The 72,089-nt window shown below is 44.5% G+C and overlaps 1 protein-coding gene across 1 annotated transcript; it reads left to right on the plus strand.

Moving 5' to 3' along the window:
* Positions 1-1,609: 1,609 nt before the first annotated feature.
* mmp16a (matrix metallopeptidase 16a (membrane-inserted)) lies at positions 1,610-58,254 on the plus strand (the record flags this gene model as incomplete). Its single annotated transcript, XM_079233996.1, has 10 exons — positions 1,610-1,735; positions 14,809-14,957; positions 16,590-16,712; positions 21,138-21,442; positions 37,819-37,980; positions 41,475-41,692; positions 49,658-49,796; positions 53,791-53,941; positions 54,496-54,611; positions 57,920-58,254. The coding sequence occupies 10 exons, from the start codon at positions 1,610-1,612 to the stop codon at positions 58,252-58,254; spliced, it is 1,824 nt and encodes a 607-aa protein (XP_079090122.1).
* Between the last annotated feature and the right edge of the window lie 13,835 nt (positions 58,255-72,089).

Genomic DNA, 72,089 nt, shown 5'->3' on the forward strand with positions numbered 1-72,089 from the left:
CACACACACACACACACACACACACACACACACACACACACACACACACACACACACACACTGACTCGTTCCTCATCCCCAGGTGTTAGTCTAAGTGGAAAACCATTGATCCGGCTCATTAGATTTGACCCTTCTCTATTTTCCGAGGAGATTAGAAGAAAAGGCTTTTTCATTAGATCCAGTTTTGCTTGAGGATTGTTGGAGAGCCGCAAGTCAAGGTTTAGTTCTTTCACGAGACCACAGCCCTGGCAAAATATGTGTCTGCTATGGAAATACAAAATCATTATCTTAAGCTTTATAAATGTAAAGGTGATAAGGCCTTGATGAAAGGTTAGTCTGTAAAAGCAGGACATTGATTGCATCACTTACATCTACAGTAACTGCAATGACAGCCGATGGAAACACAACACCACCACCATCGTCATCGTCATCATCATCATCATCATCATCATCATCATCATCATCATCATTACTTACTGGAAACAAATCTGAGATACAGAAGGGACTTCTGGGTATCATAGCAGATTAATACACTGAGGGTTGTGGTGATTAAAATAAGCATTGAGCCCATCATCGCCCTCTAGTGGCCTTGATGGATTTTCAAAATGAATCCTTTATACACACACCCACACACACACACACGCACACACGCACACACGTGCACGCACACACGTGCACGCACACACACAGAAAGAAATACAGTGATACAACAAGCAGTTTTATATTGGTAGAAAAAAGTACATTTAAAAGACTAAACAAATATGTATCCAAACCATTTAACGAGGAGGCAAAACACCCCAATATTACATCTTATAGAGGATTATATATTATCATATAACTGACAGTGATTTTAGGCAACTTACATGAAAGAGAAGAAAAGAAAAGAGTTCATTTCGGCTTTATTAATGCTCACATTTTCATTGTGCTATTATTTCGGAAAGTATTCTCCTAAAGTGACACAAGTGTAGTACAACAAAATTAAAAGCATACTGTTGTTTAGTGAAACACATGGGAACTCCAAAAATGGACCTTTCATTTAGTGTTTCTTTGCATTAACAAGTTAAGTTTTAACGTGCTGACGCAGGAAGTAGCGACACTTAAGCCCGTGAAAGACATTTCAAACAAAAGCCGTCGGGAGTGTATATACTGTTGAGAGAATTGAGTTGAGGGCGGGGAGCGAAGGGGGGGGCGCTCGTGGCAGTTCGCGCGTGCGCACTCGGTGGGAAACACGATTGAAAACGGGCAGCTATGCCGCGCGGTGCGGAAAACGGGCTGGACGCGTCCGCTTGGAACAACGGCCGGTGCACCGGAGGACTGACCCGGGGACTGCAAGACCGGGAAGGCGGCTGACAGGCGTTCACAGCGAGACTCTCCCCGGGGGACAACGCTCCTGCCCCAAAACCACCGCGGCGAAAAGCAGCGAAGCGAGCGGTCGACGAATCCGCTGCTTCTCCCCTTTCCTCTCCTCTCCTCTCCTCTCCTCTCCTCCGCAAGAGAAACAGCGAGACGGCAACAATGTCTCCGCTAAACGTCTAGGATTTATCCCCGCTGTCCCTTTTTATTTGTATCGACCGAGCAGAGACAGTGCGCGACCGCCGCGGGGTTCACTATGGTGCTATTGGCGGTGCGCAATAGGAGATGTCTCAACGGCTGCTGTATGGGGACGCTATGCTTGCAGTTGCTGCTGTGGATTTTATGCGCCGTGAACGGTGAGGAGCAGCCGTTCAGCGTCGAGGTAAGAAGCACCGGGACCGTTATCTGTTGGCTTGACCATGTTTGCGCTTTTCCTCCGAGAAGCCTGCGTCGTCTCTGCTCTTTTCTTCTTCTCTCCACACATAACGCATTCTGGGCACATTGTTTAGTCTGTTGATGTCCCAACAACAGGGTCTTTGTGAGGAGTCCAGCTGTGGGTCCGGAGCTCCATCCCGTCCTGTTCTCCACTTTCTTTCTTTCTTTTTCTAAGGGGAATTTTTGATATTTCGGTTTGAATATGTATCTCAGGAAATGAACCTCATTTGTGTGCTCTCATCTGGGCTTGTTCACTTTCTTTAAAGTGGGCTCTGAGCTGAGAAGCAGTGTCACCAAGCAGAATACGAAGTAGCTTAATTACATGGTAATACCATTTTTTTTAAGAGAAAATAAAGAAAAAGATGTCCCCAGTAGAGAGCACATAGGCCACACGATCAGTTTAACATTAGTCAACTCTAATAGTGTTATCTCCATATAAAGGTTACACACCCATGTAATTCAATATGTGAGTCAATGACTTACAAACATCTTCGGGGCAATATTCCGAGTGGGTTCATGGCCAAATCTTTGTGTTCAGGGTTCTGTGATTTGGAACATTTTCAGACGTTCATCTTCAGATAGCGTCCAGACAGTACCGCCTGTGCCATCCTTTCCAAGAGCAGCACATGCTCCGAGGCTCGGTTCTGTAGAAAGGGATCGTAAGAGTTCACAGGCACCAACATGGGCACCTAGAGGAGATGTTTAACTGACAGAGCGAGAGAGAGTCTTTTCAAAGGGGCGCTCTCATTCTGATCTCGCATCCCGACTTATTGGATTGTTAAAAGCCCTCAGGCCGCAAGTGTCACGCCAATAAACTTTACCGCTCAACCAGCCTTGAAATGAGTCAATGTAACTTTTGTCTTTCTTTTCTTTCCGAGACTCTGCAGCACAAACACAAGCTGTTCCTCCAGTGGGTGAGGAGAGACATTTGGGCTTCATGAAAGGGCACATCTGTTTATTTATTACAGCCCCTTTGTGCTTCCAGAGCAAATCTCCTCCGTTTAGCCAAAGTCGGATGCGACTCCAGAAGATAATGACGAGGCGTCAACACGGCGACCCTCTCGCACGAACGCAGAGACGCAACCCAGGAACATCCTGGCATGTCCACTGACGTGTCACTCAAGTCCTACTTCCACACGTCCACATGGTTTTTGAGCTTGGCATGCCACACCGTTCTCCCTTTTCGGAGACGCAGGGAGCCGATTCAGTCCAGATGCTACAGGTTATTCAGTTAATAGGCCGGGCTCCCGTGACAGACAGGGGAAGTTAGAGGGATGTAAACAGGTTTCTTTTTCGTACTCGATTGGTAAATTGGGTTCTGGGCCAAGTTTGTTGACCGTTGTCCCCGAACACAACCAAAATAACCTTCTCTCTGGACCTGATCGGATGTCGAAAGCTTTTCAATAACATCCAGCCTCATTCTTCGCTGCAGGACACAACGGCGGATGATGGTGTCGTTTTCATCGTCATATTTTTATGAATTTCAAATTCCTAACTTGGCCGCACATTCCCGTCTCCCACGTCCTCTGCCTTGACTTGCATGTCATTATCCTCCTGCGGCCCGACATCTCGCCCTCTCTTTGTCACACTGGCATGTAAATGTGCTGTAACCGAGGAACTCTGATCTTTCCTACTTCGTATTGCTTACTTGTCCTTTTTGTAAAGAAAGAAGCAAGTCTCTGGCTTTTTAAGCGGGAACAAAGGAAAACATGAAAGCTTTGCCTTAATAAGTTTCAATGGTAACAGTCAATACATATCTGCATGTGTAAAAGTAAAAACATTGTGAGATGAGTTCTGACTCTATGTCCATGCAGCCTCCTGCTATCCCTAACGCAGTAGTTTAGAAGCCATTTTTGGCCCCTAATTGGCCCCTTAATTGAACCCGTATTATTGCCCGGGGTATCCCAGGGGTGAGAGAACTCTGGAGCCGGCTGGAGTGTCACACACATTTCACTCACAACTTTTGAGATGCCCTAGAGCAAACTTTTGAGAATTTGAGCATCAAGTTGCCAAAAGTATCTTGAGCCAGTCTGTGAGTTGAAGCAGGGCAAAGCTGGAGCCTAAAATATGTCTCATGTAAGTGCTTTGCAAATGCCGTAGACGTGTCCGGCTTCGAAAAGCCCGATCGCGATACACGGTCAGTATCGGGGTGACTAATGCCCCCTCTGTGTGTCTGTGATGTCGTAAACAGTTTCCCTGTCTGGAAAGACTGTGGACGGTGTGGAACGGGTTTCATTGGACTCATTAACGGGACCGGCTCTGACCGTATATATGTGTGTGTGTGTGTGTGTGTACCATGTGTACCACGTACAAAGAGAACGGGATGCAGCGTTGGAGGCGGAGCTTTCACCATCTCGGGTTATACAGGGTGAGGAGAGTGAGGAGAAAGTATTTCCTCTAAATGCCAGGTGGGTCTGAGGTGGAAGGTCACCGAAAGCTTTTCCTGTAATTGCTGGTCCGACTGCGGCCTTTCAGAAAACTTTTCGGGTGGCAGCGTTATTGCTGACTTCTTGGATTCGACTTCTTGGCTGAGTTTACTGAATTGCCAATTTGTCTCCCTTCTTCCAAATTTTCTTTGCTCTGGATTACACTTGGCAGCCTGTCGGTGGGTGATAACACTGTAATTAATAGTGACTCGTAACATCTATAACTCTACGGATCTGCCGGACTTGTGCTTGCTGCTGAAATTCTTCCAAAAGCTCCTCATCTTTTAGTTCATCCGACTGTCTTCCCTCAAGAAGTGATTCTGCCTGCAAACAAGACAATGTCATTAACAATGACACAGCCGCGAGTTAATTTCTTCATCTCCTTGCGAGTTTTTTTTTCTGTTTCGCTCCATATTGATTTTATGTGGAACACTAGTGAACACGCCAGTGAAGTCATTTTTTAATATGCTTTCTCTGCAAGGCCACGTTCAGTAGGTGGACGAGCTTTCTTGGGTTATTTTTATCATTAGCTTTTTACATAACCGAGTAATTAAAAGGAAGATAATGGCTTTTTAATCTCTTCCTCTGTGTCTGTGTTTGACACCGTCTCACAACTGGGGTGGAATTTCATTGACTGTTGCATAACACAAACACACAGCCCTGATCTTTTTTTAACTGTCCTCCGCTTTTGTCTAAAAGTGATGGTTCTGAACTCTTCCAGGTGCCTTTAAGGCTTTTCCCGTTATGATACAACATAACATTTAGCAGGTTTAAAGGCCAAGCGTGCTGCTGAAACTCTCCCGCCTGTGCTGCCTTTACGTCGGGTTGGTGCTACCCCCAAAGCGATGGATGCAGGCACGATGTCACCGAAGAATTTGCATGTGCATAGCAGTGACACTGGATAATGTTCATTTGAAATGCCTTTGTTTTCCACACGTGTCAAATACATTTGCTTGGTTACATAAAACCCTCATGGTATCACTCACAGCTATTTCGGTGCCCTACAGTCTCCCCTCCCCTTTTTTATCCCGTTGGGATTTGTGACCATGGTAGCTTTTCCCCGGGAACACCGCGGAGGCACCGGAGCCGGGTGAGCATCGCGTTACCTCGGTTAAACTCTGTGCTTCACAGAGAGGCATCAGGTACGGCGCTCTGAGTCACGTGAAGATGTTTGAGAGCAAGCTGAGTTTCTTACCTATACTTATACTTATTAGGGATGATCTGCTGCTCAACAGAGAGAGAAAGGGCGCACAGTTTCTCCGGCGTTCTCGTCTGTTAAACGTCCCGTCTCAAGACGGATACAGTAATTAATAAACATGGGTTTGGCAGAACTCCGCAGGCGGTCAGTTGTTTATCTGTGATCAGATTTCCATCAAATATGGTGGACATAACTTTGACACTATGGTGTCAAAAAAACAACAACAACCTATTCAAATTTGGTCGTGATCCGAGATGAGTCGGTTATTTACTTGTCGCCGTGGCTAATAAATATACAAACAGAGACTTATTAATAAAATATATATTAATACTGCAAAAAAAAAAGATGAGGCGCACGTTGTCGACGCTGCAGCAGCAGCAGCAGCAGCAGCTGTTTCCAGCCCTTCGCTAAAGCCCAGCACAGCCGGGGTCCAACCAGACCGCTTAGTGCTGTTGTCACTATGCGGGGAATGGCGAGGCTTCATTCCCGTCGCAGCTCATGTTACCGGTCGCCGTGCTCGGGCCTCTTGAGTGGCATCTGAATAATGGAAAACAACTAGGGTGTGCGTGCGTGTGTGTGTGTGTGTGCGCGTGCGTGTGTGTGTGTGTGTGTGTGTGTGTGTGTGTGTGTGTATTGGTGCTTCTGTCACTGGATTTCTGCTCTCAATCCTCATTGTTTTGCGCACGTGTTCATTTGTGTGTGTGTCTGTGTGTGTCATATCAGACGGCGGCTTCATTGCCCTCACAGTTACTGTTGATGACCAGACCAAAGAAAATAACCCAGAGATGTATTATTTCCTGTGCTAAACAGAGGCTTAAATATGACTGAATACAACACAAATCAGTGTCAAAACAATCTGAACTCTCTTATTTGCTGTTCCTGGTACCTGCACAGTTTTCATCCTCGTCTTCAACAAACTAGATGCTAAGCTGTGACTGTGGTTCTTTGCAGCCATATTTCCCTCCTACATACGGTCCACTGTGTACGTATGGGCTTACCTTCTGTGTCTGACTGCATGCAAGGGTATTTTTTTAGTGTATTTATACTTGTGCGCTTTGCCCTCGTTTCTCACTGAGCAATTATATGGATCGCGAATACACACACGCGCACACACACACACACACACACACACACACACACACACACACACACACACACACACACACCCTGCTTCCTTGACGTCATTTGGCTTCGGTAAGGGTAGCAGATTTCAGAGCCACTGGGGTGTCTGTGTCAGTCTGTTCACCCAATTCTAGAGAATACACAACACCTGCACTGACCTAAATGATTCATAATGACACAAACATACACACGCACGCACACGCACACACACACGGCAACACTCGCCCGATTCTACTCGGCAGCCACTTGTTATTGTTGTGTGTTATTCCCAATCTTTCTCCCTGCATGTCAACACAGTCTTTCTCTGGCTGAGATGTATCTTTGGTCACAGTTTACTGAGCTGTTAAATCTTTAATGTGACTGACAACTGCAACAGTAGATGATGCCAATGGGGCATCGCATGTCGGCTGTCAATTAAGCCGTCGACAGAAGCGCTCGGTGGGGGAACGTGCGAGTGTTTTTCTCACAATTCTGTGAGTTGTGGCAACTGTTGCGATTTTGCTTCTGTGTGCGATGACATAATCTGAAAAACCAGCATGTTTGAATATGTGGTTACAGTTCGTCCCAGAATTAACATGACTTGAATATAAATCATCCGTGTGGAGAGTTGACTCATGATGCTTCTGCAGCGTGAGTTCGTAAGACATCCGCTGGTGTGAGATGTCATGATCCAGACAGGCCTTTTGCTTGAATTAATTTCTTTATGTAATTCTTAAGCCATCAAAAATGCTTTGGAAAACCCCCAAAGGACGATCCACTAGAAAAAGGCACTGTCCTGATCAGTATGTATGATCAGACTGTGACATTTTAGGGTGACATTTTTGTGACATTTCGTCCTAATGGGGGCCACGGAGGTGGCGGACGCGGCGCGCATTAAGTGTTTTTAGAGCGTGTGCATGTGTGCACGTGTGTGTGTGTGCAAGAGCTATGAGGCAATGCCCCGTTCAACGTCTGCAACAGTCACTGCTTTGGGGTCACGTGGGGCAGATGAGGCTGTCATTAAAAGTCATGTTCAGTCTTTTGCAAATGCAAATTTTTACAGCATGAATTCAAGTACAGCCGTGAAGCTGTGTGTGTTGTGTGGGTTGTGGTTACCGGTGTGGGCAGCAGGGCTGCGGTTGTCTTGGCGACCCTGGCGCACTCGCCAGTGGTTCTGCGTGTAACCGATGAATAATTCAGGGTGGTCAGAGGCTCCGCTGCGCCCGCCCCCTCCTCTGTCCCCAGACATACTTTTGTCATACAATCAGAAAGATCAGTGCTTGGTGCACTCACTGAAATGATTCCAAAATGTGATTTCTCCTTCAACTTTCTGCTAATATTTGGTCGGCCTGATAATGGAATGAAAAAGAACTTGGGGCAAGGTCCTCTCCTGCTGATTGTTCGGTGCTAGCAGGGAGCTAATTGTATTCACTCAGCGTCTGTGGGTGTAAATCATTCACTGATTAGATGAGTAGACCGAAAACCAGAAAGGCTCCGAGGCGAGTAACTGACAGCAGCTCGGCCACAGCACAGGGACGCATTGATGTTAGAAGGCAGCACTGCTGTGCCGCTCACCGCTTCTACCGCTTCTACCTGTCGCATCAGTTTCATTTGACGCTCGCCAAATTGTACCAAGTGACATACAGCTTGTAATTTGAGTGCCATACCTGCTGAACTCACGAGAAACATCACCCTGGAGTGTGGAGTTACCGATCTTGAGGACTATGAAAGAATGTGCAAAGAGAACAAGGTTTCAAAAATTCTCTTATTGGTTGTCTGATTATGCCATATTGAGTATTTGAAGACAATTTACAGTTTTACAAGTGCTGTGTTGCCTTTGTGTTTGACAGATCCAGAGACAAAATTGGCTGAAACAGCCAAGCTCTAAGCCAGATGCATGATGGGATTACTAAATGTTTCTGATGCATACTGTATATGCATAGATACATTGGGTACAAACTCTTGGAAACAGCAGCGGTGTGTGCACTCGGTGAGTGATGCTGTTTGAATATACGAGGTGCAGTTGGTCTCCTCTGTCTCATTCTGCCTATAAACCTCCTCCGAGTGGCCCGGGCTTGTAAACACTCTCTGAGCGGTTCATTGAGGATCCGTGACAAACCTGCTCTGATGGCGAGCATAATTCTGTGATTTCATAGAACAGCCTGAGCCTAATTAGCTCCAATATTGCAGGGTGTATCTCGGGACTCAGGAAAAAAAACTCAGGAAATCGCGCGCGACTGTCACAGAAATTGACGCATAGACTTCAATCTCAGTGAATTACAGGACGTGGAGAGGTGCCAGTTCCCAGAGTTTATGAAAAGCCTGATGCCAACCAATTAAAGCTGTGGTCATTAAAAAAAACTTAAAAAAAAAACTGAATCACCTGCTATTTCCCTTGTCCCTCACTTTTTCATTCTGTATATGGCTTCATATCAGCTATTTTTTTTTAAGTCACTTTAAATGTCAAAACGCTGAGCTGCCGTGTTCACAACTCGCCATAAACAATTCATGTGCACAAAGTCATCAGGGGGGGCGCGCTCCCATCAGCTGATCAGCGCCAAAACACCGCACGCCATCGGCGCGTTGCCGTGCCGACCGGGGGCTTCCCGGAGGCACGTCTCATCCATAATAGAGGGATTTTGTCGCCCCTGCACCGGTTGGCCTTTTCATAGAACCCATGGGCTAATTGGCCTCACGTTTCTGCTGTTCAGGTAGCAGGAGCACGCCGGCTGCTGAAGAGGTGGTCCGGGGACACGAACACTCTGCGCTCGCCTCGGTTCATTGCTTGCGTGAGGCATCTGTGTGAGGACAAGGCCTGTGAGTCACTCCACTGCTCTGCCGTCTCCTTCTGTGTGTCGGCAGCGTGGGGAGTTCACCTGAGACGACTTTGCTAAGTCCTGATTGTGGTTTTTAGTCTCCCTGTTGGAGACTTTTCTGTACCTGAAAGGTCACACGCGGCTTGATAAGATGCTCAGAGAACCCCGCGCATTGCATTGTCTAGATATGGTTGTATAACGGCACTGCAGTGTCCTTTTTCAGGGACGCTATGAGGGCCGGGATTATAAACCACAAGCTGTGTGACGAAGGTGAAGATGAAATGCGCCGTGTGAAGACGTGCGGTGAGGCCGGGCTCCTCCGCCATCAGAAGCATGAGAGGAATCTACTTCAAAGTGGAGGGAAATCAAGTGTGGCGAACCCCAAAAATAGGCACCGACGCATTTCAGACATTTTAGCCTTCGTCGGGGCGCGCTGCCGACTCCTTATCTCTCCGCTCCAAGAGCACCTCGGTTTCTGGAGAAGTTTTTTAACCTCGTTATACCACTGCACTCTTTTCCGGAAGACCGGCTACATTTCTAACAGCATAATTATGACATTGCACGCGAGAGGCTTATTTTTGTTTGATGACGTGATCCCACTTGGCTAGGTTGGCGGGGAGTTGCATCAGGATGTGGGCGAGAGTCGGGGCGAGTGGATCAAACAAACACACCGAAAATGACGTGTGTTCTTTTTTATTTATTTTTTTAAACCTCAAACATTTCCCCCAGACGTCAGGAAAGCAACATGGTCACCACGTCATCTATATTCGTAGTTTGTAGCAGCCCCCTTTTTGCGTCCTCTAAATGATTTATCTTCACGTCTGACGCTCCTTCTATTTCTTTTCGCCTTTCCCCAGAAGAAGTCACGAAATGATAACGACGTGTGAGAGGAGACCTAATCCACAACCTTCGGCATGATGATGGGAATCAAAGGCTCAGATGCAATCTTTGAAAGTTTATGCAGTATTCATATTTCTGAGCCTTGAGCTCGTGCCTCTCTCTCTCTCTGAATCCTGAGTTTGTGTGTGTCTGTGTGTGTGTTCAGATTCTGGAAGTGCAACTGTGGCAACTTTTGCGTTGGTTTGACCATGGAAGTTGAAGGCTTTCTACGTGACGGACAAACTGAGGAAAAAGTTTGTGAAACTATAAATAAAAATAAAGGATATCTGGGAAAGCGATGTCACAGTGAGGTCATTCGGGTTATTTCAGCCTGGCCTGCGTTGGAAACGGGAGGTGTGGAGTTTGAAAGATGCGTGAGCTTACCAGGCAGGAGAAGTATAACAAAAACAGGCTATTTGTTGTATTATGGGAAATGTAGGCGGTTGCATTTTTTGGAGCTTAACCCATACTAGGGACGAAAAGCCGGGCCAAAAAGGCAGTTCTAAAAATGTTGGAATACTCCTTTTAAGCACATAACCTTCAACATACAAGAAGCCTTAGCACAGTATGACATTCATATGTAATTCTGCTTTCAAATATTCATTTATTGTGCTGTATTAAAAGGAAAAGAGACACCATCCATGTCTCTCCATCACATTCTCTAAGCAACGCCGCTCACCTCCTGTATTCAGACACACACACACACACACACACACACACACACACACACACACACCATCCAATATCCGGTTGACGTCTGAGTGACAGACGTATCTCAGCTCGCTCTATCTCTGCCGCCCCTTTATTTTTTTAATACACCTCTGTATCTGATATAGCGCATTGTCTGAAAGCGCAAAACGCCGCCTCACTTAATACAGACGGGCCAAAGCTCCTGGAAAAAACAAAACTCATTTACATGATAGCCGTGTTTCTCATACTGCAAAAATACATTTCATATGCACTTTGTTTTTAATGTTCTGAGCAGGGTTTCCAAACATCATAAAAAACAAGAAATGTATCTGTAAACATGGAGGACATTTGTGTCCACGCAGCAACGTTCAGGCCGTGAACGCACATTATTTTTGAATGAATAGACTGCTCCGAGATGTTTTCTCCCCGCCGCACAGAAAAAGTGGTCAGTCTTTCGAAACCCGTCTTATGTCCCGACGCTGGCGTTGATTACGGTGCTTCTCCATCGACCAGATGTACAGCATTCTAAGGGAAAACAACCACACCGCGTTTTGATTTTGTTCAGCTGAATATGCAGTGCCACGTCTGAGCTGTATACGTTTTCATCAATATCTTCTTTTTTTCCTTTTTCTTTCACCGCCCTTTCACCAGAAAAAAAGCAGCGGGGATTTCACCGGGGAGCCAGTGGTTGTAGGACAAAGCCAAATGTGGCCGCAATGACAAACCCTCAAATGCCAGGCAGGAGATGTGAGGGAGGGATGATTACAGGACAAGGGAAGGGAACGTAGACATTAGGAAGGAAGGGAGCTGCACAACATGACGGAGAGACCGAGAGGGGAAAAGTCAAGATGGTACAGTGTGTGTGTGTGTGTGTGTGTTTGTGTGTGTGTGTGTTACCAGCTGGTTGAAGACGTTTGAATGAATCAAGGTTTATTAGAGGCCTGTAAAGAATATGTAATATAAATGTTACTTGAGGCACAATCAGAAGATGTGTGAGGATAATCACAAAGTTCTGAAAGTTTTCCACTCTGATTTGGAGAGTTAAAAATAAGATTGGAAGGATTAAACAAAGTACGATAATAACTATCTCTCTCCCTCTCTGTAACTTGTAATGTTTGCGCTGCATTTCCCCGCCATCCAACTCTTTTCTTCCTCAGAGATTAAAACATGCCCCTTCAGCTTTTGCATCTGCGGTACTATTTTAACAGCGAACTGTTAGGGAGCTCAAAAACAACCCAGCGGGGTGAAATGAGGTTCACTCAATCACTTTTTTTTCTTATTTTGCTTTCCCAAACTGAATCATCGTTTAACGGTTTTCAAAAACCCTTCAGTTTTCTGAATTTTTACCTCATGCATTGTGGCGCCACCCAACCGGGTTAGTGAACTGAAACGTGTTCAGCTTGATGTGCGGCTCTGGTGTTTGTTGTCTTGTGATTTCCTTTCTTGTGACTGAGCCTCCATCAAGAGTCGTCAGGTTCTTGTGAGACTGCAGCTTGTTTGCAGGTGTTTCAGGTTTCAGAGTATCCGTGTCTTCGTCTCAACCTGAGCACATGCGTGTGTGTCTGTGTGTGTCTGTGTGTGTGTGTGTGTGTGTGTGTGTGTGTGTGTGTGTGTGTGTGTGTGTGTGTGTGTGTGTGTGTGTGGCAGATTACAGAGCTGCAGTCCCAGCACCTGAGCAGCCAAATGGAAATCTCGCCCATGCACCTCTCTCTCCCCCCAGAGGTGTATTCAGCTCGTAAGAGCCTGACACACATCATAATGTTATCACCCGCTCACTGAGTGCGAGGGGAGGAGAAGGGAACGGGGGTTAGATAGAAAAAGAGAGGCAGTGGGAAATCCGTGAATAAGTACAGAGCACCCAGCAGACAAAGAGGAACACAATTAAAGAAAGTAAAGGAGCGGAAGAGGCGGAACAAAGCCTGACTGACGTGACGGGAGCTCTGGGTGTGCAAGGAGGTGCAAAAAAATGTGAACCGGGACGTTCACATTTTCATCACTGCAGAAGTGTGAATCTGTGCACGTGCCTACCCACAGGCCTCAGGGGACAGGAAGTAGGGAGGCGGAGCATCAGGGGTCTGTCAGTGTGTCACAGCGCGCATAAACTGCAGAGATGGAGTCTGCTTTAGGTGCCGGAGCTTCCTCTCTGCATATCCCCTTTATAATGCAAGCACGAGAGACGTTTTGTGTTTTCGTGCATCCTGGGTTCTTTCTCGTCTATCGGTTGTCGAACGAGATTAAAGATTGTATAGTTTAAGATATCACTGTCGGGGTTTATAAATCACTGTCATCAAGTTTTCTGGGCGGAAATGCAATTTGGTATAAAATTGAAGGTATCCGTTCGTGATTCGTCGACTACTTGAAAACAAATTTGACATTTTCGTATGTGTCCGGCTGACCTGCTCCGGTTGCACTGACTAGAAGGCTCCGTCTAAGCTCCTTCCATAAAGAGTACCATCATGCCGTCCTTTCCAGGAAGCTTTTCTTTATGAATTAACAGTTACATGCAAGTTCCTTTCCAGGGTTATTATAGGAAACCGTGGAATCTACACAACGAGGTTTCTCACGTTTAGTCTTTTCCACATCTTTCAAGAGGTGTTGCAGTTAAGTCACTGGAATTCCTGAGACTATTTAATTGTTCTCGCGCGACTAAATGAACAGCGAAACTCGGCCAAATAAAAGTCTGCCACGCAACATGTTGTTTTTACACTTCGGTTATTCATTTTACTCTGGGCAAGAATGTGTTTTTCCTTTACCAACGGGCACCAGTAATCCCCACATTCCATCATATATTTATATTCAGGTAATTTGTTTTGAAACATTTAAATATTGGAGTTATCTACAGTATATATGTGAAACAACGTTTAACATTTACAGTTCCATCTACAGCTCTGGTCTGCTTTGTGCTACCGGTCCACATCCACGCGGCGGTCATTCCTCTGCTGTGTGCAGACACTGCCAGTTAGCTGAGCGACACCCCAAAGCTATTTCACTTTGAGGCAACCACAACAAAAGACATCACAAAGACTTCCATCTTTTACTGTAGCAGGCGTCTGTTTTCTCATTGGTTTGTTGTGGTTCCAGTTTGTAGCAGCTCTATGAATAGATACAAACGGCCCGTCCAATGAGTTTCTGGAGAGCTCATTGTTGCTGCTCGGAGCCCGACACGAAGCTCGCTCTCTGCAACAGAAGCTGCATATTCGTCGGCACCATTGTTGAGTAACGGTTCTCCTTTGTGTCCGGAGAGTGGCGCTCGGGTTTCACAGCGACGTGTTGCGTCTTTGAGATTCTGTTTCTGTGTCGCCTCTCTCCACGGCACGATTTTTATTGGTTGAATTTTCTTGTTTTATTGGTCGGTTGGCTTTGTGTCGCTAAGTGCGGCAGTTCTGTTCCCCAGCTTTATGATGAGGACTGAGAGAATACAGAGAGGCCGGGACTATCCAAATCCCTAAAGCCTCTTCTGTGGGGAGCCCAGCCGATCCCTCATCTTCTCCCTGGTCCAAAGATCTGAGCTGTGATTCCCTCCAGCGGGATTTTATAGAGACACTGAAAGCTCTATTACACCAAAAGCCTGTCCCTGACAAGCCAAATGACACGATAACAAATTACATTCTGCTCTCCAACCTTGTATAGAGGTTTCTCTCTTTCTGCTGCCCTTTGCCTTTCTGGATCTCTCTTGAGAAAAGTGCCTTTTAGATCTGTCAGATCTTTTTCTTACCAATGTTTCAGTAGCTCTTGTGTTTAGTTGTATGTATAGAAATGGTGTTCTAGGTCATATAGAACAGGGAATACGGCAATTCCCTTTAACCATCAGTCTACAATCACTCCATGATTTGTTTGTTTTTTGTTGCCTAGACACCTGGAAACCCTTCACTGTGAATCCTCACCCCTTCCCTCTCTCCTTTGTCTGCAGTCATGGCTCCAGCGGTACGGCTACCTTCCTCCCGCGGACCCCAGAATGTCGGTGCTGCGTTCTGCTCGAGTCATGCAGTCCGCTATCGCTGCCATGCAGCGCCGCTACGGCCTCAACGTCACGGGCTCTCTGGAGAGCAGCACTATAGGGTGAGTCACACTTTGAATACGGGACTTTGAGTTCTGAGCTTTCGTCATGATGACGTCCCTCAAAAGATACGGGAACGTATCTTTATAAGAAAGAGGTTATATAGAGGTTTATAAGAGGTTATAAGAAATGTACGAGAAATAAAGACACTCGCAGTTATTCGATGACTCCATAGGAGTTTAATGTAAGCACAAAGAAGTGCCGATGTTTAATTTAGTAGAGTAAAAGGACATTTCTTGTATACGCTTGTTACGTTGGTTATCTATGGATTTCCAAACAAACAACAGGCGAATAAAATGTCTCTGTTTCCTAAGTATGATTAATTATTTAAATACCAAAAGAGCCAGGAGATGTTTTACCTGCTTGACGTTCTCGATTTGATTTAACACTACGAGCTGAAATTTAAAGTCGCTCTGACATAAATAGATATTTTACAACAGGGAGTGAACAAAAGCCAGAAGGGTAAAACGTGCAGTCAGCGAACAAGTGGTGGTTAAAGATTGTTGAAACTCACAAAGATGTCTTCAAGATGGGGGACAAACGGTGGCTGAGTCTTTCATCCCGTTTTGTATTCGGTGAGGCAACCAGAGTGGTTTTGCCGAGACACTAACTTACCCGAACATGGATTAAGTGGGGCGTCTTAATTTGATCAAAGGGGCCTTTCACAGAGAGTGCACCTCTGTTGTCAGATCAAAGGCTGCCAAATGCCAAAGTATTAATAAAGGGGAAGAACAGGGACAGCGGTTGGTTGATCGGTCGAACCGTAACGCAGCAGACAAGGATGACCTGGGTTTAGAGGAGGAAGAGCTGCCTTTACTGTCACCGCGAAGACGAGAAGAGGTCTGTGACGTTTCCTGTTGGGCAGCCACACGGATGTAGTGGAGGGTCAAACCCACCTGAGGCCTGTGTAAGAGGTTTTTAATCAAATGATACTTTGCATTTAGAATCTAATTCACATTACTCATGTGAAATGTACTTCCAGTAATATGCTCTTGTTTTTAAACCCGCTGTAGCTCAGGTTGCACCCTGTTTTAACCCTTGGGCCGTCATCATTCTACCTGCAAATCACTAAAAAAACACAAAAAAACTAACAGTGTTCACTGACATTTGTCCCCACCAACACCGAAATGCCATCCGTGCCACAAATAGCAATGAGCTCAAATTGGCCGCTGAACTGTAACGTGGCGACGCGGTGGCCAACGGTGTGAATGCAGACGAACAGCTGTCCCACCGCTGGGCTGAGGCGGAGTGAAATGTGATCCTCTAACAGTGTGCCTGTGTTTCTCTCTCTTCCTCTTCCTCCTCCTCTGCTTCTCTTTGTTGAAGCAGCGATAACACGATAAGGTGAGGGCTTCTCTTGTGTGTAACATGTGAGTGAATATGTGCTTCATTTGTACAGTGCAGAGAATTGGGAGGAATTGCACAGGCTAATGTGTTTTAGATTTTGAATTGACTTTTATGTGTAGAGCGTTCACGTGTTATGTATGCGTTTTGCATGCATCTCATCCACCATATGACTCATTGCACACTCAACAAAGTCCACATCTGGATCAGAATTTGAAAAACGATGAATGAAAGGAGTGTGAAAAAGATGCGCCTGTAGAATGACGGTTGATTTTGTTTTTTTTCTGCAGGTGGATGAAGAAGCCAAGATGTGGGGTTCCTGACCAGATAGGGGGCGCATCCAAATTAAATGTCAGGAAACGTCGCTACGCCCTGACAGGACAGAAGTGGCAACACAAACATATCACGTACAGGTGGGTGGTTTGAAAATGTGTCAAGTTTGTTGGCTCAAAGTAGCGGCATCTTCCCCCAAACCCCATAACCACCCCGACATGCGCGGGCCGTCCCACACAGTGACTCGACCCGTCAAGTTGTGAAGACATGCGACTAACGAGATCAACCCAGTGTGCGCCTACAGCCCCGAAGAGATGACTTACATCGACATGTGCACACAAACGGGCCTTCATGACTTAACCAGTGTCGTTGACCTTTTCATTAGGATGCACATTCCTTTGAGAGAGACAGAAACAGCCTGCTGTCATTTCTTTTAATGCAGTACTTGCTCTCTTTTTTTTTATTCCTATCCTGCCTTTTAATCTTTAATCAACGGTAGCCCAATTAAAACTGTCAGATCTTGGTAGAGCTCTTGTCTGTCGGCTTTTGTGCTTAAACATTTCCCACATTTCCTCTAGTGGAGCCAAGGAGCCACTGCTGAGCACAGTATTTAGATTTATATAATGGACAGAAAGCTTCAAACCCGACGGTTAAACGTTGCTTTAAGCCAAGCTACAACCACCCAAACACTACAAAGAACATGTTGTTAAAAGCCAGGACTGTACGAGAACCGGCCTCATCCTCTGAACATGCAACACAAATGGGAAAAGAGTGTACATGCAAGAGCCATACATGCACCAGAGATCTCATCACCAAATTCTGACATGCAGCTACATGAGTAATAATGTATGGGACAACGTGTTGTATAATACTTCCCTGTTGATTTAGTGAGGTCAGTAGCCAGGATCTGTAATATTGTATACATACCATGCCGATGCTTGCCCCCAGCCCCATGTTTCATGGGATAATCCTCAAGAAGTGGGCATGTTTTTTACGTTTTTTTTTTTTTCTCTCTCTGTCCTGAGGGATAAATGTATAAGCAGTATTACATGCTAAATATAATCTAGTGCATCAGCGACATACAGCTGAAGTAGGGCTTGTACATCACTGATGGCAGAAACCGCACAGATTCGAGGCCCGCACATTTCTCTCCTTAAAACATTACACTGAGACAGGTTTTGGAGTTCATTTCACGAGTGCATGGTTCCCCTGTGCCGGCACAGATTTGAGAAGGAGAAAATGAGCCGGCTTGATGAAAAGTGGAGGAGTAGATGGGTGGAATTGAAGGGTAGGGGGGTGTTGGATGAGAAGCAGCTGGATAGAGAAAGAGATGAGCTGAGAGGAGAAGAGGAAACCCCAGTGGAAAGCAGAAGGTGCTCTCTGACAGATTAGGGTTATGTAATCAGTGTGTGTGTGTGTGTGTGTGTGTGTGTGTGTTGTACATTGATGTGGGCCTGGCTCCCAGTCAGAAGTCGGATGTGCCTGCAGCTGCTCATTTGAACTCAAATTGGTGCAATGGAGAAAGTGTGAGGATGTTCTAAAAACATCCAATAACAGTGACCGGTGACGGTTCTCTGAGTCTCATGTTCATATTCATCTTTACCTTTTTGAGACAGGAGTATCAAAATGTCAAAAACAAGATTTGATTTGTTTTGTTTTGGCCATTGTTTTCGCAATGATAACGTTGTACTGAGTGAAGTTGCTGAGATCTACGAATGTTGAAGTCCTATTTTCTCTTTTGTCTTAGTATCTTGCAGTGTCCTTTTACAAGTTGGACGTTGAACACAATGCTTCCAGTTATGTAAAGTCTGTCCCATTTTCATAATTTAATCTGTCATTTTCCTCCTGGTGGCTCCGTTTAGTGAGGTGCGACTGTAAAACAGATTTTATTTTACAGCTTGGGGTCTTTAACTGAAGTCACTCTTTCTCCCCCTTAAATATCCTTCAAACGATAAGCTGAACGGTTCAAAACTAATTGTTGAAAAAGAACCGACTCCGGCGTTTAGGAAGCAGCACAAATGCAAGGCCACCCCAGGTGCGTGCTAGTTTGCATGTAGCCACATGCAGCACTTAGCCGTGGGGAGGCACTAATTAGCTTTGTCATGCCGACAGCTCTCCCTGCATGCAGGTGCTATCGTAGCAGATGACTTGCATCCGGAATCATTATCACCTCACAACATGGAGTTTGACTATTTTACATGGCCTCAGAGCAGCTCGGGCTTACTTTCGTTCACTTGTCGTCTTGCAGCCTCTGTCTGCACACGTTTCTCTCTCGTTCTTAAAATAGGACACACACACGGTGAGGTGGGTAATGGAATCAGATGAAACCATCTTTTTATTCCTCAAGGGGCCACAGACGCTGCTCAGGCTTTTCATTGTAACTCCAGACAGAGGAAAGACATGGACCGGATTCACGGAGAACACTCGAGGTGCCACAACCGTTCTTCTTCATGTTCCTCAGAGAAAACACTCGTGCCTTCGCAGACACTCTCCGGGTCAACTGATATGGATATGAAAGCAGGACAGTCCTGTACTTCTATCTGCTCTACATCCGCATTTCAAAATGACAGAAGGGCCATTTTGTTTTGCCTCCATGAGTGGCCCCAATCAGACAGAGACTGTTTGCTTACTCAACAGTCAAAACCATCGCTTCACTTGATGCTTCTGTAATTCGAGAGCAAATCTTGAGATACGAGCATTTATTACTCGCCCTTGTCTGAGGACGGTTGAGGACACGCACACATTTCCACGCTATTATTCATCACAGTTCATATCACCGATAACGGATCTTAAACGCAGTCAACAACACGGCATCAAAACTTTCGGTTCGAGGCCCTTTTAGTGTTTTTCAGCTCATTGTTTTTGGGCGTAACGGTGCAAAACCTTCCTGCTTTGGTTCACTCACCCGTGTTGTTTTCCGGGACAGCAGACCGAAGAAGAAAAAAAGGACTCTTGAAACCTTTTGTATAAACGGCAGACAGACAAAGTGAGCAAGTAGAGCCAAATATGTCCCTCAAGGGTCTAAAACAGAACTAAAAGTAAAGTAAATAGTGGACTCACTGTCATCAGCTGGACACAAAGGTGCTTCTCAATGTGTTAGAGTCACTGTTTGCTAACATGTTCATCCGATCAACTTTATAAGGTGATCATTTGTCAAAACTCTTTAAATTACATAAATCTCGTAAGCTTGAGAGCGTAATTGAAGCGAACACATCTTTGCTTAACGTGGCAGTCGGCTGTCCACAAGTCTGTCTTGAAAGAGCAAACAGAGAAATAGAAACAGTTTATTCTTTGGTTTGAGCAATTAGAACATTTTAAATGAAATCGGCGGCTATGCAATGGCACTCTATTTATATTTCATAACCAGCCTTTATGCTTCCCTTTTTCACTGAGTTTGATTCAATAATTAATCTTTGCTAGCATACAATATTAATATGCAGCATATAAATGTGCCCTGCAGCAGTCTACCCGCCACGCAAAAGAAGACGAGAAAAAGAGGTTCTGATAATATTTATTCCTGTAATGGGAAATGGCAGCCAAACACAGATGCTGTGAAGAATCCCAATGAAGAAGGGAACAAGAGAGGAGGTTACAGGAGATACAGAGGAAACAGGCTGGATGGGAGGAGGGGAAAAGGCATTATTGATAACTACTTGAAACACCTTAGCAAGAAGACTTGTGAAAGAGAAAAGAACAATAAATTGTCACATTATTAACACAATGCACTCATCAGCTGATCTCACCTCTGACACGGCGCCACAGGCGCAAAGGATGACACAGAGCTGTGTGTGTGTGTGTGTGTGTGTGTGTGTGTGTGTGTGTGTGTGTGTGTGTGTGTGTTTACAGGCGTTTAAGTTGGGTGATGATGTAAACTATACCGATCCATCTATCCCGAGACCAACCGCGTTTTAATAGGGCCGGGATATTTTGAGAGCGAATAAAGTGGAGTCAGGTTTTCGTGATTGCCCAAACCAGACCGGGGCTCTCAGCAGGCAGTAGGCTGTTGATAATCCCTAATTAGAAAATAAATTCCAGTGGCGGGGGAACTGTCCCGTCCTCTCCACACCTGCAGCAACTCAAAGCCGGCGAGGGAGGACTCAGCTGTTTTCCCTCTCAAATCACTTCATTTAGCTCTCTGTTGGCGAACACGATGAGCGGGGAAATGGCAGCAGGTGATCGTGATGGATTTCCTATTTTTTTTCTTCTTCTTTTTGGCGTACTGTGAGCGGGTAGATTGACATCGCTGAGGTATTTTTTATTTTTTCAGCCGTTGTGTTGGTAACAGTTGCACTAAACTGACTGTGTTGTTTCCTATCCCGCCGTATCTCACGCTCCGAGTGGACGCCCAGCAGAATAAGTCACTCTTCCGTGTGTTTGTTTGACTAAAACGCTCCGAGATCCCAAGAGTCTTATCAGACCAGTTTACAATACATTTGCTCAGCCTGACAGCTGAAGGTGAACTCCCAATTCAAGGCTTCTTTGAGCACGAAGATAAGAGAAAATGACCTGGTTGTGTGAAATGTTCATGTTTGTCTTCCCAGTCTAACTTCCCGTTTTCCCCGCAGCATAAAGAACGTGACGCCCAAAGTCGGCGCGGAGGAGACGCACGACGCCATTCGCCGGGCCTTCGACGTCTGGCAAAACGTGACGCCGCTGCGCTTCGAGGCCGTGCCCTACAGCGAGCTGGAGCGGACCAAGAAAGACGTGGACATCACCATCATCTTCGCTTCGGGTTTCCACGGCGACAGCTCGCCCTTTGACGGCGAGGGCGGCTTCCTGGCCCACGCCTACTTCCCGGGGCCGGGAATAGGAGGCGACACGCACTTTGACTCGGACGAACCGTGGACACTGGGCAACCCCAACCATGACGGTAAGAGTCAAGCTCTTGGGAGACTTTATGACTTTTACTGGAGATGGCGTGCATGTGGATGTAGAATATGTACAGAGTTGATATTTTGCGTCGAGGGCCATGACCTCGTCTCTCCCCGGAGCGGAGGGTGACGATAATAACTCGTCCTCTGAGGGAACATAGTCTCAGAGCCTGCAGGTGGGTGCTGAGGAGGAGCTTCTGAAGCGCTATGTGAACAGCGGCAGCGGGGAGTGACGAGAATAACTTAGCCCTGGAGGAACATCGACTGGGAGCCTACAGCTGGAAGCCGGGGTGGAGCTTTTGAAATGCTATATGAGCAACAGCGGCAGTAACAACACGTGACAGTGGAGCTTTCACGTGAGCCGTGATGCAGCAGGCATTGCAGCAATGGAGGCTGCTGGCTGCTTGTGTACGCCATAAGCATATTTGTTTTTTACTGGTCAGTGCTGCAGATTTAAGTCTGATCAGTTGATTCTTGCCCAGTCCTCTCTCGTAAAAATCATCCGAGCCTGCTGGCGGGTATGTCCCCTGGTGATATACAGCAATCACGGCACCTCTCACTCCGCCGCGACCCCGAGCCTGTGCCCTAGCTGAGCACTTGCCCTCCGAGTTTTACAGCTTGTCAGGCTGCGTGTAAGCCTTCAGCGGGGTCCGTAAGTCCCTCTGTTGTGTGGGTTGCATGTTGAGCAGCTGTGGTACCACTTGGCGTTGTGGCGAGGACCGACAGGCCTCCACTGGTGTGTGTGTGTGTGTGTGTGTGTGTGGCAGCCAGTCAACTAAGCTCCTAGGATGACCTCTGACCCCTGCGCAGTCTTCAGTGTGATAAAAGAGACTTTGAAAAAGAGTGGATGGAGATATACACGGAGGAGAGAATGGAAGAAAAGAAGTTAATACAAGTAAAGTTAAAAGGAACAAATAAAGTGAAGTAAATACAAGCGGTAGGGAAAGTTAAATGGATTCTTGGTTAATATTCTTCTGGAAAGCAGGGCAACATGTTTCACATTTGTGTCTCAGATCGTAAAATGTGTTTTTGTTCCTTCTTTTTGTTCCTCATTAAATCCAAGGGGCGAGTCGGCCCCGTGGTCCACCGCCGAGGAGACTCAAAGAGTCACGACAGTCATCCGAGTTGTGAGTCAAAACATGGGCAGACACACGGAGACGCTCTCAGGAAATAAGGACACAAATAAGTGGAGGGGAGAAAAAGAGAAAAGGGCGAGTATCTGGAAGGCAGAGGAGATAACGGGGTGAAAGAGAGGATGAGAGAGAATGGCAGAGTATCTCTAGACAAATATTGGAGGTTCAAGAGCTCACTAGAGAGACAGACGGAGAAGGGAAAGACGGAGAAGGCAACGTATCGAGTAGTAAAGAAAACATTTGAAGAGGAGATGGGAGAGAGGGGCCTGTGGAGCAGCGTGCGTCAGAAATAGAAGTGAAGAACTTGCCGTCGAAGACTGAATTTCAAGTGGAAGCGGAGGGGATTTTGTCGGCTCAGATAATATGTCGGGAACGGCTATATTTCAGGCTTCTGAAGGAATGCGTAGTTGGATCGAACTGGCAAGAATCGCTCCCACAAACCCGACAGCGATCACCTCCAGTAGACCGCTGACGCACCTGCTGTTTCGTTGGCCGCATGATCTGCTCATAGAAAGGGTGTGTTGTCGGCCCTGCTGTCGCGCCTTGGAGGAAGGAGAAGCAGCTGTCATTGAGGGCTATGATTCATCCCCTTCATCTCTCTGTCTCTCTGTCTCTCTCTCTCCCCTCAGTGCAATATTAATACAGCCCTGCTGCGACCCACACTTCTGTGGAAGCATCCCATAATGCATGCAGTTCTGTTACGAACTCACAGCTGGCTTTCTTGCCAAATGTGAACATGCGCTGGCTGAAGCCTGCCTGCTCTCTGTGGATTGGCGAGGGAGGTTGTTTTTTAGAACGCTCATAACAGCCTGAAGATGCCCAGAGACAACATTTTGGATATTGAATTTCACAGTTCCTATAGCAAAGAATACTACAAATAACGGGTATTGCTGTTGGTTTCTGTCTTGGAGCAATTGAACATACGTGATGGTGTGTGAACCGGTGTAGCGTTCATCCGCTTTGTATATTGTGTGTGTGTGTGAGATGCATTTGGATACACAAGGTTTAATCTCAATGCTCTGTAAAACTGAAAGCTTGGCATAATGCAATAAAAAGTACATTACTGGTTTTGATTCCTGCTTTCTAAAAGCTCAGCCAATGCTGGATTTCTGAGGCCAATACTGCTATCAATATGATATTTATCAGATGTATCTCACGCTGTATCTGAAATGAATTAGATGATGAATGGAACCGTGAATATTCAGCATTAAACATCATCTGGATAATATTTGTAGATGACACAGAAGACACAGAACAAAACTGTCATAAAGTCAAACGTACATAAAAGGCGGCCAATCAGAAATGATTGCTTCAGTTCGCTGCTCTGCAATTTATTGTACATACAGTCTGTCATCGCAGTAATCAAATCAACTGCAGCAATTCCATCAGAGAGGTCACTGACTGGCCAATATAAAAAAAAAAGTGATACGACGCCATATATCAGCCGAACCAAAAGATTACCTGCTGCAGTGAGTGGATTGGAAAAGCATTGGCGGGCATTCAGACCGATAACACACTCCGGCGTTTCAAAAGAAACGCGAGGGGCTGCTTTGGTTTGGGTGCGTTTGTTTCACACCGCGGTCAGAGGGGAAATGCAATTTTAGACGGTCCGGTTTTCTAACGGATCCAAAGCGCTTCACCGAAGTTGACGATATCACGGGACATGAGAAATCCACCGTTTAATCTTAATTTCCTCAAAACAATTGGTTATATGTGTTTCTATGTCAGATAGAAGCTTCCATCTTTAAAACGTATTATTGTAATAAAACCAAGCATGGAGATGTTCATTCTAATTAAGAGATTGTCTTAATATCTCTGCCAGCAGAGGAAGATAATTCCATATATTTCCAATGCAACTCGCTTCAAGGGTTTGTAATCCATCTCTCGTCCATCTCCCCTCTCCTCCTGTACCATGCGTTGTAGGGAACAGCTGGGAATGATATCATTTTAGCTCAGATGATGCATTTCCTCTCTCTCACACTCAGTCTTCCATCCCTCCTTTTTTATTTGTGTCTTTTTCTTCTTTTTTCAAGTTACACACTGGAGATGAGCTCCTGTCCAGTAAACTGTCACGCATAATCCTCCCGCGCTGTTGTCGAGAAGGATCAGTCGTCCCGGTGACCGTTGACGGCGTCGCACCGTGGCTGTTATTGTTGTTGTTTTGGGATGATGACGTCACTGATGCACGCTGGAGGATTAATCCCTGTCTGCATAACGATAAACACTCTCAAACAGTGTTTATGTGCTCAAACACACACACACACGCACACACACACGTATCTGCACTGTTTTGTCTGCACCTTCGCTCACGCTGCAACTCAGGCATCTGGGGGATAGAGGATTACGCAAAAGTTACATTCAGTGGGATTTTTAGCTCACACGGCAGAATGAGGTTCTTACCGGGATTAGCTAATGGAATTTTAAGACTTGGATGCACAGTATACAGCGGCTGCTTTCTACAAGTTTGATGCTTTTATCATGGAGAAGAGAAAGTGGTGTGACAGCAAAATCACAGGAAAAAAAAAGAAGGTAGCTGCACTGGCATTGGGACAGAGGTACAAATCTGAGGTTTTTGTTCTTGCAAAATGTTGTAAGGCAACCAACTCACTCATTCGTTGTCTTGCAACAATTAGATGCCGCATCAAACCACTGCAACAAACGTTCCCCGTTTGCAACGGCAGCAGCGATATCTGCTCATCACGACTGTGAAGGATCTTTGGGGAAGTGAGTCTCCGTGAGGCTCCGCGTTAACCGCCTCCTTTTCACAATAAACAAGCGCTCTGGTTGACGGGGGACTCCACGATCACACCAAGCACGCCGAACAAACCCCCAACGCCAGAACCTTTCATGTGCGGCACATCACGCCCGAGAAGAAGAGTTCAGAGAGGGAAGCGTGTTTGACACGGAGGTTTGGAAAAAATCCGTTTCCATGAAGACTAACTGACGGATTTACCCATATGCACCCCTCCCTTCTCTCTCGGGGACGTCTACAAAAGTGCTCGTCAGCCTTTGGTGCTGCTGCTGTAAAAAAAAAAAAAAAAAAAATGGAGCTTCCAGTCGAGGGAAGGGATTTGTTTAAGCAACGTTGAAAAATGAACAAATGCTTCCAACGGCGGATCAGAGAAGCACTTTTGGCTTGAGGGAATTGTTTGTGGGTTTTATCCCATCGTAATCAAACTCAGATCGGTCTCGTTAGCGATGCGGAAACGCACGTCTCCAATTGAAAGAGGTAAATTGGGTATTTACATCCTGGAAGTTGGCGAATGTGAAGATGTACTTGACACGTGTGCATACTAGCGTACACGTTCTGGTAGACCTTACACCGCTGAGCAACGGCCCGGGTGGTTTGTGAAGTGTTTGCTTTGTGTCTCCATGCTGGCGGTAGATCCAAAAACACAGTTATGTAATCTCAAACCTGTTGGAACGTTACACTGATCCCTTCCATGTCTGTCCGTCTCAGTGTTCCCTTTCTCTCTCTGAGCTGCCTAAGACGGACAGAAGTCAAATACTAACAAGAAACACATTGGGCTGTCCTCCGATGTGTTTGTACATCCCTCCCTCTCTCTGTCTATATCATTTAATTTCACACTGTGAGATTTCACACATTATTGCGTTAAGGATTGCACAATGCTTGCCGCTTGCCTATTTTAACCAGGATGATGCAAAGTGAGAGACAACAGGGAAGGAGTGGGTGATAAGCCAATATCCCCATTGAGAGGGAAGCATCCCCGGCGGCAAAGCGGAGAGAAGCAGGAGCTCCTATAGCTGCCTCACATTCCTAGACGGCTTGGCTTTAGAGACTGATTGATGAATAGCCGCGATGGATCAATAGATGGAGGGATAGATAGATGCTTCAGAGAATAAGCTAAAGGCATAATAGGTTGCGAAGGGGGAGGGCGAGGGGTTGGATCGGAAAAAATGTAAGCAGAGAGAGTGAGAAGATGAAATACGATTGGATGAGACAAAAGGTTTCAACAAAGGTGAAAATCAGGAGGCAAGAGCGCTTGAGAGCAGAAAGGAGAGGATTGCGGAGGGATTTAGTGTGAACACGGGATATAAAAAAAACAACCTAGAACTGGAGATTGAGATGATTAGATTGTCTTTTCATCAGAGCTCAACGTGCCACGACCACTTTCGAAAAGGGAGTGCATTTGCAGGAGGGGTTTGTATTCGACATTTTTCCATTTCTGCAACAAAAAGAAGAAGAAAAAAAACAAAGAAAGGAGAACGAGCAGACGCTCATCCGTGCTTTATCACAAGGTCATCTTTGTGGGCTGAGGCTGCTGTGTGTGTGTGTTTTTGTGTAAAATCAAAGCGATGCACGCAGGTACAGATAAGACGGATTCCATTTTGACTTTCAGTCACAGTGAGGCTGATTGGATGACGAAAAAAGAAAGAGCAGCTTGGCCTCAGACACAAAATTCATCACTGCCACCGCATACCATGACTGTAAGCAAACACCCAGTCCCACCCGAGGGTGACTTATAAGGCCTGGTATGCCTTCGAGGACCTCCAGTTGTATCAGTGAAAACTATGTAACATAACACAGCATGCGAGCTAGACCTACACACAGGAAATGAGAGATTCCAGGGCTTTATTATTTTCTCACCCTTGCCCCCAAAAACGGGCCAAAGAGGTTAGAAAAACACACCGTCGCAGGGTGGAAAAATACGCCGCGATATTGGGATTAGATAACCGGAGGAGAAGCGGGGATTGGTCGAGGGGAGGGGTTGTCGAGACGGGCTCGACATTGATCAGCTGATTGATTGTCGGTTACGGGAGAAAGCTCAGCTCCCTGGCATCGATTGGCAGAACGGTTTATCATTGGTGTCCAATCCTGTAGCTTGATTGGACAGTCGGAGCGGCCTTCAGCAGACAATCCTAACAGTGGAGGCGGGGTATTGTGAAGGGACGTAAAAAACAATAACAGAAGAAGGGATGAAGAGAGAGGAGAAATTCAGAGACGTTGAGGAGCATATGGTGTCCTTGCAGGTTTATATTTAGGTTGCCGCTCCTACTGGGTGATGAGGAGGAAGCAGCGGACTCTTTTCCACCCGCTTTCTCCTTTTCTTTGTTCCTCCCTGGTCGCACTCACACGCTCCCTTAAGTTCAGTAGGCTTAGTTGCCATGTCGCTTTATTGTTTTCCAAAGCACTGTTCAAGGTGTTGAAATAATGACGAAAGAAAGTGACAAAAATTGGAATAATAACAAAACCGATTCAGATGCTGGTGACGGTTTATCTACTAAAAAGCCAAAAAATACAGTTTATCTACTTGATTTATTAGATTGTTCCTGCTTGCTGTCCATTAGTTGTGGCAGGCAGTAACCTATTGGACATCCAGTGCTAATGAAGAGTAATATATCTGTGTTGTCCAGTGTATATTCTTTAAATGTTGGAAAGAATGACGTTATGTTGGTCTGACAAGTTTTGTCTACTGTGTATTATTCTGCAACACATCTGTTCTGTAAAGACGAAGCTCTGATATTCTTAAAAAACACATTTTTGCTCAATAGTTGTAATAAGATAAAACCCATTGACTATTTTAAGTATAACTTGGATTTAATCTGAATCCTGATGTGGAACTAAATGAAAAAGTGTGAAGTATAAGGGAATTACTTTCTGTTTGAATCCCTGCTACATGAAATTATACGTAATTTCTCTTCAACCTAGATATTTTTTAATCAACTTAACTTCTGATGAGTCAGATAACTGAGAAGGTCTTGGAAGCGTATCATCTGCATAAAGCAGGATCTGCCTTCTCTGTCTTTTAAATCAGATGAGGTATTTGTAATTGTTTTCATGATGTCATAAACCCATTGTCTAAATATGGACAAAGAATTCAAAAAAAAGAAGATATTATATCTTATCCTTTTTTTGTTTTTGTCTCCCCGCTCTATCTCAATTGAAAGGTGACCGAGAAAAAGTAAAAAAAACATTCCTCCATTCTTTCAAGGTTGTTAAGCTTTTCAGAAAACCTTCTTCATCGCGCTGCGTGTTCTTTAAAGATCTTCAATCTCCCCGATGTTCTCCTGTCTCTCTCTTTGTCCTCCTATCGCCCCACTCTGCCGCTGCCTCGGAGGAAATAAATGGGAGGAATCAGAAGCTTTTTCTTACCACAGGAGCAGATCTTTATCTTTTACTGGAAGTGTGTGTGTGTGTGTGTGTGTGTGTGGGGGGGGCTTTCTATGCTGTTTTATCACCTGTGTCTTCCCACACACACACACACTCTTCTACTTACAGTAACCCAACCATCAATACTGTTCCTAATGCCTGCCCAAAAGTAGCCATGCTGAACACACACACACACACACACACACACACACACACACACACACACACACACACACACACACACACACACACACACACACACACACACACACACAGATAGATAGATGTATGTTTTACAATATACAGCACATTGTACATCTGTGAGATATCATAATACACACAGAGCTCAGTAGTCCTGTCCTGACCTGTGATTGGTGGAGATTTGTCGGGGCTGTAGAAAACCTGAACAGGACCAAAAGTATGAATAATATTAAGACGGGTGAAGAGAGACCGTTGACATGCAGACACCGTCTTCATGGCAGAAAGCCACCAAGTTTATGGGAAATGTAGTTTTAAATTTGGGGTAATAATAGCCGTGACAAAAGCACAGGTGTGCGATAATGGCCACTACGTGTCTCCATCATCTACATACTCGTGCATTCGCTGCATACAGCACCTTGATTTGCTTCTTTATTGCGTCGTAAAATACCTTCGGCGGTTACACTCCATGTTGGTTTCATTTCTTACCGTGAATGCCGCTTTTCAGAGAGACGAGGGATTTAAATACTCAAAGAGAATGAAGCGAAGAGAAGGAAGGCAGAGATATCGCCGTGCGTTCCTGCCCACCAGGCCGCCACTAGAAATAGACGGCCGCCTACTGACAGCAGCTTCAACTTCCACGTGGGCAGCAGTACTCTCTTCCGCCTCCGCAGACACACACACACACACACGCGCACACACACACACACGCGCACACACACTCTCGGAGGCGCTCGCACGCACACATTTCGCGCACCTGGGGAGGCTCGCCCTCCCACCAGTCAGTCAGATGCTTTCATAACCTCGTACCCATAATCCTTAGCAACAAAAAAAAAACAGCCCGGCCTCATTCAGAGGACACACATTTTAGCTCTTCGAGGAATGTCACTCGAGTCTGGAGGGATGTGTGATCTGTTTTTTGTATCGAAAGGACGAATAAGCCGTGTTATTATCAATTTTGTTCGTATCTAAGGGAATAAGTTTAGGAATTAAATAAATAAAAGGATTCTTTGGGACTCAGCAGCTAATGCTTCCAAAAGATCGATATATCTTTAAGGCAGTCACTCACACTCGTAATGGAAAATACAACCTCTGGCAAGAGACTCTGTGACAGAACCACAAAGGCAACATCTCTCTGTAAATATCCGATTTGTAGTTCTGCATCCTGGAAGAAAGTCTCACCTGACAATGCTCCTTTTGATCCAGCCATAAAAGCAGAGAGCGGCTTTGGCAACAGTTTAAAAGCAGTGAGCACTTTCCTTTAAAAACTTAAAGGCTTAATTTCCGCGAGGAAACACTGCCGCGTTGCAGTTGGAACAGTTAAACTGTTGAAATGACGGGAGTTGATGTCTTTTTGTCAAAGTGACAGCCGAAATACAAATACTGAAAGAAGTTGAAAAGTCAGCTCGAACAAAAGTGCTTTACAGAAGGTTCAGTTAAAGTGCGAGCACTGAGTGAAGTATCGCTTGACGCAAAAGTGCTGAGAGGAGTTGAACGCTCTGTTCGAGTTCGAGCACGGCGAGGAGTTCAACTCTCATCCCGAGTGTCGCTGACAGGCTCAGCTGGAAGTGGAAGTCGTGAAGGAAATTGCTGCCAGTTCAAGGGCAGAGACGCAAAGATAATGGCTGCAGCCAAAGTGTTAGCACTGAGAGCAGCCGGAGGAACGTGCGTCTGAAACTGTGAATTTTCTGGGAGTAGATGTATTGTTGTTGTCGGTCAAAGAGACGAAGAGATGAATGCACTTAAAATGCCAGTTGATTTATAACCAGTGAAAGTCAGGAGAAGAGTAAGAGACCAAAGGAGCTGCAATGCAGCGGTTAAAATCAGCCCAAGCTCCCAACTTCTTTCATCACTTCCGTTTTACCTCGCATCTCCACTTCATCCAGTGTCTGTGTTTTGACTTCAACTTCAAACGTGTCGTAAGCATCAGCAGAAGAGCACTGAACATTTTCCTTTTTGCCCTCAAAGAAGAAAGAGGAAAAAAGATGTTTCAAGCCTTTGCGTTTGAAGAAGTAGAAGATCTGTTGGGTGTTGAGTCATCGTTTGTTTGCTGCACTTCTTAATGAACTGAGGAGAATCCAAAGAGCATCCAAAGTATAACTACCTCGGCCGCATTAGAAGAAGAGCGGAAGAAGGCGTGTGTCAGATGTTTGCTGTGTGTTTTCCTCTCCTCGTGTCCTTCTCTTACCATCACAACTCCGACGAGTTTACTCGTACAAGCCGAGTTTAGAAAGTTTTCCTCCAGCATTTCTAGCGGTGGAGTAACACTGGCTGTTTGCTGTTTGTCCACAGACACAGCTGCAGCAGTGTGCGCTTGCGAATGCATTATTAATGATTAATGATCACAATGAAAGTGTACACACACATCCCCGTCTCGCTCACAGGTGCTGCACAGAGATAAACATGACAAGAATAAAGGATGTCCTTTTCTTGGCAACACCCCCTCCCCCTCCTCTTTTCTGCTGTTTTTATTTCCTCGAGTCCACAGAAAACGGCCAATATTTGGATCCCTGGCAATATTCCACACGCAGATTTGAGTCTCTAGCGGCCTCTGTAAATAAATAATTACTCCAGTTTACATATGCTGCTCCCATCAGCCGGGGTTTTGTTCTGACAGGCTTAAGTGTAATAGATTCAACAGCGCAAGTGTTGCTCAACCAATGTCAACAGCCGAGGGAACAGAGAGAGAGAGAGAGAAGGCAGGCAAATAGTGAAGGGATGGAAGGAGCTGCGGACTATTCTCTGTAGTATAGTGTTACTGAACGCATGGTGCTGATGCAACACTGCCAGGGTCAGGCCGCTGATTAGCACCGGTTTCACTAGCCAGCAGTGGGTTCATCAAAGTCTCCACTGGTATTCATCAATCGTCAAAACATATTCCAAACAGACCAAATGTCAAATAATGGTAGAAGTTCAGGCAACCACACAAATGAATCCAACTTAAAAAAGAAATAAAAATCACATTCAATTCGGTGTTTCAGTTTTATTTGGAGCGGGAAGCGGACTCGCTCCAGATGAGAATGTCAAACATCCCTGTAGTTTAAACCTAATCCCTCGGTATCGACATTGCAATGATATTGTAGGGTCGACCGCTGCTGCTTTTTACAAAACAGTTACACAATGAGATTTGGGGATGAATAATCATCAGTAAAGTGGATATAATGACCAAGTGGGTAAAGGGACGTAATACAACTAAGCCAGGACAGTCTGGTTCAGAAAATGACATCACTTCACTGTAATGCAACCGGTAAAACCAGGAAAACGCAACACTTATGGCATATTATAATATGTACTCTGATATCTCAATATGATAAAGATACGTCGCCCAACCCTAACTGAGGACTTGTCAAAGCTGACTGAACATTTTAGTCTCATATTGTGCCCGCAGCAAACCATAAAGAGACATTTTCACTCCAACTTGGTGTTCCCTGTATTTCACTTGTGAAAACGTTTACTCGTGGTCCTGTGAGCTGATTTGGTGAAATGAATCAAGCAGCCCGCTGTGTGTGTTTCTGTTCAGTCCTGCGATTGTGTGTGTGTGTGTGTGGAGCAGAGAGAAGCAGGCAGAATGCAGCCATTGTGCTTTGGCTGCATTCTTCACAATGGTCATTTCTGTGGACTCGGGCACACGGCTCTGTTTTGACAGCCAGCAGAGCGCCGCGTGCCCAGGGCCCTCTGAGCCAGGCACTGATTGCACCACTTGGGCCGAGATTCACGGGCAGCCTGTCGGTGCAGCGCGGTGCTGCCTCTCTCTCTCTCTGGACTCTCTGCTTTTTCCACTCCACATATCCCCAGCTTCCTTCAGGGCCAAGGTGGCTCTGTTGTCTGAGCGCACCGACGAGCGACGACACCCAGTGTCACAGAACGGTGAACTTTGACTCCGCCGGTGGATAACAGCCGGTGTCAGGGTCAGTAGAACGTTGTCAGCGGTGTCACCGGCTTACGTCGCATTTCAGCCTTTTCAGGATCCACTCCCTCTACTTTAACTATGTACAATATTTTTAAAAGACTGTTTCCTCTCCGTACAACACAGATTCGCAGCGTGGAGGCTAGAGAGGTATTTTACCCGGCATCAGTGATTCCCAGCCAGACGTGCGGCGCTACACCACATGCTGCAATTGACGAGGCTTGACAACGAGTGAACAAGCGAGCAGAGGGCAGTCAGCTAAAAGTCAAAAAATCATGGTGGAAACATCCAGCTCCTGACACTCCAAGTGGGAGCACAAACGGCAAACGATTGCATGGAAAAGTCCTTAAAACGGCGTCCGCTTTTGTCATACATGGTGTTGAATACCATCCGGCTGAATCCAGTGAGCGCATTCTGAACACGATGGTGGTGTTGGAGAAGCTACACTTAGATCCGTCTCGCGGGGCTTTAAGGGGAACCCCAGTATGAAAAAGGTATGGTACCACGGTTTAAATGAACCTCTTTTTGCATTTACTTTACCGGGCAGCGCCGTTTTCCTTTTTCCAAGACCGTTTACTGAAAGTGCGGCGTCAGCCTCTAGAGTAGTTGTTGGGGAAACATTCGAGGTCCTCGGGGGACAAAGAGAGTGCTTGTGCTTGCTCCGACTTGGACGGCAATGCAACAGCAGCGAGATAACAGTCCCGGCTTTGTTTTCCAAAGAAAGGGTGGAGGAGTTCGAAGCGGGTAACCTCTGCTGGGCATTCTGGCCTGTACAATCGGTCGGTCGTTAGCTTTGTTCGCGGGCTTTCGCCGGTTCAGGACGTTGACGTGACGCCAGAGAGAATCCAACAAGCGGACGGCCTTTCCGGTCACCCCGCGCTCGTAGCCGACGCCAGACGCCACGTATTGAGCGGACCACAGAGCGCTTAGTTAAACAGTAAGGAGGAGCGGGTTACCGGCCCCCAGAGGCCCGCGCCGACAACCTGAGCTATTATTGCAATTGCAACAGCGGTGTCCAGGGCCCCGTATCTGATTTGTGGGCCGGTGCGCGCGTGTTTATCTCCGTGTGCTCATGTCTGCATTCCCACGTCACACGCGGTGTGTGCCAGTAAATTATGGCGAAGGAGCAGGTAGAGGTTTCCTGGTTTCTAATCACAACCCCTGTTTACTTTTGCCGCAACCCTGTGGGGGAACGACAGAGAGAGGTTCGTCCGGTCATAAATCACCAGTGACTCTCCTCCTCCACCTCTTCCACTTCATCTTCCTTTCTTTATTATTTTTTTTCTTTTTTCTTGGCTACACTATCTCATTAGCAGCAACCTTGACCTACCCTGAAGAGAGAGTCGGCGAGAGCTGCTGCTGCCGCGGGCTGCCACTATGGTCACTGCCCACTTAACATGGGAAAAAAACAACACTGGAGTTTGACATCGAAAGTAGCTTTTCTGATTTAAATAGTTGCTTTGGATGCATTCTTTTGTTATGCTGAATTATTGCCCAAACAAGTGAAGGGCACAGATTAGAATGATGAATCACAGTATGATAAAAAATAAATGTTGGACTTTCTCTTCCCACCCCACCTCACCCACAAACAGAAATACACAGTCTCCCTCAGTGGGTTATCACACAAGCCCTGCACAGCTTTGTAATGTATTTCTGGTATTGTCTTCTTCAGCTGTATCCTGTTGTTGAAGCCCACTCACTGTATTTCCCCCCCCCGGGTAATTTTTTTGGGGGCCGAGAGATACATACGGCCGCCGGCGGGAGGCTGATGTTACGAATGCCGAGGTCTCAGGTCACAGTTGTATAATTCATCATCACCATCTTTTGCGTTTGCAGGAACATTCAAACATATCGTAACATAACAAATAGTCCCGAGCCTTATCGCTTTCCTCGCCTCAGTTTTTCCCCCCATCTATTCATCATCCTGCTTCTTTTTTTTCCTCCACTTTTCTTCCTGCAGTTATCAATCCAAACAGCCTTTCTCCTCAGTTTACCTTTTTTAATCTCTGTATTTATCTGCTCGTTTCCTCCCACTCATCTCTTGCGCCCTCCCGCGACCTTCTCTCTTGCTTCTTTTCACTATCCCACTCGCACTGCCTCTGTCTCTCTCATCCTTCGCTGTCTGTGCCCCCTCCTGTGCAGGCTCTGTATATATATACCGTCCAGCTGATAATTAGCCAGGCAGTACAAACCTCCTCGGCTTTGTTTGTGGCCCCCGGGGCAACAGGATGTCCCCGTCTACCACGGCGTGACTTACATAAGCAACCAAAACAAAGTGACGACACTGACCTCGAATGTCCCCAGGAGGAAGAAAGGCTGACTCAAGATTGAGGAGCGAGACGGAGATGGGAAAAGACAGACACTGCTTCCCTTTACTCGTCGAGGCTGACGTGGCCAGAGCAGCCTCTGTATCAGACGTGCACCGGAACAACTCTCCTGTACTTGGACTGGATCGTTCTTCACAGTATTCGTCCTCTTTTTTTTGTACAAAATTTGCTTATAAATTGCACATTTAATTATTTCTTAAAAAAAAAGGAAAAAAAAGATATTTGGCTTCTAAGTTTATGACACCAAAACTTCATGTATCAATTCACATTCCTGTATTTTTCAGTATTGTGATTTTTCTTGTTAACTTTTTATGCATTAATGCATTAGGGTCCACAGTATAAGACAGGGATACAAACTCCACTATGATTAAACACACATGTCACTTTAACATGCACTTACATTAACGTTATCTGTTTGTCTGAGCACACTATCTCATACTTCATTTAATACCCATTGCACTGTTGTTGATTGTTGTTTGTCTGGTCTAACGTCTCATGTCTAATGTTTATGCACCTTCCGCCATGAAAAATTCCTCGTTTGTGTAAACATTCCTGGCAAATAAACGGTTTCTGATTCTGTGCATTTATGAGTCTCACAGGGCATTAAGGCCTTAAATTCAAATCTGAAACAAACTCACTCTTGCACAGTGATGTGCTGTTTGTGCAACCATGTATTGAAGCCCAATGCTTTTAAAGAATACATTGTTTTAAAGCCTCCATTCAACCGCAATACATCCAGCACAGCCAATGCATTAGGGTCAATGAGTTTTTGTCTAAGAAAAAAAAAGTTGTTAGAAAATGATTCCAGTCAGTGCACCCGCGTTTCCTCCAGGGAATTCTTCTGTCGCTGAATGTGTTGACAATTTGTTGCACCAACAACACATCAACCCAACCAGTGACCACGGCCACGTTTTGGTCCAATAATTGCACGAGCCTCTGCACCACGATGAGTTTCGACGCCGATACTTTGATGCCTATGACTGCTTCACTGAGCACTTAGCTCTCGCTCCCGCTGCCATCACAGCAAAGAGACGGGTCTCGGGCTGCAGAGGAGCGACTTCCTCCAAGCGATTCCTAATTCACTGGGCCATTTCTCTCCTCTCTTTATCGCCCTCCTCCTCTGCGCCACTCTTTATTTGCCATAAACTCTTATCTCCAGACACAATATTGCACGCTTGCACAGATTGTGCCTCAGTTTCTCTACTTTTTACGAGCCGTATTTCCATTGGAAGAATTTGGCTGAGGAGCAGAGCCTTTTTCATCAAAACCCTGGATATTGATGCAGTCGGTCTGTCCCTTCACACCCGCGCAGCCGAGGCCTTTACATTAACCTGATTAAGACGCGCTGACATTTATACAGTCAAATATCCTCCGCGAGCTTCCACTATGACCATTTCTCTGTGCTAGTGTGGCCCGTCCGTCCCTAAGCATCGTACTGTACGTGCTAAGAAGGGATCTGAATCACCGCCTGTATCTTTATTCATGTGACAGATTTGCAGCAGATAAGTGCCTCACTTTAGTAGGAAATGCAATGAATAAGTGATGCTCTTTTTCATTCCTGTCGAGTCTGTGTGATAAGAAAGAGAGAGAAAGGTACAACTGAGGAGAGATGGCATCGGACGCACAACCTTCAAACAGATCAGGTCAACTTCCTATTGAGAAAGCTACAGTGTAGCCTTGAAATGTGTGGTTTTAATCCCGGTACATCGCAGTCTGCCATGACATTAAAGTCATGAAAGGGTCTCCTTTTGAAGTGCATTTATTTCGAGGCATTAGATGTCTCCTTGGAATCGCATTAATAGCTGCCCACAGACAGCCAGTGTACTATTATAAATTATACATCAGGCGTAGCAGCCTAACCCTAATTGTATAGCCGTGAGTTTCTCCACAACGATGATGAGATTCTTCATGGGGTCGGATTCCACATGTGGGCGACACATCAGAGAGGAGGAGTGGTTTTTGTGGTTGTTTTGGTCGCCGGTGACTTAAATTGAAGAATTTGAATAGAACACGGATGTGAGGGGGGCTTTAAATCCCAAACATCCAAAACTAATACAGTTGGGATTGGGTTGGGGCTTGGCTGAGTCAAAAGGTCAACCCAGTGTAGTCATCGGCTTACCACAGCTCTCGACTAATTACAGAGTGCAGGGCTTTCTGCGCAATGTTAAGGGGGAGTGTGTGTGTGTGTGTGTGTGTGTGTGTGTGTGTGTGTGTATATGAATATGTACATGAATGTCTACATGTGTACGGGCCTGTGGAATATGTCCCATCAGTGGCTGTGGCTCGCTTTATAATCCACTCAAGAGGTTCATAAGCAGTGGATTATCTATGCTTACACACACACACACACACACACACACACACACACACACACACACACACACACACACGCTGACAGATGTGTGGATACGTATTGTTGCGGGGACTGTACATGCATTGCTTTTCTTTAACCATGACCTAACCCACAGCTTTCCTCTTAAAGGCTGTTTATTTAAATCAGCCAGTGCAAAAAAAACAACTTATTTTGAAGGAAACGCACGGCCAACCCCGAACAGGTGCAGCCTGTGAGAGATATGAAACACAACAAACAAATTCACTGTTATGCACAGCACTCAACAGAGAACTCTCTCTCTCTCTCTCTCTCTCTCTCTCTCTCTCTCTTTGTCTCTGTCCCTCCTCGCTCTTTCTGTGTTTCTAGGTAACGATTTGTTCCTGGTGGCGGTCCATGAGCTCGGCCACGCACTTGGCCTCGAACACTCCAACGACCCCACGGCCATCATGGCTCCTTTCTACCAGTACATGGACACCGACAACTTCAGACTGCCCATGGACGACCTGCTGGGCATCCAGAAGATTTATGGTAAGGCTTCATGTAGACGTACCGAGTAACGATCACTCCACTTTCAGTATTATTTGCTGTTTGGTCCGCACTGGCTCACTTTCATATCATTGCCAGATGAAGCACAGATCAGCATCACCGTAGGCGAGCGCTTCATCGCCAGAGCACCTACACATTCCTCATGGGCACACACTTGGAGTTGGCAGATGCGGATTGCAGTGCTTTGTCTCCTCGTAAAGCTGATGTAGCTCTGGGGCGGGTGTATCAGAAGTGTGAAATTGAATTTGACGGCAAGAGTTTCATGTAAGCCCCAGTGTGGTCTCCATCTTTACACCCTCGGAGTTGACTTAGTGGTACACCAGGATGGCGGTTGCCAAGACCTCAATCTAGACGTGCTCTTTTGTGGAGGCGCCCACGATTTTTAGATTCAGGATATATTCTTTTTAAACGTTCACGTCGTCGTCTCAACCTCAGTTTGACTTCCAGGTTCAAAAAGAACTTGGTGGGAAGTGACAGCATTGTCCCGTACAGCTGTCGAGGCTGTAAACCAGTCACACTCCGCTGAGAAGACTCCGGTCTGTCACATGAATGGCTGCACACACACACACACACACACACACCAAAGAACCTGCCATCTGCTTACATGGTCAGGACACGTCCCTCTGGGAGTGACAGACCTGGGCAAGCGATCAAATCTCTCCTCATCCCTACTCGCGTTTAACTCGCCCCTCCCTCTTCCTCTCCTTCGTACCGAGGGTTGAAGGACAGGACAAGCGATGGCAGCTCTTCTCTCAGGCTCATTTTCTTTTTCCAGCCTCCTTTTCTTCCTCGTGGCAACGGTGGTGCGCAGGCCAAGCGGGGACAATGGAAAGCTACACAGTTTAGATGAATTAAAAGATGGCGACGTCAAGGTTGAATAAAAACAAACACAAAGGTGTGAATGATGTACAGTAAGATATGAAAGGAGAACTATCTGTGAGGTGAAGAAGCTGAAGAGTAAGAGATTTACATGGTAAAGTGGTGTAGCAGTGTGAATGGGAAGGAGATGCTGAATTCAGGACTTTGATTGGCAGTCAGTGGGAGCCAGGCGGGATCACACCGGGAATTGTGGGGGAATAAGTTCTGACGGGGAGGTTGAGCTTGATGTGGAGGATCGATTCACTCTCTCACTTTTGGACAACTAGCTGCACTCTTTCTGTTTCTTACCTCAGCACAAAGGTCATTGTAGAAAAAGAAAGCCTGCTGGTTCATTCATCATATTCTTTATTATGACCCCATAATCGTTTCTTATGAATAATTAACAACCTGAACATCGCTGGATGACTGAAGCGTCAAACTATTCTGCACAGCTGTGATTCTGTTACGGTCGGATATGATTTGGAATTGTGATATTGAAGAAAATAATATAATAGATGTTAAACGGAAAGCGATGCTGTGATATTTTTGCACCTTTGTAAAAGACAGCCTTTGTTTGAAAAGAGGAGCCACTGCCATAAAAGGGCTTTGTTTATGTTTGGATATTTTGAATAAATCACACTGTTTTATAAATGCTTATTCACAAAAACTTGAACTGTATTGCTTTGCAAAAAAGCTGAAAGTTTCCATCTTTCCAACGCTCCATCACACCGCAGCCCCTTGGCACCCCACGATTGGACCATATGAAAATAAAAACTCCCGCCCATACCCTTAATAACAGCGGAGTGCTGTGGCTCCATTAATCTGGGATCTTTTTCAGGGGATTTAATTCAGCCGCGTGGGCCGGTGGGTGTGTGTCTCCCTCTTAATCCCACGATCACCTTGTGTGTCAACTCATTTGATGGGTGGTCTAAATTTCTTTGTCTAATTTTCTCGCCATATATTGACTCCCTCGGTTAAGCGATCCAGTTGCTCGTTCAGTTCATTTTAGTCCTCTTTTAAATCATTTGTCGGGCCATTAAATCATTCATTCATAACTCCTGAATGTTTACAGTTGCTTTCAAGGTCATTATTTATACATGTCACTATTACTTATTGATACTTTTCATGACCGTTGGGGAAAGAGGGGTTTGCTTATCTCATTTGCATCTTTCCTAATGCAGTCATCTATTCCTGCATCTGTTGGCCCCAATCAACACATGGCAACTAATATCCTGGTTTTCACAGTAACACAGTGTGTTATTCATGTGTTCAATTATTCATACACACAACCCACTCGCTTGGCCTCCCCCTGCCTCTCTCCTCGCTCGTTTCCCCTCTGCTTGCCTCTCGCCCTCTTTCTCTCGTGTAAATCATGAATGTGAAATGACGCTGGTCCTCCATTTGGGAGCAACCTTTATTTTTATCTCTCCAGTATATTTGAATTCTGTGTGCTTTTTATTTCTGTTTTATTCATCTTAACATATCATATTATGCCTCGGCGAGCTGAATCCCTCAAACTTGGCAGCGTTAAACTCTACCCACGGATTCTCCCATGACCTCATGTTGTTTTTGTTTTTTCCATCTTCTCCTCTATCTCTCGTGTGTTCTCTTCTTTTTGTCTTTTTGTTTCCTCTCTACACCGTACCTCGTCCTTCGGCATTGTGGTTTAAGCTGCAGGTGGAAAAAATGGAACTTGGCTCAAACATTTGGCTCTCCGGTCAGCTCAGGTGGCCGGTTGGCGGTAAATGGAAACGACAATAACCAAAGTGGTTCACCCTCAATTTGCATGAATGTTTACATCCTTGCATATCTACCACTAAATCCCACTTTACCTGGGGCTCATATAATTAGGAGGATGGATGTGCACCACTAGTCGACTACCATCGCGAGTAGGCACCAGTTTAATCAGCTATTAAGATTGTATTAAATACGCATTTAAATTACATATCTACATGTGCAGTTCCTCTGGCGAGCAGCCGCTCCTCCTGCAGCATGTTTCACCTTCTAGATTAAATAGTATTTTCTTACTTTGAAGAATAGTTTAATTTTTCATTTAAAGGTCAGGGAAATTAGTCTTTTGAAACATCCCCTAATTAGGAGAGCAAAACATGAATATATGTAGAATCTTGTATTAAAGTTGTTTTTCTGCTTTTTTAGATTCTCTTGCTTCATTTGAATGACTAGTTGGAAAAATAAAAGATAAATTCCACTCTCTGATCTGTGAAGTAATTCTGAAGCGCGAGGCAGCGGCTAGCTAGCTTAGCTTAGCATAAAGACTGAGAACAGGGGAAACCGCTGGAGCTTCATATTTAGCGTACAGACATGAGAGAGGTCAATCGTTGAGATTTGTTCCATTTTGTTGACCGTTCCTGAAGGAAAGTTTAAACTGGTGAAGAACTCAGATTTAACACACTTCACACGCATTGATCTGTATTCCTTGCGATGTGTTTCAAGTATACTGTTGTTCTATTGGGAATGACAAGGTGTGGTCCAAAATAAACCACGTGACTCCAGAAATTGAGTCAAAGAAAAGGGTTGATGTTTAAATGTCTGATCTGTACGTGTTGCAGTTATATGTATGACAACAAGTGAGATATGTATCTCTTGACTTCCTCCAGGGCCGCCTGATAAACTTCCGCAGCCCACCAAGCCTTTGCCGACGGCGCCCCCTCCCCGCTCCCATCCTCCATCGGACCCCCGAAAGCCAGACAGGCAGACACGACCTCCGAGGCTTCCTCCAGGAGACAGGCCGCCCCACCCCAACGCCAAACCCAACATCTGCGATGGGGGCTACAACACCCTTGCCATACTGAGGAGGGAGATGTTCGTCTTCAAGGTTAGTGAGGAGGCTGCGATATCCAAACAAACCCGGGGCATTTCCACATTCTGTCTGTTTTGAAGAGTCATTTTTAACCCCGGAGCAGTTTCATTACCCCAAACTTGGAACTCTTTGCGGTGTGAAACAACAGCGATCTGTCTCTACCGGACAGACGACCTTGTGAGATCTTGTCGGAAGGGTAGTTTCCAACAATATATGCCTGAAGAGAGTCTTTGCCTGCATGAGGTTTCTGGCTGTAGTGTAACGTAATAGTGTGATAAACGCAACAAAAGAAAGACTCATCCTTTTGATTCAGACCAAAGGAGATGGCAGGCAGGTCTGAAAACCCACTGTGGAAAGAGCCAGCTTGCTAGAGAGCTTCGAGGATTACCTAAGTATACGGAGGGGTGGGAGCCTCTCTGCTAATCTGCTTCATGTTCTGTATATATGCATAGTGGGCATAATGTGGAAAATGGCACACATGGATTTCATATTAATTGTTTTTGGTGTGTTTCTAGTAGAAAGGTTGACACTGTGGATACTGCTCGTAGAAATATGGTGGATTCTCCTCCAATTATCTTGAACACGGGTGCCTGTGTATTCCAGTGCATATTTAAAGCAGCTATTCTGTCTAAAAGGAGCTTGTTCCAGATGACTTTGGACCAGATGAGCGGGAATTAGGCAAAATGGATATTTCGCTACAAAAAGAGCACGGTGCGCCACAGTTTGTCTTTCTCCCAACAAACTTGTGATTTCTGTGTCACAGAAAAAGGTGCATGTGTCCCTTACTGCGTCTTTATCCTGGGTCTGAGCTTGTGAATACTAGACTGTGGCAACATGTGCTTAGGAACCTTGTGGCAACACAAAGATGCCCTGTGTTCTCCACAGAAAGGAGAAGCGTTGTGAGTGCGACTGTTCTTCTGAGGACATAAATAGGTAGTATTCAGTGGTTAACAGAAGGCTTGTGGAGCGAGGGGAAAAACCCTTTCTCTCCTCTCTGCTCCCTCTCTCTGAGCGTGTTCTTTAAGCTAAAATAAATAAATAAATCCAGCTTGGAACCAGAGCTGCTACCTGTGAAGGTATTTAACCAAAATTAGACTCAAAGCCCCTACTGTGTCTGTTTTTTTTGTGGGAATACTATCCGCTTGTTACAGTAGTCTAAGTAGAGCTCCCATCTCTTTCACATGGTGCTGTTGTCATCCGTCATTACTCCCAGAGCAGCAGCCTGGCCTGATGAGGTGAGGAGGATCATGGGATTTCTGCAGAGCTCAGAGATGCTGCGAAGACAAAAAGGACGTTCAGCAATCAGCCAAACTTTTTTTCTTTTTGGCTCCAAAAACCTCCAGTGTGTCTGTGGGTTTGACATTTGAAGAATCACTTCTGTAGTTTGAGCGAGCCGGTTCCTCTACTTTAATGGGCCGTAACTAATCCAATGCTTTGACATTGTTTACCTCTAACCTGTTAAAAAAACTAAAATCAAATACTTTTTCCAAGGCTTGCTTAAACAAAGAGCATCAACTGATCCCCTCATATTTTTTGTCTGTTTTTTTTTTTTTGTAATCCAGGCAATTTCCCCAAATCTGCTTGCTTTCCTGATGTGCTGGAAACGTCCATCAGACAGGCTTCTCTTTGTTTGTTTTTTGCAGTGCCAGTGCAGGGAAAACAAGTCTGTTTTACCTCATCTGATCTGAACGTCTGAAGTGATTCTGCTGTTCACACTGCTTCCGTGTACATGTGACATTTTTAAGACACATCTGAAACATATAATAAGTGTTATAGGCACTGATCATCTTTCGGCATTTTAAAAGTGCCCTCTATTGTAATGTGTTCTGACTTATCAAATGCTTCAACGTTGCTAATGTGTAAATGACACAACGAACATGTTGGGTTGCTGTTTGCTATGCACGTGCACACTTGTGCAATTAACACATCTAATTAAAAGTTCACAGACTTCTTATGCATGCATTTTCATACACGATACAACTGCAGCTTAGTTCATAGTACAAACTCCCACAGTCCTTAGTCTTCTGTGCCAAATGAGTCTCTTTGGAGGCTGATCCACGGGGGCCACCCGCGTAAATTGCTATTCGGCATAAACAGCATGGCTCCCCGTCTTTGTTTAAAGTCGCTGCTAATTGCAGGCAGCTATCCAATTAATACTGTAAATGAAAAGTAAATGTTTAACTCATGAGCACAGGGGCGCTGAGGTATGGCAGGAAGTATCTTCAGTCGTGCGGTATGGACGAGTGGATACAAACAGACATGTCCTGTCATCCAAATTTTAGGTCAGATTGTAGAATTGTATTATAATATAAATGAAAACTGTGAAGTGGGCTTCACTACTGATGTGTGGAGGGCTTTGATGAATGTTTCTCTCTGTTGGCCGATGGAAGTAGCAGCTCACACTTTTCCAAAGGTGTAAACGAGTGGCGGGGAAGGAGGGACAGAGGGGGATGATTTGTTACGGGACACATGTCAGTGCAGGCGTAAATCCACTGTGTTCAGATCATTAGGACCACCGGGGATATTACGACTCACAAATGATTTGCTCGCTTTTTTTTTGGTGCATAATCCAAGTTTCAGCCAGCGACTCAAATGGGAAATCCTTAAGGGTTCACAAGTCTGACTCGGATCCACTCTGTTAAGTGTTGCTTGACGGGACGAGCAGGTGGTCCGAATATGTCTTGGTTCTCAGTGAGCACTTTGCCAGTTTTCTCCCAAGAAGACTGAGGTATCACGTTAATGCCTCCTGGTCTCCTGGTGAAGCTGCCCGGCTGTAAAACGGTTGATCCGGAATCCTAATTGGAGGTGTTTGCGTTACTGAGAGCTTGATCTATTCCCTTTGAAAGATGCCAAGGTTTATGGATGAGACTAAAGGCGAGTTAAAATGATGGCTGACAGGAAAGGGAATGATTTACAGCGTGTGCATACTTCTGGTTTCAGTTTTATTTGACTTCATGTCTCTTGTTTCTGCCATTTATGAGGGTGAGATCTTCTCTCTTTTTATTTTTTATTCATGCGATTGATTACCTCATGGTGCGGGTCCATTTGGCCTGAACCGGCTATTCTCACCGTCCCCACTTGATTGTCTTGGAAGAGCAAAGTCAAGTCCAGGCCAAGTCATTATAGAGGAGATCCCAGCAGTCTCACAGCTCCCGAGGTCCACAGGTGGTCCAGCAATTTGGAGTCGGGGGGAGTTCGGGGTTTTGTTTGCTCTCACTGACCAATGTGATGAGCTGTTTTAGGTTTCTGAACCACAAGAACCAAACATTTAGATCCACACTGTCAGTATTTTAGCACGATTCATAATGGATCCTTAAAACAAGGCGAAGGAAGGAAAGAGTATCATGATCCGTTGGATGTTTGCAGACAAACTCCTCATTCATGCCTCATCTCTGAGGATTTCTTCTGTCAAAACGTCGAATCTCATTATTTCCGTTTGCTTGTTTTCTGCCTTTGAAAGTATATTGAAGTCTACATATTTGTAGATGAACCATTTATATATAAATACAAAAAAAATCTCAATCTGCTTTTGCGATATATGGGATGCCAGAAACTTTTAACAAAGATTTTCCTGTTCTAGATTTTCAGAGCCCTTTCTGAGATGGACATGATAATGATATGCACTGCATCCACAGTCCTTTTTTATAATAACCCACAATGGTGAAAGTGGGCATCTCACTTTGCACCACAGGGACAGAGGGTATTGTTTGATAAAAAATATTGAAACGTTCCACTTTCAGAATCTCAAAGTACTGTGGCTCATCAAGAAATGCTGAGCAAAACATATGCAAATATATGCAGTCATGAAGGCAAATGTATTCCATGTTAGAAGTTGTTTTTGTCAATGTCAGGTAAAACCATAAGTAGTGGAGCAAATTGCAAAACCTGTGGCAGAGATATCCTGACCTTTAGTCCTCAGTATGGGTCACACTTAAAAAACACTGGATCCTACACTTCCCATAATGCAACCCAATAGTGCCTTTAACTACACCCCCCTGCCTCCTCAATGCCCACTTCTTTCAAACCCCACACCTCCAACCTTTCTGTTAAAAAACTGCCAAGTGTAAAGCTGAGCTTTCAAACTTGGGAAAGCGGCTTTAAGAGCAACAGAAGACGTGATTCAACGGATTCTTTTAACACTTATTGAGACGTGTAAAGTGAACTTCATGTGTAAAATGCCACTTAGTGTCCTTTTAACTTCCCCGGTAATGTTGCACTTATCACTAGAGGAGGTAAAAGCTTAACTGTTTTTGTTATAGAAAAGGTGAGCCCTGACAAAAGGTAGTAGCCTTTCAGAATAACAAGGACATCAAACGACATTTCCTGAACGGATCTAAATCGTTCCCAACAACGCCGAGACGCACCTGATTTACTCGAGGCACGTTAATCTACAAAGGCAGGGTTCGGAGCCATGCCTGTTAAGGTGGTAGTTTTACGGCCGATCACTTTTCTCTTCAGGGGGGTGACAGAGGGTCGTTTGGGGTTCATGTGGCCGTCCGTGTAGATCCAGTGTCACCAGTAAATGCTCCCTGTGAAATTACACAGCTACCGCTTTTATGACTGCGGGCGCTCCAGGTTCAACTCTCTGTGAACCCTCAAACCATATGGCGTCCCGTCGGAGACAGAGAATCACTCAAACACGTACATGCATGTGGACATGGACCGGCTTTTCTCAGGAACCTTTTTCCTCCTTCCTCTAATGCCTCCGGCCTGAAGTCCGCTGTGATCAAGGAAAGGCCAAACCTCCTCCTCCTCACCACTAGTCCTACGCTCAATCACAGGGGTCTTGTCAGTCAGCGAGAGACCATCATTCCTTGATGTGGACAGATTTAGAGCAGGGGATTCTGGGACGCCGGAGGGTGCCTTGCGGTTCAGGCTTGGCCGTTGGAGACAGTTGATTCCGACGTCCATTAATGAGAGCGCAGTGGCCGAGTGGGCAGCGAGCCGTCCACTCTTCTCAGCGTCGTCCTCCTCTCTGCGTGACTGGGAGGAAGGGGACGGGTGTCTGAGTGGTCTTAGATGTGAGAGGCTTTTTTAATGCCGTTTATGGCATTTCTGAGACTGTGAAGTTTTATTACGGTATCAAGTTCATAGTTTTTTACCCCCTCGGATGTATTAAACATTTTAAACGTTCACACGAGCAGAAATAGAAACGGGAAAGGCAAGAACGATACCGCGCACGCTAAATATAACGCTGCAACCAGGAGACAGTTAGCCTAGTTTAGCATAAATATTTAACTGCCCGCCTCGTTGACATTTAATGCATCTTGCCACGGGTATAAACTGTGGAGCTGTTGGATAGGAAGGAGCAGTAATGGAAATAATAAGCCGCAGGTTGAACCAGTGCTTCTTGCTGTCGTGCATTTCAACCGTTGCAGCTCAGTTAATGCGGTTTGGAGAAGTTTTGTTCCAGTGGTGTTACAGTCGGCTACTGTACAGAAGTAGCTCTCAGACGGGCAAGCGCACAAACACACAACAGCAACTCTCCTGCAGCTCTTTTCCTCAGTGGAGGAGGGGATTTTAGAAAAGACATCCTGATGGGTGCTGTGTTGTCAGGCTTCAACCCTAATCCTCGAACCCTCTGAAATATTTACACCCGCATTCTGCTCTGTCAAGCCAAGAAAGGGCGTCACATTAACCGAGTGAGGGATCAGCAACACTGTCATCCGAACACCACGGCAGCAGGAGATGGTCACCCGGGGGTGACCCGGATTACCGTGATTAAGGACACTTGGAATAATTCCGACCCATTTTCATTCCCTCTAATTGTCATTATGGTTTTATGTCCTCTTTTTGTGTTTTATCATCTGCCAGAAGCAGAACTTCTTCCTGTTCCTTTTTCCCTATATATATATATATATATATATATGTATATATATATATATATATATATATATATATATGTGTGTGTGTGTGTGTGTGTATATATATATATATATATATATATATATATATATATATATATATATATATATATATATATATATATATATATATATCAGTGGCGGGCCGTGGATTTTCTACCTGCGCATACATACGTGTGTATATATTCTTTTACTTGTATTTAATTTTACAGATTTTAGTTGCACGTCTTTAATCGAGAAAATTAAACGATTTTTTTAAATGAAAAAATGAACAATTTAACACTCTGAACAGCCATGTGATTCATAATCTGATCACTTGATAGCTGCTCTTGAATGCCACCTCCACTTATTCTTCTCTTTCATTGAAAATCCTTTTCAATTTCTCAGCCGGCTCATGAAGTGTAATTCTGAGAAGCTGATAAATAGGAGTTCAGGCTTTGGAAGAGCCTCCTGTTGAACATTTTAATTGAAGGTATGTGTGAGAGTATTTGACAGAAAATCAGTTTGCAATGGGTAAATATGTTCTAGATCACATGAAGCAGATTAATGGCGTTCAGTGTTTGCAGCCTACAGGCCATACTGTATATCAGAAGTGCAATTAAAACATTGTGTGTCTGTTTTGTGAAAAAAGTCAAACCAAAGATCCAAGATTCTTGCTTTGAAAAAAGAAAATGTGCGAATGTAACAAGTAACAATTTGCTTGGTAGGATTTCATGTAACAAGATGTGATATTAAGGCCTTTCAAGATGAAAGAGATCTTGATATTACCAAGGATCTGTTTCAATTTAGCAAGGCAGAACCCTTCATGCAGTACAATGATGAGGTCCAGAACTCTGCAGTGTGCTGACCAGAAAGTCTACTCCGATAGAGCGTATGCTCTGCATGCTTTAGCATGAGACCGTATGCGTGACAGAGCCTGCACTGGCCTTCCTCTCGCAGGAGAGAACAGGAACATTTCCAACTTCTGCTGAGACTTAAACTTGCTGTGATTCTTCTCGATGTTCCTGTCTCTGCAAAGTGCCGGCCGAAATCTTCTACAAGCAAAGTGTGCTCGCCTGAGCTTTGTTTTTTCAGAGCGGGAGAAAGAACATTTTCTCTTTTTACAAAGTCAAAAGGATTCAAACGGGTCCGATTTCACAGTTTGAGCTGTTTTCAATTACTGGGCCTGGGCCGCGTACAGGGGAGAAAACGCTGAACAATTGAAATCTATGGGGGCAGTAGGTAGAGAGCGAGCAAAGGGAGAGGAAGAGAGCAGGAATTGGGATGAGGGACAAGGGGAAATGAAAAGAAAGAGGAGGAAGAGACCAGGGAGCGAGGAGAGTTCCACAGAAACAATTGGATTAGACGGAGAGGGAGGAAGAGAGCAGCGGAGAGAGTGTTTGATAAATGGGCTGTTTATTTAGCTTTCACTGGGAATGAGGTCGCGCGTGATGATGTGTTGTCTCCCGTCTCTTCTGCAGTCCCTCGCTGTGAGGTCGGGCTTTTTTTGGCCCGAGCGCTCAGCCCCGTTCGGGGGACGCGATCGGCCGCTCGTTGCCAAAGGGCGGGACATCTCGCTGCGTCCTAATGGCTTTCACAGCTGGGTCTCCCCCCGGCTCCCTCTGTCATCAAGTTTCATCCGACATCAAAAAGACACACCTTCCACTTGGCCGCGCTCACGTTGCCCCCCCCCCCCCCCCCCCCCCCCCCCCCCCTCTCACCCCCCACCCCGCAGGAAATCAGAGACTCTTGGCTTCTCATAAAGCTCCTGGCTATCACTTTGCCCCCGCTACCTGATGGTTTTTCCAGCGTGTTCTTCGGGTTCTGCGTGCGTAGCGGCGGCCTCGTGGGGCTTTTCCTGGCAACCTGAGAAAGTCCATGTGCGTCTCGAAGCCGCCGGGGCTATCGCAGCGGAAGCGATCTGATCGCCAGCGGGCGTTGTTGTAAGAGCGGGGAACCGGAGAGGTGGCCTCAGTTCACCGCGATCAGATGTTCTAATTTACCGCCAACTGTGTTCCAATGTTACATATTCATCCCCGGTTCAGGGCAGGTTGTTGTTCGGTGGCAATACACTTCTGTGTGACCTTGATCGGGCTGTTTTTCCTGTTTCTTAACGGTGTTCTCTGTTCTCTCCCAGGATCACTGGTTTTGGCGGGTGAGGGATAACTCGGTCATGCCGGGATACCCCATGCTCATCAGCGTCTTCTGGAGAGGCCTTCCTGCCAAGATAGACGCCGTCTACGAGAACAGCGAGGGCAAGTTTGTCTTCTTTAAAGGTAAGCTCACCTGCTTCACCACCACCATCACTGTTGTCCTCTTTAGCATTAGAGGCACAGCGGAAAGCTTTGACTCGGTTTAAATATTGTGTGTGTATTGTTCTTCCCCAGGAATTTCCTATATTCGTTCTGTCTGCATGGCTGTCACGTTGTCTTTTTCGTATGAACTGGATGCACATGTCTTTTTAGTACTCGGCATGTGTTTTCTGTGTGTGTCTGGATTTAGGAGCACACTTTAATACCTGCCGTATGTTATCGTGCTCACTCAAAGAACGGCCTTGATCGTATCTGTGCGTTGGGAGTTCAATGCAAATCAGTGGAAGAGTCAGGCAATGTTTTGCACACTTGGTTGGGGAAATCCGCTATAATCCACCAGTTTGGGCTTTTAATAAGACTGGTGCTGGGAGTTATAATGTTTAAGTCTCCAACTGTAGCTAAACATGATTAGTATGCGTAAATGATGACATTCACTGTCAACGCATGTGCCAAGGAACTTGAATACTACGCAGTTTTTGTTGTTGTTTAGTTTTTTTACCTTCCCCGAGTAGATTTGTCCACATATTCAAATCTAGACTAAGCTAGCTCCAAAACACAGATTCAGAGCTAATTCTGTCTAAAGCCGAAAAGCCACTGAAAAGAGCCGGCAAACGAGCATAGCAAGTCCTGTAAACTCGTATTTGCATACACTCCAGAGAGGCAGACACTCAGAGAGAGGCTGTTGATGAAAGGAGACGTAGGTAAGCAATGAGAGTCTGCTGAGATTTAAAAAAAAAAAAAGAGAAAAAAATACAAATCTTCACTTCAGCCTGTTTCTATTTTCAACACCAAACAATTCCTGGAAATGCAGAGTGCCGAAAGCGCTGGAAGTTTTGATTCCGGGTGCTTTATCATCCACCCTGCCCTTTTTTTCCGGACTGCGTAGCAACAGGATTGCACACAGATTTAGAAAGATTTGCTATTCTTCATTTGAACACGCACAGCTGATTTCCCAGCAGGCCTGACTCTGTCTGTCCCCAATTTGGAATGAAACATCAGGAAGAAAGCCGGTCAGAAAACAAAATGCGTCCTCGGCTAACCGTTCAGAATATCCAGCGTCCTCGTCTGATGAGTTCTCCGAGAATAAATGCACAGATGGAGGCTTTGGAGTCGAGTCTGCACTCGAGTCCTGGCTGACGCACTGATTAGCTTCGTGCTGTGAACGCATCACAGAGCCGGTCAGATAGCAGACATGGCTGGTATACATTAGAAATAGATTCAGCATGTGTTCTTCATTTTGAGTCCATTCTCCTGTACCAGTAGAATTAGGCCTGTTGTCGGCGTCGCTAATGAGACTGAATGTCTTCGTGTTGATTACGGCGCGCTGGCGGATTTAGAAGAATTACACTTAAAAGCCGTCCTTGTCAAAATATAACAATTAGCCTAAATGACAGCAAGGTAAGAGGTTGTATTATTCATAAGAAATTAAATTAATCAAATGTAACGCTGACGGCAGCAGGGTCACACAAAAGCATGCGGCAACATCTACATGTCAGCATGCATTTTGCTCCCGGGAGGCCGGATCCATTTAGAGCTTGATTAGTTCCTCTTATGTCAGAGGACACGTATGAGAGTGTGGTTTTTTAAATATATATTTGTATATTAAAGCTAGACAGATAAATAGTTCGTGGGTAATTTTTCTGCAGCTATTAGCTTATTGTACACATCAGTATTGGACATCACGAGGCCCGTTCAGCACCGCCACATAGTTTGGCCTGCAGGGGGCAGTGACGGGGACTGTTGGCAGTACATCTGTCAAGCGTTTAATTCTAGTTGAGTATAACGGTTGCTGACTCACCACTCGAAATCCCGGATTTGATTTGAAGAAGTCTTTTTCAAAACAATGGGACGTAAGCCACAGCGATGAGGACTGAGGATCCTCTTGACTGAAGCGAGCCGTTTGTTAGCTGTAGCTAGCGAGTGTCAGCGTATGCTAACGCTTGAAAGCTTGAGACTTTGCAGGAATATACCAGAATGTATAAGACACGTTTTTACACATATCGCTTGCGTTTGATACATTTAAGCCCAGCTGTTACGTTTCAACAGGACAATCCCCCCCCCAAAAAAAAACATTTACTTTTAATTATGCCATGTGTGTGTACACATGGCGCATGATAATTTCAGTTCACACTAACACATGTGTTATTCGTTTGGCTGTACAGTATGTGTTTGTGTGTGGCCCGCAGAAGGAGGAGGGCTCTGTTTTTTGGAACAAATCTTCATCCTATATAACACTCTTCATACAGCGCTGAGGGCAAGCAGGGGATTAGTCACTACACTGAAGCAGATGCCGGAGCTGCCACTACATTAAAGCAGCTCTCCCAGCTCTGAACATGTTTTATGTGGACGGATATGCAAGTTGCCACCAATTTAAAGAATAAAATCCCCTCAAAAAATAAAGGAGAATCACATTAAATGTAGAATAGGCAAAGAAGGGACTTTTTTGGTTTGATTTGTGAATCAAGTTGAACTCGTTCTTTTGGGGAATCTCAGGTTGTGTGTGTGTGTGTGTGTGTGTGTGTGTGTGTGTGTATGTGTGTGTGTGTGTGTGTGTTTGTGTGTGTGTGTGTCAGGGCCAGAGGAAGTGTGACCCAGAATGAGTGGAGTGCTGTAAGAGAAAGAGGTGAAATGACAGGAATTTCCTTTCCATAAAAGAGGCCACTCCAGGTCTCTCCTCCCCACTTACCATTCAGCCGACGCTCTGTCCTAACTCTCCCTCTATAAATCTCCCTTCTTCACCTCAGCCGTAGAGTGCGAACACTTCTTGAAGGCCAGATGTCAGATGTGCAGCCTTTATGAAACGAGAGAATGGGTTGAGGGATCATGTCTGCTGTATTTCACACCCATTTCCTGTATTTGTCGAAGTAAATTGCCCAGGTCGTCTTCAAGCTGACCTCGCGAAAGTCCCTCGTAGTCTTTCAGGTTTATGGGCCGTTCAAGTAGAGCAACATGTAATGTGAAACCTTTTTCGGTGTTTACACAAATGCATACATGTACACACCAACCCGTTCCTTTTCAGCCTCACCGTGTTTTCTCTGCTTGGTTTCCATCTTTACTTCACCAAAGCGTCTCTACCGGAGAGAGACATATATATGTTTCTGTCGGGTAGTTGAAAGACTACGTAGAAACAGATCGGATCATATTCGTGGTATTTGTGATGAATGTTGTTTCCCCCACCTGGAACATTGCGAGTTGACAGCCGTAGGTCTCATTCCAATTAAATTGCCTGAAAGAGGTATGATAAAAGATTAATACAAATTAAAAAAAGACTGTGTGACATGATTTGGGCAAAGAATGATAAGCCATCATATTTGATATCCTTAGTGTTTTCATTCTCTCGCTACACGCTGCTCTTCCACTCGCCCTCCGCCCACTTCCCCTGGTCCACCCTCCACCTCCACCAGTAGAAGAAAAGCACTTCCTGGGGTCACACGGTGTCAAAAACGTGCTGCTGAGCCTAATTACTCTGTGGGAGCTGAGGGTGAAAACAGGAAAACAAAACAAAAACTCACAACATGTAATACGATCCAAACATTAAACAGCATTATTACAGTCCTTCCCAAAATATCCTGAGGTTCAGGTATTTGTTTGGCTCCGTTGGGCTGGGAAACTTTTAAGGGTTTAATGACTCTTTAGGTGCCAGTTTTCCCACGAGTCGTTGCAGTTTCTCTTCATCTCAGCCAAGTCAGTTTGCCAGCGCTGCAAAGTTTCCAAAAGTACCTCGAAGCAAGGGCAAGGAGAATGTGTCACCATGTCTGTGTCCTACTTTAAATTAGGGAAACGTCAACATCAAATACAGTAATACAAGACAACAGGTTATTGCCTGCCATTTGTTACAAGGCTCGTATCTGTCCTTGTAAATCTGCCCTTCTCGTCTGCCGCTCCTGGAGGGTAATCCCAGCTGTTACTTGTCCTTCTTCCTCTAATTTGTTTCTCCCTCTCTTCTCTTGATGTGCAGGGAAACAGTTCTGGGTGTTTAAGGACACGGTGTTGCAGTCTGGATACCCCAAGGACATCGCCCAGTTCGGCAACGGCATGCCGGGCCAGAGCATCGAGACCGCCGTGTGGTGGGAGGATGTGGCCAAGACCTACTTCTTTAAAGGGGACAGGTGGGTGCGAATGGAGGAAGAGCGCTGTTTTCACACATGATAAGGGACCTTTAACAAATCTTCAAGAATTCAGAAACATAGCAGCTGTAAGTCCATAGAAACTGCAACTCCAGTGGAGATATTCCCTTATTTGGTGTTTTTAGGTCGAATGTGTCCGGTCGCTGCATATGATTGAGACTTTTCTATTGCACTTCCATAAAGTTGGGGCGAGACGCATTAAAAAGCAAATGGTCTGACGTGGTGCGATACGGAAACAGCTGGATCGGGTTTCAGTTACATTGGGGTTGATCTATTCTATTTGTACTATATACAAAACATACTGGAATTATAAACCCTGTTTAAGTCACAATTAAATAAATGTATATCTATGTATTTACTTGAATGCATTTAAGTGAGAAAAGCTGTTGCCTCAAACATAAATTAATGATCCCAGTCACCACCATACAGCTTAGTAATTAAACACTGGTATGGGATCGGTACTACAAATGACAAAATACCAGCGGTTGTCGGTTTCTGCTTTGTCTCCCTGCGGCTCATCCTTTGTCCCTGCTTAGGTACTGGCGTTACAATGAGGAGATGAGAACCATGGACCCCGGCTATCCCAAGCCCGTCACAGTGTGGAGAGGTGTGCCTGATTCGCCACAGGGGGCCTTCGTCGACAAAGCCAACGGTACGAGTTGTCCTGCCCGATATTCTGGCTTGGCAATAACAGCGCTCTTCGTGCGCCAGGCAGCATTGATTTCAGCCGGTCACTGGCACACACTGTGCGGGGGGTAAACCAGGGTTGCATTGATTGAAATTTGCCCCAGTTATTATATCGAGTCTCAGTGGGTGGCACGCTTCCAGACATGCGATATCAGGGGAAACAGACGGCTGCAGCGTTTGTGTGAAGCAAATGAAGATGAAAAGAGGTCAGTTTTGAATTGTTTCACCAGCAGAATGTTGCGCAATCAGTCCGTCCTGCTCAGTGTGCCACGAGACCCAGTTGGAGCAGCATTGTGGAAAGCAGAAAAGGACACGACTACCGCTGGGCGCTCATTCCGGTTTAAGCCAGTTGGCTCTCGCCAAGGGTTGAGGGGGGGGTGAGGCGGGCTTTATAGATCTCAAAGAGCTCACCCATAGGCCAGGCAGATGGCGTGAAGAGGGGAAACAACTTTTCCCATTGGATGTAAAATACCAGGTGGGTTTGGACCTGGTCTTGGCAAGGACCCGGGTTGGATAAAGCAGAGCAGGTGGCGCTGAACGCTCCGGCCATCTGTTCCGCGGATCCGCTGCCAGATCTGTAGCCGGGCGTGTCTGCCGGCGAGGCCAGGTGGAGCGGGCATCAATCGGAGCATGAAGGGTGGAGTGACGTCCAGCGGGATGATGGGTGTTTGCGTGCATCACATGCAGTCCCCCGCCGGCGCCCGTTTGCAGACAGCGTGTCGAGTGGCACGCTCATAACATTGACCCATATAACCAGGCGTAATTGAGTCTGCTGCTGCTGATGATGATGGTGTGTTTGGGGAAACACGTTTCAGAGTAGGAGCCCCGGGGCGATGTCGACCTGGCTCTAACCCACAATAGCTCAGGCTGCCTCACCTCTCGCTCCTCCAACTAATCATGCACCTCGTGTGTGGTGCTCTGAGCCGCCATCTATCTGTTGCTTCATCTGGATCCGTCAGTCGCGGTTAGCCTGGTTCGCCAAATCTTTATGCTAAGCTAATCGTTTGGCGAAGCTACACTCAATATTCTCTTGGCAACAAAGCCAGTAAGTGTTTTTTCTCTGTGATTTCCTCCTGCTCATGAATTAATTGTACGATGTGCGTTGTGTAAGCAGAGTCTGCTGGGCAGAACAGATATTACAGAGATGGGGGTTTGAACTGGGGCTTAAAAGCATTTTTAAATGTTTTATACAGAAAATGTACTTGACGAAAAATGACTTATATTTATTTCTTTGAGGGTGATGTCCTCTCTCTCTTCTGAGGTGAAGCTTTTTCATTTCCTCACATCTTCACCTCCCAAGCGATTAAAAAAGCCCCGACTTTTACACCAGGGTCAACTCAGAAAGAGCTTTTTGTTTCCATTTCAGATTGTGTGAACTTCATGTATGTACTATTTGACACCAACAAATATTATCTGTGAAATCTTTGAACTGAATTGCCCCTGGAAAAATGTCGCCATGTTCGTCCAAATATCTGCCCCCCGCGGGGTAAATACATTTTCATACTTCTGGCTAAAATTGTGCCAACTATAATGAACCAAGATTGCAATGTGTTGCCTTTTTGAAAAAGCCAATATAGAGAGTTATATTTCTGAAGATATTGAAATGTTTTTGGAGGGGCGAAAATAACAAATGCAATCTTCAAAATTCTGTAAAAGTATTTTATAGGACAAAGGAAATGTCAAATGTAAAGAAAAAGCTCTCTGATTTGACACACAATGACCGGCCGCCTCGTCATCTGACGGTTCCTGCAGAGCAGATCCTCCCCAGTGCGTGAATAATACACCGAGAGAAACTAAGTGTTAAGGGAAGAGGATCCTGGCTGTCATGCTCAGTTTTACACAGAATATATTTTCAATGACTTGAGTCAACCCTAAAAATACATCTTTTAAAACGTATAGCAGCTTCAAAATAAGGCCAAGAAAAGTCTCAAATGTCATTTCACTGCTTTTTTATGCTTCTTTTCAAACGTCGTCTTGTTGCGTTTCAATGTATTCAGTCAAAATGTTTGCTGGAATGTATTTGATGAAACCACATCTCCATTGCTCTCCACACAAACACAGATGGAAGGGGTTTGTTTTTCCCCCTCTATGGGAGGGCATCAAGAAATGAACATTGTGTAAGTAGACTTATGAATTGTGACAAAGGGACAATTGCCCCCACATCCCTGTTAAAAAGAAAGATTTGAAAAGCGCCACAGCAGATGACATGTGTTGTGCTGCTGTGAGATATTAGCTGCGGGGTTCGGCTCCTGGTCGGGTGTGTTTACTCTTTGATGACCAGATATAATTAGTCCTGAGGGACGGTCTCAGACGTCTCGGCTGAACAATGGAGCCGAAACGGAAACAACGGCTCAACAGCAGAGCGGGAGACCCAATTGTTTGAGGTGCGCTTGTTTTACCGCACTGGCAGTTTATTGCCACTTTGTTTCAGTTCAATCAGTCCTTTTTTTTGTTTAGCTTTTCTGATGATAACAAAAGGCAGAGTTTGAGCCGTGTCTTAATTAGAGAGAAAACTCCCTCCCTAAAGTGACAGAGAGCTGAAGTTTGCTCAACTCGAACCTCAAACAAACACTACTACACTTCACAAGGAAATATTGTTGTATTCACTACTTTTATTTGACAGCTCTGGGGACTCGTTACTTTACTTTACACAGGTTTAAACAATAGGATGCATTGTCATAGACTACACTACCGACAAAACATACAGTCGATAAGTTTAGCTCGATTAGATTTCGCTGGATCAGTAATTATATTCAAATAATATAACGTACAAGTCTTAAAAGGGTCACTTTGCTGCATAATAAGTACTTATATTTGGAATACATGAAGTACATTTTTGCCAATATGACTTGTGCACTCTTGCTAAAGTGTGGTTTTGTACTTGTGATGAATTATTATTGAACTGATTTTAGTACTTTGACTGAAAAATAGAAACGCTTTTCTCACCTTTTGACTTTGATATTTATGAATATATATTTATGTATGTATGTAATTTGCAACTAAGACAACTGGTCACTTGAAGGTACATTTCCTTGTTTTATCCCGTTAGTTTTAAATATTTACTGAGTTTGTGAAGAGCAGCTTCAAACACCCCCTGAAAGTCTTGTCTTGCGGGTTTGAGAAGGTTTCGCAGTACGCCGTGACATCACTGCTGGGTGAGGTCAGAGGTGAAACACAACTTTGAACCGGTGCTCCTCCGCCTGCTGTTCAATGAAATCCAGATAAAAAAGCACTCACAGGTCTGTGTTTTGTCTTCTGTCTCCTCCCCCTCAGGTTTCACCTACTTCTACAAGGGTAAGGAGTACTGGAAGTTCAACAACCAGTTCCTGCGAGTGGAGCCGGGCTACCCGCGCTCCATCCTCAAGGACTTCATGGGCTGCGACCTGACGCCCGTCGACCCCGCCCGGCCGCCCGGCGACGACGGCAGCTCGGACGTGGTGATCGAGCTGGACAACGAGGCCAACACGGTGAAGGCCATCGCCATCGTCATCCCGTGCGTGCTGGCGCTGTGCCTGCTGGTGCTGGTCTACACCGTGGTGCAGTTCAAGAGGAAGGGGACGCCGCGCCACATACTGTACTGCAAACGCTCCATGCAGGAATGGGTCTGAACCGGCGGCGGCGTGAAGGTGGGGCCGGGGGGAGACGGGCGGAAACGGGACGACGGCCCCCACTTTCACGGAGGAGGACGGTGGACTTTGGACATCCTACACGCAGCCACGAGTCCTCCTCTTTAGGGCGATCTGATACCTTCACTCAGACCCTCAGAACCAACCAGACGAGCCTGTGGGCGGGCCCCTCCCACCGAAGGTGACCACAGGACTTAGAAGTTGACTCCGCTAACCCTCAGCCTTTTTAACAAACAGGGGAGCAGAGGGATCTTTGCCTGATATGACAGTCAGTCCCAGTAGGAAACAAGGAGGATCAGTATCACTTTGTATCTCAGAAACTTGACTTCCGATCCCCATTCCTCTTTTATTTCTTCGCCAGACTGCTCTTAATCTGAAGGAGGACTTGCACGGGGGACGCACTCTCGTTCCACAGGGCACTGCATTGTCATCCGTCATATCAGGTTGTTGATGGAACAACACTTTTATATTTTCTGATCTCGGTGCCCCCCTCGCGTCATACTGCGCTCAAAAGATTTACAGTCTCAGACAAACACCAGTTATTCACATTACCAACCTTTGCTCCTTTTCTGTAGTTTTTTTAAAATTCTTTTATTCTAAATCTTTTGAGTCAGGAGGTCCTCACCGTTCCCTTTAACACGCTCCCGAGGAAGAGACCAAACGAAACCAAATAAAATCAATTTCTCTCCAAAGAGGATTACATTTTTTATTTCCTTTTTTAAATTTTTTTGTCATTTCAGTTCATCCTTTCTTTCCCTCCCTGGATCCTTGCAGCGATTAGGAGTCAGGGAGCTCTGACTGTTGTGGCAGTCTGTTTGAGACACAGGGGCCAAATTATTCTGCAATATTTTAACTCGCCTTAATTATCGATCATACTACTTGTGCTTGGTTTTGCTGTTCTTGGAGTTGTTTTTCTTTCTTTTTTTATTTGTATACCGCTTTTTGTTTTTATTTGTTGTTTGTAATTGGTATTTCATGTTTTTTATTACGTTACCCAGAGTTCTCAGCACTGGCTTGCTGGGCCATTCTGGACAGAATATACAGTAGGGTCAGCCTGTATTGAGAGTAATGTATTGTATCTTAAAAAGACGTAGGAAGGTTCTGGAGTAAAGCCACTATTTTTGTGTGTTAAGATATTTGTTACTGTTACTTTTATCATTTCCATACAACATAAATCAGGCTAATTATGAGTTTGACGGCTTGTTATTGGATTATGTTGTGTCCACAGCCCATATTCCCCTCAGTTAGAAGACGTGTTCATCCAAAATGGTCACCCTGTATGGTTATTTGTGAATGGACAGACCATCTCCTCAAATAATCCTGTTGACTGCCTTGTTTGAAAGAGCTCACAGTTCCCAGAATGCTCTTGTCTCCTGACTGAGGACCTGCAAAGTGAGACACCAAGTCAAGATCAGTGCCTGTGTCAACGTGCATGCAAGCATTTACTGTACATCCAGCCGGCTCTGCTCAGCGTGGCTTTGAAACCCCTCAGAAGCTGAGGAGGAAGTTTCCTCTTGAAAATACTGTTTGCATTTATTTTTGTACATTTTAAGTGTACCCCCTCCTTCCTCCCTCCCCTTACCTCCAGGTACAATTGAATATATGAAGAAGAAAAAAAAAGACGTTTAAAAGATTCAAGTGGTACAATGTTTGGGGGATCTGATGGGTAATGGGCAAATCAAATTGGCTTCAGTAAACCAGTGAGCAACCATGTGGTCACAGCGAGCGCTCTTTGAATGTGTGTCTGTTTTCATGAATCACATACTGGGTTTTTTCTTTTCTTTCTTTCCTGTTTTCCGGTCAAAACAAATTGGACATCTCACAATGACTTCTTTGTGTAAGACTTTGGGACAACGGGGAAACGTGTCCTGACAGAATGAATAAATTGATCAATATATGATTAAGAGCTGCCTCCGTCCTCTCTGCTCGTCGTGTGTGTGTGTGTGTGTGTGTGTGTGTGTGTGTGGCTCCGTGCTTACTGTACACACCTGTTCCCCACATCGGATCTCATTTCTCGTACAGGATTTGCACCACACCGTGTCGGTTTGGTTTGAAACTTTGAGAGAAGAGGGATCTTGAGCACACAGTGTTTCTGTCAAACACTCAACCAACCACTTGAGCTGCTGACGATTTGCTGGACAAGACCAACAAAACAAGAGAAGACTTATTATTATTTATTGAAAATCCATGACAGCAGAAAATAATTTGAAAAAAGCAAAGGTCTTACGTTAGTGCACAGCCTTGATTTTAAAGTTTACCTGGTGATTCCTCTAGATTTAAAGTCAGGTGATCACCAAAGTCATTAGGATGTATTGTCTGGGCACCATGTGCACAATTTAAAGGCAATCATGAGTTGTTAGGATATTTCAGTTTGGAAAGTAGTGTACCGATCAGCATTTCTTATTACACTTTTAACACTCGGACTAACTAGCTCTAGTACATTAATGTTTCTTCTACAAGAACCACATTGCCTGTCCTGTTAAAGTCTCCTTCTCATCTAATTTCCACCTGATTGAATGAGCCACTAAACAAATGTACACTAGAAACAATGCACTGCTTACTTAATTTTATAGGCGTGATAACTATTTAGCTTTTTAGCTGATTTACTGTAAACAGCCATAATTGAGCTTGTTAGATGCCGACGGGGTCCTTAGTATTCAACACCACTAACAACATATTCCCATGACATGTTTACTTTGTGTCTTGGGTCCCCTGCAGGAGCTCAGTCTGCCAGCTACTGTCAATCAAACAGACACCCCTATCCAGCAGGCTGATATTTAAAAAAAACTATCTTTTTTTACTACAAAATGGGATGACTAAATGTCAGCTGGATCTTAAGCAACTCTAAAATTGTCTGGAACCGGCGTTGTGCAAACATTGCAGACAGAGGGCCGACCTCCAGTGCACAGGGATGTTGGCGCCAACTACGGTGAACTCTGAACTCCAGAAATAAAGCCAGCAAGCAGCAGGAAAGAAAAATAAAGAAAAGTAGCATTTGATTAAGCGATAACTGTGTGTTGATCTGGGCCCGAGAGCTCAGCAGTCCATTTGTGTGCTGCTGTATTTTTTGGGTGGCGTGATAGAAATCAGTGCTTTAGATGTATACGATCCCAGCGGTGCAGCGTTGGCATTTATTGCAGATTGAATGTGAAACGGGAGCCGTCTACGGCCAGCTCCTGTTTATTCAAGCTTTGCTGGGACACATTTGAAATACAGTTACTTACAACAAAGAAGGTGAGGTCACGCAAGTTTACTGAGTGTGGTTTCTAAATCTGTGTGTGTGTGTGTGTGTGTGTGTGTGTGTGTGTGTGTGTGTGTGTGTGTGTGATGAAATTACACTCTTAGGGATAACACTTCATCGGTTCTCATCACAGGACTGTTCAGTGGTGAAATTGCCTCTCTGCTTTTGGACAAAGGCATTATATGCCAAGCTATGTTTAGACTGGTGCTTTTTCCTGAGGCTCTTACTCATTGTCTATTCTCTCTCCATCCCTGTAAGTGCAGAGTGTGTCCATGTGCCTATTTGTGTGTGTAGAGTAGACTGTATGTACCAATCCTGCAACAGTAATACAAGCAGTTTAGTGGTAAAAAAAAAAAAAAAAAAAGTCAGTCAGCACTATTTGTGTGTATTTGTATTTGTATTTGCAAACATGTCATCCTCACACAACTGGAGCCTGGACAAACCTTGTGAGCCCAGCTGCCTCTTTTGCGGCGGCTGGGATAAAATATTGGTGCGAAACTGACCTACACTGGCCAGGGCTGTTTTTCTACGCTGCTATTTTCGCCAGCCCTCCTCCTCCTCCTCCTCCTCTTGCTGTCATTGGCTGAAAAATTGAGTGATTACGGCAGCAACCGAAGTAATACATTTTCATTTAACCCGGGTCCTTACGGTGCACTGCTTAATGCCCCCTCTTTAGGACCATATATCCTAGTGCCAAGCTGAAAGGAGCTTTCTGAAGGTCAGTTGGGGTCAAGCTGTTGCTTTGGCCCGGATAAAAAAGGTTAAAATCTATTTGGAGACACACAAATAGTTCCCTCCCTGTAGGCTACTGTCTTTTGAAGCAGCAGTCAGTGGATCATACATATTCAAAGACAACATTGTTATTCTTGCCTCTTTCGGTTCTGTTTGTTGGATCATTCGGTTCATGTCATGGCATTTATTCATGGACTGTATCCTGTTCGACAACTCAGCACCTCCTTACCAACTCACTTGTTAAAATGGACAGTTCACTAAACCACTCATCAGGCTGCCCGGTCAAAGCAACTATAACCAGGCACAGCAGTTTTTTTGTTTTTTTGCCTATCAAAAAACTAAATCACAAGAGGAAAACTGTGAGTCATGGTGAATAGTGTGCTCTGACTACAGCTACAATCGCCAGGATGTCCGGCTAACTAGGATGTCCGGCTAACTAGCTTACTGCTGACAGTAGTAACAATGTTCTTCAGCCCCCCCAAATAATTTGGCTTGAAAAAAAAAAAATATATATATTTATATATTATATATATTATATATATATATATATATATATATATATATATATATATATATATATGTATATATATATATATATATATATATATATATTATTTTTATTTTGGTGATGTCATTAAATTAAACTATCGTTTCTCACATGGACAAGTTATTTATAACTCTAATATGCTACATATGGGCCTCCGTTCTGTTTTGTATGTTTTCTCCCCCTTCAAATTACAATCCAATAGCCTATCTCATACTTACCCATAGGGCACTAGGACCTTGGGGAGGCTGCTGCGCTGGCTGTCTCACTCTGCAGTAACGTCTCTTCTTCAACTACAGCAGGATTACACCAAGGAGTTTATCTCAAAGTAAACTACACCAAGGAGTTTATCTCAAAGTAAACTACACCAAGGAGTTTATCTCAAAGTAAACTACACCAAGGAGTTTATCTCAAAGTAAACTACACCAAGGAGTTTAGCTCAAAGTAAACTACACCAAGGAGTTTAGCTCAAAGTAAACTACACCAAGGAGTTTAGCTCAAAGTAAACTACACCAAGGAGTTTAGCTCAAAGTAAACTACACCAAGGAGTTTATCTCAAAGTAAACTACACCAAGGAGTTTATCTCAAAGTAATCTACACCAAGGAGTTTAGCTCAAAGTAAACTACACCAAGGAGTTTAGCTCAAAGTAAATGATGCACGGGGTGAATGTAAGTACAGAATGTGGCTATCTCTAGTTGTTAACAATTGTTACCTGCTTAAATGTAGGTTTACTTGAGGCAAATGAAAGGGAATATTGTAGTGGGCTATGTTATCACTAAACTAGCTATTTTTGTGTATTTCTTTTATCTGCCTCTAATGCTTCCTGGATCTAGTCTGATAGTGTTTTTCTCTGTACATTACGATCCTAGTTTGACTTGATCATAGTGAATGCATTGGGTGCTTCCATTTCAGCCCATCATACAATATCTATCGTTCCATTATCAAGATCTAATTGAAATGTTTATTTTTTATTTTTTTTATTCATGTTTTTTTTTTCATTGAATGGTATTTTTAACACTAAACTAGTTCATCTTTATCTCATTGAGTGTCCAAATGAGCATAACATATCACTGGTATGTAAAAACTACACGGACAACAAAATAGATGTAAATGTTGATCAAAATCTTATTCCCTTCTGCTCATAATAAAACAAGTAAACAACTAAAAAATTGACACTCTCAGGTCCATTCTCCATCCATTGGATTTGGGAGTGACGCGGATATGAAAGCTAGTTTATCCATCTTTCCAGGAAGAGTATTTCTCTCTCTTTATTTGAGAAAAGTTAATATTTGTGTTCACTATGACCCTGACATTCTGTCTCTTGTGTTATCATATACTGAATGCAAGCAAAACTACAGAGCAAAATCACACTCTTTCTGATTGAACCAATCTATGAACTGTCTGAAACAATGGATATCCGCAGCCCCAATATAAGCGTCTTGTAACAGTAGAAGGGACAATACCAACAATAAATCAAAGATATATCCTGTCTTGTCCAAGTATGTTAGCTAAGCAGCTAAACACGGTTGTTAGTCTGACAATACTTTTTTTCACAATACTTATAATACTACTAACTAGGTTTACACTGCAATACAAGAGCAATCCTTTTTTATTTTCAACCATCCCATGGAGCTAAATTGAGCTGAGCTAGCTTCCTGATCAAATAGGCCAGCGGTATTTGTCATTTCAGAGGACAAAATGCACTATATTTACTGCCAAAACCTGCCACCGTTATCTAGATAGATTACGGATGGACCGTGCGAGAACAAAAAGCTTGACGGGCACAACAGCTCTGGAGGACAGGGTTTAGCGCACAGTCAATTGACCTGTCCAACCATGTCATCGTGCCTGGAGAGGTGCTCCGATGACTTTCCATGTCTCTGTGTCATCCTTCTGTTGTAGACCGTCTCTGGAAGCTCCGCTCTGTCGATCAATAAATACAGTTGAAAAGATGTTGCCATGCATCCTTGTCTTGTTCATGCCCGTGTTCATGCATGCATGGTCTTGCTATTCCCTGCAGGAATACAGCCAAGCTCACTCATGGAAAAAGTTACAGATGATCAGATGACTTTTTTTTTATACACTTTTTTTAAACTTATCTATTTGCATTTGAAAGACCCGTATCCCTTTTTAGATCCCTGGGATCTAAAATGTATTTTTTCGTCAACTGTACTTTCCTTTTTTTATATTCACAGTTTGATCATATGTCAGCCTTTCATGTCTTGTCCTCCCACATCCATTCAGAGATCCTCCATCATTGCTTCAAAGAGGTGAACTGGGCCGTGCCATGATTTTTTCGTCGAGAAATAGAATAGTCACTGTCACTATGTGGAGTGTTACAGATGAAAGACCTATTTCAATCACCTTCAGGTCCATTCAAATGTGAAGAGCCTTTCCCCTCATACAACAGAAAAGACCATCTTAATTTTTCCGCAGCAATAAGGACACGAGAGTTCAGATGGAGGATGAAAAAATACAATTTCTAGCACAGCACCGTATTGAATGTGAGAATCAATGACACCTCTCTGCTGCAATACACCCGTCTCTGCATCTGCAAAGAAATACCCACTTCTGTGTCTGATGGCTTCGAACAAGCTGCTCGGACCAGACGGGCTCGTAATCTGTTTCCAATTTCTATCATTCCCATCGTTGGTTCCTAATGGTTTTTCTGCCGTGCACCTTCTCCCTGAAATCTGCTTGGAATAAAACCTTCATGCATATGAAAACATACCCAGGGCATATTGTACATTCCAGACACTAGAATGAGACATATTGTGCTCTTGTTGAAAATGTTTCTGCACTGTTGTAACAGTATTTGATTCTTCTTTTTTGGAATTGCTGACATTTTGTTTCGATTTCCCAACATGTTTTGACTGAGAGCTTTCTAGGTTCTGATTCTCCAGCTGTCTCCGTCACCGCTCCTACGTGTTCTATGCTCACATCATTAACTTCAGTGGTATGGGGCTGATGGATTGATACACAAAGGAAAAGAGGACTTAAGAAAGCACAGACATAAATGAAGGAAATAAATAGTTATTTTCTGTACTTTCACTTGCTCCCTGTAGCGTCCATTTGCTACCCCTCCCATTAAGCGTTGAGTTTAATGGTAATGAGGGCACAATATGGCGCAGACCTACAATCAAGCTGATGAGCTTGGAGCTGCAGGCATTATCTTACTATGTAGATTAAGGTAATATAGATTCAGGCTAAGCGTCGAGGACCATCTGCTGTATTACTTCCCTTTAAAGCTTCCCCACTTTGAGGATTCCTGTACTACTCTTAACTTCTGCCAACTACCAACACAACTATCACAAATAACAATAATTATATATTTCAGTAAACGAGGACATCCCACTCATATCCGTCAATTTTTTTTGGGGTCTTCAATGCACATGAAATAAATCTTCTTTCATCATTACTGTATTGATGTGGTGGCTTGAATCTCAGAGATAGATACCATACAACATGACCAAATAAAACCAATAATATCTCCATTTAGATACAATAAAAGTATGTGTTTTTGTGAACTTACCATTTAAATAGGGATTGAAGGCAAAGTACAAAATATAGTATAGTACTACTCTACTAATAGTTAATGCAGTTACAGAGCTCAGCTGACTCATGTTGTCAGCCTCACACATCTATTGTACAATAGGCCCCTAGGGGCTTATTTTTCTCCTACACAGGTCACAAATTTATGTTTTGTAGGGGTCGTCCTGAGAAAAGCAGCCTTAGGAGGTTTCATGTTTTCAGTCGTATTTCAAACTGTGATCTCAGGTGGCCTTTGCAGCTGTGCAACCTAAATTCCCAGAGAAGGGCATCACACAAACGACCCTGAAACTGAGCTCAAGGTTAAGGTCAACAAGAGATGCTTTACTTATTGTTGCTGTTGGATGAAAATGTCCAAAATGTCAACTTTGCAAAGGGCCCAGAAAAAACAATGTTGACCTTATGTTGAACTTTTCCTAACCACAATGCATTTTCTGTTTTGAAGTTTCCAAACTAAGAAAAACACTAACTGTCAAGGTTTTTTTTTTCGAAAACAAAACTAAGGTTGTATCTTATGACTGCTGCTATATGTGCTTTGCAGTGTCTGGGACATGTTACTGCTATGACCACCCAATAAACCCCAAACAGGATTGGACCTGTACTTGTATAGCGCTTTCTAGTCTTCACACTACTTGTCATCATTCACCCATTCACACACATTCATACACTGATGGGAGAGGCTAAGGTTACAAACCTCCCATTAGGAGTAGCTAACGTTCATACACACATTCATACAATGTAGGCACAGCTACAGGAGCAATTTTGAGGTTAAGTGTCTTGCCATAGCAACCATACCAAGCAAACCTGTCAGGTTTAAGCGGCGTGCATGGAGATCTTTGTTTTTGCCTTTCCTAAACCAAAAATACAAGAAAAGGTGTCAGGAATAGATTATACAATGTGCTCGCAAACATTAGCATGTCCAGCTAACTAGCTTACTACCTACAATAGCACCCTAGGTGGCAAAGCATTTAATACTACTTTGTTTTGGAGGGTCACAGGTCATGAAGAAGAAGCCTAACTCATGGGCCATCAGCGGTAGCTAGCTAGCAAAAAGTAAAGGTGTTAACTATCTCTGTTTTATTTCACGTTTCTTCTTCAGTTTCATTCTTGAAATGGTAAAAAAATTAAGAAAAGTCACAGAGACAACTTTTTCATAGTCTAAAACCCTCCATCCTCTAATGAAATATTGTTTTGAGACAGGCATGCAGGATAACATCTCGAGTCAACACGTTGTCAGCGGCGGACGCTGTGGAGAAGGTCACGACTGCGTGAGCCGCGGCGCTGCGTTAGCGGCTGCTGCAGATAGCATCTCCACGTGCCAGGCAGCAGTCCCAGAGGACCTGTCGTCCGTGGCTTTACCCTCCACCGTCCTCTGCCTCTCTGCGGGACTCTCATTAGTGAAGCAAACACATTATCCATGCTGACTTCCATATAGACAGGAGGGAGGGGGAGACGGAGAGCAGGAAGTAATGATCCGCGGTGTCCAGGTAAAATTAACTCCATTAATCACAGCATTGATTGGCCGGCTGCAGAATGCAGTGCCCCTCCGCTGTCTCTTTCACGCGAAGCAGTTATGAGCTCTGGATCTATGGTGAACTATAAATAATGCGCTTTGATTGTGGGGGAATGATCTTTACTGAGACGTCTTTGTTTATCTAGAGGCTCTTCTCGTGCTGTTTGTGTTTTTCAGTCTATGGAGGAGCAGTCGATAACCGTCTCCTTGTAGATTAAGAAGAATTGGGCTTGAAAATGTCCTCCATCCTGTTCTCATTCAAAGTGAGACTCAACAGCTATTTGCCAGAAAACTTTTAAATCTCACTTTCTGCATCACCACCTTTGTCCTCTTTGCTGCCTCTATCAGATAGATCTTCTGCCAGCTTCTTGACCCAGACATTATGAACTGTTTTAAATGTTAAAATGTCCAGATTCCAGAGCGGGAGCCACAGAGCTTCCTGTTTGATTGATAGCCACCTTTCAGAGAGATGTATGATATTTCAAAATGGAGGCTAGAGGATCCCAAGGGGACTGAAATATTTGGGTATTAGGCTGTGCTCAGCTATAGAAAATATAACCTCTATTAATATGCTCCTGTTAATACAAAAAATGAAGACAAACTTTGAGAAATGGAAAGTGATAAAATTGAATTACATCTCTATGATGATACCAATAACCATTTCCGAAGGAATCTTTGAACAATATAACCATTTAATTAAGGAATTTTTATGGAATGGCAAAAAGCCTAGAATTAGTCAGAAAAAGCTCTTTGCCTCAAGGAATAGTGGGGGATTGGCTCTGCCAAATATGGAAATATATAGCATAGCATTCAAAAATAAATAAACTAGCACGGCACTGGGCAAATTATGAATCCAACCCTGCATGGGTAAAGATGGAAGAGGAATTAGCAGCTCCATTCCAGGTTATGGACTCGTTATCACAAAAACACACAACAAAAATAGACCAAGGAAATCTAATTTGACAACACTCTAAGTGGGCATGGGTAAGGGCACATACGATTCTAGGGATCCATCAATACAAACAAAGCTATCCTCCACTTGGAATAACCCTCTCATCTGTTTAGGGGGGAAAGTATTTCTATGGGATGCATGGTTGGCAAAAGGAATACATGTTATCAAAGATCTCTACAGAGACGGCTCATTTAAATCCTTCAAGGACCTTAAAGAAACATTTAATTTAGATGAGAAGGGGGATTTCTGGAAGTATTTACAGTTGAGGAGTAGCATGGGGTCCGGGTTTGGACTGAGAAGAGAAGAGAATAGAAGAGAAGAGAAAGAAGAAAATAAGATTCAGGAGTTCCTAAGTGCTTCCCGTACCCTACACTCTGCCTCAATATTTTATCGAAAAATGTCAAACATTCAAGCTGGAATATGCGAAGGCATGAGACTAGTAGGGCAAAAAGATCTCGACATTGAGATTTGGGAAGATCTATGGCGAGAAATATCAAATGTAGGGTGGGGTACAAGGGATGCAAGAAGTTTACTCACTACAAAATTGTACATAGATTTTATTTTACACCTCTAAACTGTATAAAATGGGCTTGATGCAGGATAATAAATGTTGGAAATGTAACATAGAAATAGAAAAGGTAAAAGATAATAAAGGGCTGTCGGGGTGATTGTATTTTTTTGTTATTTTGTTATGTTTGTTTGTCTGCTGTGTAGTTTTTTTTCTTTTTTTCTGTACTTTTATTGTCTGACAAATCTCATTTTTGTATTTATGTTTCATGTTAATATATTTAAATTAATGAAAATGTAAGTGACAAAAAATGTAGGCCACTACTATGCATAAACCAACAGATACATGTAAAAGTAAAAGAAAGCCTTTTGTTATTTTCCAAACCCTTGACGAAAATTCATTGGTACGCATGTCGGTCTGTTTCATTTTACAGCTTGTGCAATGCGACAAAGCCCAACAGTTGTACCTGTTGGTGCAAAACCTGTTTGTTCCCTCACTGACCAAACTCTGGGTGTAAAACAAGATGGGACAAAAGATTGTTAGCGAGAAATTCTCTGAAATATAATACCTTCCCCTCACTCAGGTATAAAAGGCTTTAAATGCATCTTTAGATGCACATTTTACTTTCAAATTGTGGAGATTCTGTCCGGATCTTTGCACGTTTTCATTGCTCATTCACAGTGGAAAGTCCATCACCAGTAGGGCCTTTATTCAAAATCTGCATGCCCAACTGACATGGAGCCACGAGAGCATCCTCATGACTTTGGAAAGCTCCCTCCAGAACCACGGAAGACATGATACAACTGTTTTCACTGACTCAGCACTGGTCATGATGAGGAAACCGAACTTCACTTGTAAAAGTGCCGGTTCACAAACGTTGCGCCGTGGCATTGACCTTAACAGAAGTACACACACGAGCGTGAGAACATCAGAAGAGCAAACATATCACTTTATTTTTTCCTGCACTGATTTCACAGCTTCCTCTGACAGTGATAATGTTTTATCAGCAGGAGACATGGAATACAATCTCTTGTTGAACACGACCATTTATGAGGACCTCAGCAACAAATCTGCTAAATCAACACACCCCAGACATTTCCCCCTTTTTTTTCCTCTTTGGTGATTATTTTTAGTGAGTGGAAACTCAGGCTCAGGAAGTGTTACTCATTTTAAACAGTCCAGAGAGGCCGGCTGCATGGCTACCCGCTGGCACTCCATCTCATTTGCTTTCGCTTTGCTTTGTCTGAAGCATCGATGTGAAGATAAAGTGAGGGACTTGCTCTGGACTTTATTTTTGGCCATGATGGACCCTTTTCCAGAGACAATTTTTTTCTCTGTACTCAGCAGAAATGTACTCAAATCTCAGGCAATTAGAGATAATATCTTCATTAGCCATCTATATCTTTAATGTCAAACGTAAACATTTTACTCTCATTAGTACTACAGCATGGATTAGGTATCCAAGGAATATGCCATGGGGAGGATGTGGAGGTTAAAGTAAGATGACAGCTGGCTCTATGAGACAAATGACTGTGGGAAAGACAGGGAGCTCCATGAAGCAGTCAACCTGATGTAAATGCCTATTTGCAGAGGAAATGTGGGCTGTGGCCTTGTAACGCAAAGAGCATGTTATGTATGCTGCTCTGTCTGATCGCAAAGGAACTGACTTAGGGCAATGAAGGGTGCAACCGCATGGTGTTGTGCGTACAGGATGTATGGTCAGTGGCCTGAACAGCCTGAGATATGTTTCTGTGTATGTGTGTATGTGTGTAAGTGTGTCTGTGTGATGTGCATGGCTGTGCTGTCAGTATGACTCATGGATGTCCTGGTGTGTCTGTGCATGGGGGTTTGTGTTTGGCTTCAGTTGCTGGGTCACACACACACACAGCTTGCTCACGGTCCTTAGGCTGTATATTTACAGTATATATATGGTATACGGTCCATAGAGTCTCCATCAGGTCAATTTACAGACAGATGATCACGTCAACAAACAGTAGGAGGGTTACATGGTGTGTGAAACTAAGGAAAGAAGATGTATTACAGTTGTTTGGAACTGAGCGCTGTTTTAAAAAAAATGAGCTGACAAATTAACTTTACTTGTATATACATCAGTGGTGAGAGAAGTATTACGGTCTTTTAGTGAAGTAAAACTGTAATACCACAGTGTAGAAATACTCTGTTACAAGTGAAAGTATTGCTTTAAAAGACCTAAAGTAAAAGCACTTATCAGGCACAATGTACCATTATAATCATTCATGCATTAATGTGTTCATCAGGTGGGGATACTTTCAATTACTTTATACTGCTGGGTAGTATTTGGGATCAGGGCCGATCTTAACCTAATTTTTTTTTTTTTGTTTGTTTAATAGCCTATGTTTTGTGATAGTAATCAGAATGTGAGGCGTAACCAGTAACTTTAATTATTAGATGTATATATGAAGCAACCCTTTGTAGTAGCCCGGTGTATTTGGGTTGAACACTGTCAGGCCTGCTGCTGCACGGCTCTCCTGAATACTGTACTGCACTGCACTGTAATGTATTGTACTGTACTGTACTGCACTGTACTGTACTGCACTGCACTGTAATGTATTGTACTGTACTGTACTGCACTGTACTGTATTGCATTGTACTGTATTGTACTGTACTGTACTGCACTGTACTGTACTGCACTGCACTGTAATGTATTGTACTGTACTGTACTGCATTGTACTGTACTGTACTGCACTGTATTGTACTGTACTGTACTGCACTGTACTGCACTGTACTGTACTGTATTG

The sequence above is a fragment of the Taurulus bubalis genome (genome assembly GCF_910589615.1).
Source record: "Taurulus bubalis genome assembly, chromosome: 18".
NCBI classification, from domain to species: Eukaryota; Metazoa; Chordata; class Actinopteri; order Perciformes; family Cottidae; genus Taurulus; species Taurulus bubalis.